The 70,272-nt window shown below is 48.6% G+C and overlaps 3 protein-coding genes across 8 annotated transcripts in view; 2 read left to right on the forward strand and 1 right to left on the reverse strand.

The window, feature by feature from the left end:
* The first annotated feature begins 13,620 nt into the window (after positions 1-13,620).
* Positions 13,621-19,792, forward strand: GNPDA1 (glucosamine-6-phosphate deaminase 1). Its single transcript, XM_004586504.4, has 7 exons — positions 13,621-13,680; positions 14,469-14,598; positions 15,296-15,397; positions 16,745-16,927; positions 17,872-18,056; positions 18,795-18,969; positions 19,662-19,792. Exons 2-7 carry the CDS (start codon positions 14,475-14,477, stop codon positions 19,760-19,762), a joined length of 870 nt encoding a protein of 289 aa, XP_004586561.1. The 5' UTR covers positions 13,621-13,680; positions 14,469-14,474; the 3' UTR covers positions 19,763-19,792.
* Positions 19,793-28,509: 8,717 nt separating this feature from the next.
* Positions 28,510-51,281, reverse strand: RNF14 (ring finger protein 14). Of its 5 annotated transcripts, none has more exons than XM_004586502.3 (9): positions 51,176-51,281; positions 46,415-46,586; positions 43,895-44,144; positions 42,701-42,852; positions 39,726-40,253; positions 37,467-37,695; positions 34,711-34,883; positions 32,971-33,101; positions 28,510-28,864 (listed from the first exon to the last, which is right to left on the reverse strand). In XM_004586502.3, the coding sequence occupies exons 3-9, from the start codon at positions 44,046-44,048 to the stop codon at positions 28,807-28,809; spliced, it is 1,425 nt and encodes a 474-aa protein (XP_004586559.2). In that variant the 5' UTR covers positions 44,049-44,144; positions 46,415-46,586; positions 51,176-51,281; the 3' UTR covers positions 28,510-28,806. The 5 variants fall into 5 exon arrangements, with proteins under 5 accessions (XP_004586559.2, XP_058533826.1, XP_058533824.1 ...); XM_058677843.1 differs by lacking the exon at positions 51,176-51,281 and adding an exon at positions 51,071-51,089; XM_058677841.1 differs by lacking the exon at positions 51,176-51,281 and adding an exon at positions 48,520-48,645.
* An 8,612-nt stretch (positions 51,282-59,893) lies between these two features.
* PCDH12 (protocadherin 12) overlaps positions 59,894-70,272 on the forward strand; it is a 15,282-nt gene continuing 4,903 nt past the window's right edge. Inside the window, exons 1-4 of one of the 2 annotated variants that reach the window (XM_058677840.1) lie at positions 59,894-60,002; positions 60,205-63,471; positions 67,277-67,392; positions 69,773-69,924. In XM_058677840.1, the coding sequence (XP_058533823.1) occupies positions 60,589-63,471; positions 67,277-67,392; positions 69,773-69,924 (3,151 nt within the window). In that variant the 5' untranslated portion in view covers positions 59,894-60,002; positions 60,205-60,588. Of the gene's footprint in view, positions 60,003-60,058; positions 63,472-67,276; positions 67,393-69,772; positions 69,925-70,272 lie in introns of those variants that run through there. The other variant, XM_004586501.2, reaches the window with a different exon arrangement.

The following is a 70,272-nucleotide window of genomic DNA, read 5'->3' on the forward strand; positions in this document are numbered from 1 at the left end:
TCTGTTGCTTACAACCCCAAGATCCCCAAAAATAGATACCTTTCTGTAGGCCCTGGGTTGGGTACTGTGACGATGAGGAATAAGACACAGCTCACAAGACTAGGTTCACTGTTGGTATTTCCTTTGTAAAATTAAATCACCAGATTCTCCCTCTCTCCTGGCTCCTCACAGGGTGAATTCTGTGATTGCTCTCAACAGTTCCTGAATGGCTGAATGAATGGAAGGTGTGATCATATCCACTGCCATACAGCAGCAAAGAAACAGCCTTGGTGAGAGACTCCTAGCCCAGGCAGGCACATGCTGTAGAGAGGTGGCAAAGCAGGGCCCGGCGGCGTGGCCTAGAGGCTAAAGTCCTCGCCTTGAACTTGCCAGGATCCCATGTGGGCGCCGGTTCTAATCCTGGCAGCTCCACTTCTCGTCCAGCTCCCTGCTTGTGGCTTGGGAAAGCAGTCAAGGACAGCTCAAGGCTTTGGGACCCTGCACCCGCATGGGAGACCCGGAGGAGGTTCCAGGTTCCAGGCTTCGGATCGATGCAGCACAGGCCGTTGCGGCTCACTTAGGGAGTGAATCCTTGGATGGAGGATCTTCCTCTCTCTCTCTCCTCTCTGTATATCTGACTTTGCAATAAAAATAAATAAATCTTTAGGAAAAAAAAGTGGCAAAGCAGAAACATGAAACTGAGCCAGGCGCTGGTGCTGAAGCACAGCACACTACATTATCGCTTGGCATGTCAGAATCCATTTCTGGAGTGTAGTTCAACTCCTTTCTGTTCTGCTTCCAAGGCAGCTTCCTGAGAATGTGCCTGGGGTGGCAGTGGAAGACGGCCCAAGGAAATGAACCCCTGCCACACAAGAGGGAAGTAAGAATGGAATGCCTGGGTTCCTGGTTGTTGGGGGTGTTTTGTAAGTGAACTAGCCAATGAAAGATCTCTTTCTCTCTGTTATCTCCCACTCTGACACTCTTTCAAATAAAATAAATTAGAAAGAAAGAAAGACAGACAGACAGATAGCCAGTATGTGTCTTCTCTACACACCACACTGTTTCTCTTACTCATCCTAGAAAGAAGCCCTCTCCTGGTTTCAAATCCTTGGGTCAGCTGGTTTTCTGGCTAGGCGGGCCTGGGTGAAGTGTGTCTATGCAAGTTCCTCATCAATATAAATGGAATTAACTGAGCTGCCTCACAGGGCTGTTTTAGGGACCAAAATGAAACAGCGCTGTGTGCAAAGGACCTGGAATTGTTCCTAGGCCATCCATAGTAAGGGCTCAGGAAACAACAGCTGCTCAGATGAAGCTGTACACCTGCTGCGGTGGGCTCCTCTCCTCCCACCCCCTGCATTTCCCACCAGTGTGACTACCCTCTGTCTCAGGACTACAGCCTGTGCTGCTGCAGATGCCTACTTCTGGCTGGAAAGGAGCCACTGTCCTCAAAGCAAGCTGACTCCCAACTGTGGCGACATCATGAACTCCCAAGGGGGCCTGGGGGACCTCGTTCTGGTTTTCAGCTGCACCGGCAGTGTGGAGCGCTGGGAAGCCCATGTCACACAGCAAACTGAGAGTGGCACCTGCTCCCTTTGGGAGCCTGTGTGGCTTAGCACACTTGCCAGGAGCTCTGTGTCTCACTCATTCCATGTCTGGATGATGAAGCTGCCACCTGGCAACGAGATCCTCCTTCCCCACCCTGGCTGCTCGGGGAGCTGTGTGGTGTGCAGGAGACCTGGAGACATGGGAAACACCACACGTCACTGGGCCATCGGACTCAACTCTGCGCAGTTGACCCAGGAAACATCCTGCCTACACTCTCAGACCTACCTGTGCCTCTTATCCACTCCCAGGTTGCATGCTTGAATTTCTAAAATCATTGCTTTTAAAATAACTAAAATGGGGCCCAGCATAGTTCAAGGGGTTAAGCTGCCACCTGCAACACTGGCATCTCATGTGAACAGTGGCTGCAGTCCCAGCTGATCCACTTCTGAACCAACTCTCTGATAACAAACCTGATAAAGCGACAGAAGATGGCCCAAGTGCTTGGGGCGCCTGACACTCTCATAGGAGACCACGATAGGACTTTAAGGCTCCTGGCCTTGCCCAGGCTTGGCTGTTAGGGTTTTTTCGGACACAGACCAGCAGATGAAGCAAATTCTGCCCATCTTTCTAACTCTGCCAAATAAAATAAGGTACAACACAAAAGTAATTAAAGTGCTTTAGTACAGCTAATGCAACACAAAAGGATAAGACAATCAAGCAGTATCACAGGACTTGCCATGAGAAGCCCACCTGGGTCCTCTGCCTCTCAGCTCCCCTCAACAAGTTCCCCGCAACCTGCTTCTTGAATTTCGGTCTAGAGATAGTCTGTGCTGTCCGGAGCAAGCCTTCATTCTTACCTCCTATTTTATCTCATGGAATAGCGTAATGAACTTTCCGCATCTTACTTGCTTATTTAGCTACCACAGCAGTCCGAGTTCATGGAAGTTTCTCCCTTTCAGTGACCACACTGTGGTCCATTTTACAGGTGTGTATTCAAGCCAGTGCCTGACTGCTGGACATTTAGGTTCTCCCTGTTGTCTTCTGTTCACAAGCAGGGATAAAATGACTGCCCTCACTGCAGAAAACAGGATGCAAATTTCCTCTGCAGGATGCACTTCTCTCCCTCTTTCCCCACAGCTCACACTGGAACCTCCTCACGGCACTGACTTTGTCAGGACGCTCTGAAGGGCCTGAGCTCTGCCTTTCTCAAGAAAAGCACAAAGTTCGTCAGAGCTCTTTTCCCTCCACAATAACCGGCACGTAAATCACACGGCAACATCTGCTCAGAAGCCAAGTGTCAGCAAGAAGTGGGCAGTTTCCCTCAGAGATGAGAATTAAAGAACCTCACCTCAGGGACAGGAAGTCGTGAGCAGCAGCTCCCGTTAGAGAGGATCTTCCAATCAGACGGCACGTCCCGTATACCAGCCAATCAGCAGCGGCCTCGGCCCGGTGACTGCGCTCCGAGAAGGAAGACAGCCGCAGTCTCCCCAAAAGCAGCCAATCAGTGGCATTCTCTCTCTAGGCGACAGCCAATGAGCAAGGGTCTCGCTACGGTTTCGCCGCCTCCACCAGGAAACACAGGTGAGGGCGTTGAGACGCTGAATTCCTCGGTGTTTGAGTATCCTATTCATGGCCCCTGCACACCAGGCTTTCCCGAACTGTAAATAAAATCGCCCCTGGGGAGACAGGTACAGTTCTCTCTTGCAGACAATCCTCCCTTTTTTGCATCAGATGACAAGTTCAGTTTAATGCCACTCTTCCGTGGCCCTGCCTGTCGAAGGTTTGTTAGGAGCCCTGACTTGTTGCTGACTGATGCACCAAATTGACTGGAGTTTAGCAACTTTGGTCTCTTCCTTTTTTATCAGTGGCTGGTTTTTGTTTTGTTTTAAATCTGTGTACACTTAAACCTCGAAATGACAAACTGGGAAAAGATGCATTATGCAATTGTGTATTTAATATTGAAATAGTGGGAAGTCAGCTATTAGTTAGCATTTATTAACAGCTAAGCATAAAGGAAATGTAGGACTTCCTCAGCTGTACTCACCAAAGTGATAAAACTTTTTATTAAGAACAATTCTAGTTAAGATAAAATAATTGCAGCTACAGCTGGATGGGAAGTAGAGGAGCCAGGGCTCAGGTGTGGTACACGATGTCACCACTGCATAGCGTTCAAGCGGCAGGTGCATCCTCATACCACATGCCCATCCTAAACACCAAGACAAAGTTACTGCCATAAAAAAATGGGATGTGCTCCATTTATGATCACAGAGATGGGCAAATCTCTACATAGCTCACCCTTTTAAACACTAGGCATAATACAAATCACCACAACACAAACAGCTTTTACTTGGTGCAGCATTTTTCTCAGGAAAAATGCTTTGCTTCTAAGGCTTTTCCAAGTTGAATCTCCTCTGATGGGCATTCAGAAACAAGAGCAAAAATTTTCCAGACTTTTGAGTTAGGAGTTAATGAGAAAATTTCTGTTGCTTATGTTGGAAATAAGAAGTTACCTCAAAAAAGTATGTGGGCATGGGGGGAGGGTTTGGGGAGGGGTGGGGAGAATCCCAGTACCTATGAAACTGTGTCACATAATACAATGTAATTAATGAATAAATTTTTTAAAAGTATGTGGGGAAAAAAGAATTAGAAAGCAAATGTGGTGCAAAGATTATTTTCATATGTGGAAAATGAATGTTATGAAAGAACTCTGCATGACTTCCAAAAAATTTTTTGCACCAAAAAAATCCTAGTTTTTGCTGTTGTTGTTGATGATGATGCTGCATTTTCCATGAACTTTTTGAAAGCACACCCTACAAATAAAACTTTTGGTGGATGTTTGCATAAAAGCAAAACTGATGTCTATTCAAAAGTGAAGTCAAAAGACCAGCGCTTCCTAGATTCTACAACTGCCATTCAAAAAGCATCCAAAGTTCTCTAATGATGACTGAAGCAATGGTCATGAAACAGATATCCACTTCAGCATCCTAAATGGAGTCAAGTAAGCATGTTTATGATGCTGAAGTCACTCTAAAACCTTCATCTTACGCTCAAAAAAACCCACTGGCTGGCTGGCTCTTTTTAAGATTTATTTGTTTACCTAAAAGGCAGAACGAGATCAAAAGAGATCTTTAATCTGCTGATTCACTCCCCAAATGGCCACAATAGCCAGTAGCTTTCCCCAGGTCTCCCACGTGGATGCAGCAGTCCAAGAATTTGGGCCATCTTCTGCAGCTTTCCTAGCCACATGAGCAGGGGGCTGATCAGAAATGGAGCTGCCAGGACTTGAGCTCGTGCCCACAGGGATGCCAGCAGTACAGGCAGCAGCTTTACCCACTATGCCACAGAACTGCCCCCTCACACCCATTGGCTCACTCTAATAATGCAGTTAAATGCATCCTCCATTTACACGAAGCACTGGAACTATCCTTTAATTTGGAAGAAAAGGCGATCAAAATTTTTGACTTTGAAAGCAATCTGAGAAATCAATCCCATTTATTCCTTATTCATAGTTTTCAATGGTCAATTTAGCAGCAGAATTATGTAAACTGGAAAAAGCACAAAGAGTGTTCTTGAAGGACTCCTTTGCTCAAGGAATAAAAGTTGGCAACAATGCTCCTTTTTGGTCAGTGGTGAGCATTTTTTAAAGCCACTGACTAAGAGATGCAATGGAATCCTGAAGAATGAAAAAGGCAAGCTATGCTATGAAAGACAGCATTCTGTGCTACGGCCAATCCAGCTGGGGCAGTGTGTCTCAGAGCTGCCACCCTTGTGCCAGGATGCAGCCTCTCAACTGCCGAGGGTAGTGCTGGGGGTGCTTTCTTGGCAGTCAGTAACCAGTGTCTAGCAGAGCAAAGTCCATTGGATGTGACCACCGCAGAAGCCCAGTAGCAATGCCAGTGGGATGCAGACTGTTGCTGCAAGGAATTTCACAAGCACATTTACAAAAGGAGGAAGTATTAAGGGAAACAAATTCACTTGGGAAATATTTTGGAAACAGGTGTGTATATTATATATTTATAATTCATTTCAGATAGAGAGTGAAAGTATGTTTGTTATAAAAAGGTCCTGAGCAGAAGTTTTTCTTTTGCCTCAGTGTATGGATGCATACATAGGCAATTAGAAAGAACTTGAATTTCACTGAGTGTCCTGTGCTTTTAATTATTAAGTGTGGAAACTACTGTCCCAGACTCTATGTGCTTGTGTTTTTTTGTTCATGCCTGCTTGCAATGCCCCCACCTCCTCATCAATGATACAACCCTAGTTTTCTCTTTTATAGATAGCTTATTTATTTTATTTATATGATAGGAGGGGGTGGAGTCGGGGCACAGAAACACAGAGAAACAGAGATCTTCCATCTGCTGACTCAATCCCTGGATGCTTGTAGCAGCAGCCTGTGCTGGATAAGTCCACAGGTCTCCCACAGCAGTGGCAGGGATCCAACTACTTGACCCATTCCTCATGCCTCATACAAGGCTTGTGTTAGTGGGAAGGTGAGATCAGAAAAGGGGCCTTAAAATAAATAAATCTTTTTTTTTAAAGTCCAATGGCAGGGTGGTTACTGGCCTAATGGTTAAATGCAAGTTGAGACAACTGCATCCCTGCCACCCACATGAGAGATCCAGGTTGAATTCCTGACCCAGCCCAGCCCAACCTGAACTGCTATAGGTAAGTGAGAGAGTAACTAGTGGATGGGTGGGTCCTCCTTCTTTCTCGTATGTGTGTGTGTGTAAAAAATATATATTTCTTTTTATTGGAAAGGCAGAACTATTTACAGAGAGGAGAGAAAGGTGTTCTGCTCACTGGTTCATTCTCCAAGTGGCTACAATGGCGAGTAGCCTCCTCCAGCTCTCCCATGCAGGTATAGAATCCCAAGGCTTTGGGCCATCCTTTACTGCTTTCCCAGGCCACAAGCAGGGAGCTGGATGGGAAGCAGAGCAGCTGAGACACGAACTGCACCCATATGGCATCCCGGTGTGTGTAAAGTGAGGATTAGCCATTCAGCCATTGCACCAGGCCCAAAATATAACTTAAAAAAAAAAGAAAAGGGCCCGGCAGTGTGGCCTAGCGGCTGGAGTCCTTGCCTTGGATGTCCCAGGATCCCATGTGGGTGCCGGTTCTAATCCTGGCAGCTCCACTTCCCATCCAGCTCCCTGCTTGTGGCCTGGGAAAGCAGTCGAGGACGGCCCAGAGCACTGGGACACTGCACCTGCGTGGGAGACCTGGAAGAGGTTCCTGGTTCCCGGCTTCAGATCGGCGCAGCACCGGCTGTTGCGGCTCACTTGGGGAGTGAATCATCGGATGGAAGATCTTCCTCTCTGTCTCTCCTCTTCTCTGTATATCTGACTTTGTAATAAAATAAATAAATCTTTAAAAAAAAAAAGAACAGTAGTTCTCAAGGGCTGGGGGAAGGCAGCAGTGCACAGTTATCTTCTTGTAGGTACAGAGTTGTGCAAGATGAAGAAATTCTTGAGGCTGGCTTACAACAATGTGAGTGTACTCATCATCATAAAATTTTAGATTCAGAAATGGCTATAATAATAAATTAAGCAAAGAAAATAAAAAAGGAATCCTTTAGTCTTCTTGGTTTCTCTCCTCCCTTTTCCCTTCTAAGAAGTCAATTTGGAGTGATTTCCATGTATTTCTGAGATGACAGAGAAGAATGAGGCAAGTGAGAAATCTAAATAAATTGTTTGTAGAGAAAGGACTACATGAAATTTCATGAGTAAGTGGACAAGGGGGCCCCCTGATAAAGGCCTAGGAAAACCAGCAGAAGGTGGCCCAAGAGCTTAGGCCCCTATCACCCACTTGGGAGACGTGAAGAAGCTCCCAGCTTCAGCCTGGCCCAGCCCTGGTCACTAGGTCACCTGGGGAGTGAACAGCAGATGGAAAATCTCTTGGTCTGGTCTGATGGCCTACCAAACGAATCCTTACCTTGCATGCACCAGGATCCCATATGGATGCAGGTTCATATCCCAGCTGCTCCACTTCCCATCCATTTCCCTGATTGTGGCATCGGAAATCAGTAGAGGATGGCCCAGAGGCTTAGCATCCTGCACCCACATGGGAGACATGGAAGAAGCTTCTGGCTCCTGGCTTTAAATTGGCTCAGCTCTACTTCGGGAGTGAACCAGTGGACAGAATATCTCTCTTTGTCTCTCTTCCTCTCTATAAATTTACCTTTCAAGAAAAATAAATAAATAAATACATCTTTTAAAAAAATTTTAAAAAGAAAATATCTGTCTCTGCCTCTAACTCTGACTTTAAAATAAATACATATTTTTTTAATACATATTTTTAAAAAAATATTAAAAGTATTATGGCAACAGGTGCTGCGATCTCCCTAATCAATATAAAGTGGGGCAGAAGCTATGCTTTGGGACTTGTGGGACTGAGTCACAGAAAAGGATCCAGCCCTAGCCCGCCTTTGTCTCAGTGCTGTCCTCGGATCCCAGGCACTGCAGCTCACAGTGTGCATCAGGCACCAGACATGTGAGTCAGCAAGCTTTTACTGGATCATGGTTCCAGACTGGGCTTTCATCTTACGGCCAGACATCACCATCATCAAGCCCTACCTGAATTTCTAGCCATCAGAAACCTTAAGAAACAGTGATTCTGACTGTACCCAGCCATTGGGGCCTGAGGTAATCTGTTATGCAGCAACAGCTAACTCATTAACTATCCTTTTAGAATTTGCCTTTAATAACTTCTGGGGAAAGTGGCTATTTTTTGACATACCCACTCATTCATTCACCCAGGCCCCAGGGCTGAGCAGGACTGTTCAGGCATGCAAAACATCAGTCCGTGCAGGAGTTACAGGGCGATCTACTGCATGGATGAACTCCCAGTTCCACTCACTGCCAGCTTTAATTCCATGTCAACAGGATGGAAGGGCAGTGTGGGTTACAGGTATGGCTCAGTTGGGTGGGGAGCACTGGCGACAGGAAGGGAAGGTTAGAGGGCACTCAGCAAGATCAGGGTGTGTGTTGTGGGGAGGGGAAAAGGAAACAAGGGCTGTTGGGGGTCTGGCCATGGATGCCACAGTGTGCTACTATTTAACACAGCAGCCACATGAGGTCAGTATTACTACTTACTTTCTGTTCAATTCCCCTATTCCAGGTAAGAAATCAGACCTGAAAAGGTGAGTCATTTTCCCAAACTACTTAAATTCCAGAGCTTGGCCAGCTCTCAGTGTGACCCCAGGAATATCTGCTCAGTGTCCAGGCTGTCGGCAGGCCCTGAGGCTACACAAAGGCACTGCTCCCTCCCAGCACATGGGACCTCACCAGGAGCAGGCCCAGTGAAAGTCACCTGCCATCCCTCCCCTGCTGGTGCAAACCCAGCACAGCAGGCCTGCCTAGCTGGCGTGTTTGGAGGCAGGGCCTTCACTGTGACACATGGGTGATCCTCATTTTGAGACACATCTGACTGAATTTGAAAGCAAGTAAACCAAGATGACAGCAACATAAGGCTGAAGGACAAGTTCCTCAGTGGATCCAAGTGTGGAAGGATCTGCTCCACCATCCAGCCTCCTAGGGAGTATCCCCACAAATGAAGGCAACCCGTGCCAGGTCTATGTGGAGCTGTGGCCAGGCCCACAACAAATCACTGCTGGATGGAGGCTCTGCCACGGGGGCATCCAGTCGGGGTGCCTTTAACCTCTGGCTGCCGGAAGAGATGCCAGCTTATTAAGAGGCATCTCCATCCTCCTGAGAGCCAACAACAGACAGAATGGCCCAGGCTCTGACACTATGCTCTCCAAATCATCATATTCCCTCAACTACACAATGGCACAGCTCACAGTTGTGTCTGGAGAGGGCTCCTGTGAAACTGTTGAAGCTGCATACAAACCAGATAGTCATATGCACAGCAGCACGAGCCAGAGACCAAGATGAACACCACCAAGCCTTCCCTTCTAAAGAGATCTCCTGTCCGGCTCCCTTGAAGGAGCAAGTCAATGGAACTCTTCCGACCATGCTGGCTCCCCTGTGCTTCCACATAAGCACCCAAACAAACCCTGTCTGGGTTAAAGCCTGACTTCTTTCCCATTTCTATTTCAGGCAGGTCAGAGAACCTTGGATTGGTGAATGCTGGGAAAAGGTCTCACACACAACTCAAGGGGGCCAAGACCACGATTCCTTTGGCAACTGCTCTAACATTGCTGAGTAAGAGCTTAAACCAACTTTCCTGAGTTTCCTGGCAATGTCTAGCTAAGTTTACATTTAAGGTTTGTTTTCTCTCTCAATCTTTCCAGACTAACTGGGGTCTCTAGGCAGCATGGAATCTCCAACTTATCTCCAAAGCCTTACAAACAAAAGCAACCAATTCCCACTTTGTACCACTCCTGTCAGTTCAAGTTACGGGGTGATTTCTCTTGGTAGGCTGTTAATGACTTGTTGAATCCTTTAAGTGTAACTGAAACTGACCTGCCAGTCTCCCCTGGGTAGGCGAACAGAGGTAGGAGGTAATAGAGGCAGGAGGTAACAGGTGCATTTGATTTGCTATTTGAACTATACATTTCCTCATCTCTGGTGCATTGATTATCTCAATAGACAAACTTGACCATACTAGACAGGAACAGGGACACAGACAGAAACCTCACAAAGCCCAGTGTAGGATTCAGTGTCCCCACATATTGTTTTTTGGCCTACCATCCTCTCCCCAAAACAGGGATCCTTAGAAAACTTTCTCATTGGGCTTCCTAGAGTCTATCTGAGAGTGCTTAGACTCAAACTGATAAAGAGCTGGGAAGGCATCAGAGAGCACTGGGGGTAGGGGAGGGATCTCCCTGTCAGGGCTGCCCACTGGGTAGCAGCATTGGCTGAGTCCCCTTTTGCGACCTCAGCATCCCCCCTGGTGGCTGGTGTGCTCTGTAGTGCATAACAGCCTGAGAATTCCACACCTCTGTAACCTCCTTGGGAGTGCTACTGAACCCTGGTCCTTTCCAGATGGCCCTCCTGTGAGCACAGAGCACTGGCAAGGCATGTCTGGACTCAGCAGAGATGCCTAAAGTCTCACCCATCCCCAGCCCCAGTGCCCTCTCAGGGCTCTAGTTCTGCCTATTCTACAAGGTGTTCCTCCTCAAGGAGGAGAGTCAAGAATCCTAACTGCCCACCTCCCCCTGCCCCCCAACGGCCCTTTGGTATTTTTTGTTCTACCTGGTCCTGACTTAAATGCATAGGATTGCCTAGCTTAGCTGCAGGTACCTTCCCCAAAGTGGGCTGGAGCATTCAGGAACATGAGAGAGAGAGTGAGGCAGGGTGTTAGGACCCACCCACAGGTCATGGGCTTCAGGAACCTCCCTGCATCTCCCTACCATGACACTGCCCCTCAGAGAGAACCTTTATTAGTAATGGAGGGGGTATATGGATCTCTTGTCCTTGTCCGGCAAGAACTCAAATTTCTTCCCTTGTAACTCAGGGGTAACCTCACTCTGATTGGGGGAGATATGGATTTCACAATGAGGAGCCAATTGTAGGGCCACCCGACCCTGCCAATTTTCTTCCGCCAAGGGACTGAGATTTGTGCTGAGCCCGCCCTCCTTCAAACACTCTCTCCTTCACCCTGCTCCTGCAGCAGCCTCACTGGCTAGGCCTTAACCGAGCTGGTGCCATACTGGGGCTGCAGTGACTCACCCCTGCCAGCTTCCCCTGGCCTCCTGGGTTGGGTGGCCCAGACTGGAGATGGGGCCAATGAGCCAGCTGTCTTCATACGGAGTACTTTCGGCCCCAAAAACCAGTGTCTGCTGTCTTCTCTGGAAGTTCAGGGCAGCCTAAGACATGAAGCAGGTGTTTAGAACTATCTGATTGCCAGAATTCCATCCTAAGAACTGCACAGAGACCTTTCCAACCTTTCTAGTGAGTCCCCCTGTATCTCAACTTCTTGCATCCTCTCAGCAACGTACTGCTATCAAAGTCTGCCTTCTGTGGCTCCATGGCACACGGGGGCCTAGGCTTAGAGTATCATCAGAAACATCATGCTGCTGATGTGCCTCCTTCCATTTGCCCCCCACCCCCCGCTAGCACCACCATAACAAGGGTGATCTTTAGGACATGACTACCTGCCCAGGTGGGCTTTAAATGGGAAACATACTTCCAGGAATCCCTCAGGGTTGGTGCCACTCACACGACTCAGAAGCGGTCAGGCCTCTGAGCTGAACCTGATGGAGGAGGGGAGGAGTTGGTGACCACCCCCCTCCCCACGCTGGCTGGCACTGGGTGTGCTCTCAGAGGAGCGGATGTGGCACTGACCAAGCTGCTTCCTGTGTAGATGGCGGGTTAGCCATCCAGTTGGGGGATGGGAGGGATTAGTTGGGAGTCTCATCAGCTGAGGAGTATCCAGTAGCTGCTGCAGGTGTCCTGCTCTATTTCCCTCTGTTTGTACAGCCTGAAGACAGCCTCTCCTCTGGGGCAAGTGGCTTCCCTCCCACCTGGCTTGAGCAGGGAAGCACTGGCTTGAGCAGTGCCCACCTCCAACCCCCAGAAGCTCTTGGTGGCAGTCATTGTCTTTTTCCCAACAACTCTTCTCCCCCACTTAGTCTTCCTAATAAGGACCCATCACCCGTGGCGAAAGCCAGGCCTAAAGATTTCTTGCTCTGCCCTTTGTGAACTCTGAAGTCTGATCTCTTATGCTCCACAGCAGCATCCGGGCCACCTGTGTATTTCCAGTCCTGGTCCTCTCCTGAGGGCCACCAGGCTTGTGCTTCTGGTAACTGCTACATGGCTCAAGAGAGCACTAATCCCAGAGGGCTCATTCCTTGGCTCCAGGAGGTGCTGGGCCAAACAGGCACTGGGGGCTGCCTCACATCTTGGAGCTCTGAGTCAGCAATCCAGGACCACCAGGCACCAAGGGAAACGTTTCAGGCCAGCAGGACAGGACAGCTATGCCCTGGAGACAGGGAGATGTGTGTGTGTGTGTGTGTGTGTGTATACACACACTGTATTCCCATTTCTGTTAAACAACAGTGTTGTATTCTCACGGGAAAACAATCTATAATGTGTCAGCTCTTAGCAAGTGTGGGCAGTGGGCTAAATCAGCCTTTTCCTCTAGCATCTACTTAGTGCAGCAAAGCTTGATCTTGAAAACGCACAAAATGGGCCCGGCGGCGTGGCCTAGAGGCTAAAGTCCTCGCCTTGAACGCCCCAGGATCCCATATGGGCGCCGGTTCTAATCCCGGCAGCTCCACTTCCCATCCAGCTCCCTGCTTGTGGCCTGGGAAAGCAGTGGAGGGTGGCCCAATGCATTGGGACCCTGCACCCGCGTGGGAGACCCCGAAGAAGTTCCTGGTTCCCGGTTTCGGGTCGGCGCGCACCGGCCGTTGCAGCTCACTTGGGGAGTGAATCATCGGACGGTAGATCTTCCTCTCTGTCTCTCCTCTTCTCTGTATATCTGACTTTGTAGTAAAATAAATAAATCTTAAAAAAAAAAAAAAAAAAACGCACAAAAGCCCGCTTATATTTAAAACACAGAAGTTGTCATATTTAGGGGCCTGTGCTGTGGTGAACCATGTTAAGTCACTGCCTGCATTCCATATGGGCACCGAGAGGTTGGAGTCCCGGCTGCTCTACCTCCCTTCCAGCTCCCTGCCAATAGCCCTGGAAAGCAGCAGACAACGGCCCAAGTACTTGAACCCCTATGCCACGTGAAAGATCCAGAAGACGCTTCTGGCTGGCCTCGCCCTGGCTATTGTGGCCATTTGGGGAGCAAACCAACAAATGGGCAACCTCTCTGTCTTTCCTTCTTTCTCTGCCTGTCAAATAAATAAGGTTTTCTTTTTTTTTAACTTGTAATACCTAGGTAAACAAGCAGCATCCACACAGGAACTGGCGGCAAAGCCAGGCCCAACCCTGGAGAGCAGAGCAGCCGCAAATCCGGCTGGAGACCCTCCTCCGGCCTGGAGACGGCAGCCCCGGGGGGCCAACTGGCGCGGGGGTCCCGCCGGCCAGTGTTCCTCCTCACCCGCCGCTCTGCCGCTGAGGTGAAGGCGGAGGCCCTCAGGCCCGAGGCCGGGCGCACAGGCCACTCCTGCCGGGCTCCGCTGAGTCAGCCGGCCGGCTGGCTCGCTCAGCCGCGTGACTCGGCGCCACGTGACGCGCGCTGGGCGGCGCCTGACCTGCAGAGCGGAGCGCAGTCCCTGCAGCCGCCGCGGGAGGCGACCGCGTAAGTGGGGAGTGGGGCGTAGGGCGGCCGCGGGACCAGGCCGCTGCCCCCCGTGTTGCAGCAGCAGGGTCAGGGTCGGGGAGCCGCCGCTCTCACCCCCAGCCCCGGACGGGGCCGTTCAAGGAGAGGGAGAAACGCGCGGACCACTCCCCGCTTCTGGCCACGCCGAGGAGAGGAGGCCTGACAATGATCAGGGCCAATTTCTTTGAGGAAACTGAGGACTCCGAAGGATTGGCAGAGCCTGGTGGGCACACAGGAGCACCTCTCCTCCCAGTGCAGACTGGGGAGGACACACCTCCCAGACAGGGCCCACACCCCGCCTGCTCTGGTGGCCTGGGAGGTCCCGGTGACCACTCTGCTTTTCTGAGCAAGGCTGCAGGGTGGGGGTCCCAACTGGGAGTGGCAAGGGAGGTGTTGAGCCGGGCTCCCAGATACTAGGCAAAGCCAACATGGTGCATTCCAACCGAATGTCTGACACGGTTCCCTCCTTGAGCCCCTGGTGAAATCGCTGAACTAGGAACTGCTGCCCTCATTTTTACACAGCAGAAAAAGGTTTGGGAACTTTGGTCCTTGAAGGAGGCCCTGCAGTTGTCAGTGGAGCTGGGATTGGACCCCGGGTCTCTCCCGCAGGAGCGCCTCCTGGCGGGTGGTGACTGGTAGACGCCCACCTGCCTATTAGTTCCTCTGTGAACCCAGTCTTTCTGGGTGAGAGGGGTCTATCACCGCTCCGCATCCTGTGCCCGCTGCCCTCACCATCTATTGCCTTGGGCATCCCCTCTCCCACACAGGACAAGATGAAGCTTATCATCCTGGACAACTATTCCCAGGCCAGCGAGTGGGCGGCCAAGTACATCAGGAACCGCATCATCCAGTTTAACCCGGGGCCAGACAAGTACTTCACGCTGGGGCTGCCCACCGGTGCGTCAGGGGATGGAGTGGGTGCTGTAAGTAGGGTGGGTGGAGAGAGCAGGTATCAGGGGCTTTCTGAGGAGCCTGGTATGGGGGCTCACTCAGTGAGCTCAAGTTCCTCCTTTTTAAAAACACATTTATTTACTTTTATTTGAAAGACAGGAAGACAGAAGAGACAGATACACACACAAACAGAATATTTTGGTTTGCTGTTTCACTTCCTGAAAACCCTGTGAAAGCCTGGGCTGGGCCAGGTGGAAGGCAGGTGCCTGGAACTCAGTCTCCTGTCTGTGTGGTAGAGACTCAGCTTCTCAGGGTGCTCATGAGCAGGGAGCTAGAATTGGCCCATCCCTGGCTGTTGTGGCCTTTTGGGGGAGTGAACAGCAGATGGAAGAACTCTCTGTCTCTCTCTCACATTAGAGAATAGCACATTGGTAATGAACTCTGATGTTAACTTAGTGACCAGGCAGGGGGATTTCGGTCATCAGCAGGGTGGCCACTGCCAGGGAGTCAGCTGCCAGCAACACCCGTTATAGCCACATCCTCCTGGATCTGACCACTGAGCGGGGTCATAACCATCCAGCACAGCTCGGTCTGGAGCATGGGGTAGGACTTTGCTTCTGACCAGGTTCTCCTTACAGGCAATCTTCCTGGCTTGCAGCACTGGGGGCTGCACAGGCATTCATGGATGTGGTCTGTCTTGCAGGGAGCACTCCACTCGGATGCTATAAGAAACTGATTGAATACTACAAGAATGGTGACCTGTCCTTTAAGTTCGTGAAGACCTTCAACATGGATGAGTACGTCGGTGAGTCTGCCCCCTCTTGAGGCTCTCAGGTGACTTCCTGCACTGTGCAGCTCTGGGAAGCCAGTGTCGTTGGTGATTGGCTCAGGCATCACTTCCAGTCTTTGTCAGGCCTGGGTTTACTCTTTCTCAGGACTAACTTTGTCGCAAGAACTGGTGTCACAGATGTGGGAAAGTATCGTCCACCTCCAGCAACAGAGCCTTCTCACTTGCCTGCTCCCCAGCTCTGGAATTAATGATTGCAGGTGTCATCCTGGTAGGGGTGTGTTCACCAGGGCCTGTCTGGTCCCTGTTGCCAGCATGCACTGCCAGCTCCCTGTCTTGCCATGAGGGCTTCTGGGAAACCATACCTTGGTCTTACTGTTACCATGCCACCCCCTAGGCATTTGGACTTGGCTTCACTTTAAGCATTCTTTTCTTTAAAAAAATGTGGTGATAAACAAGTTGCATGGAGTTTGCTCCTGGAAGCACTTGTGTGCTGTTGAGCACTCACACTGCTGTGCAGCTAACTCTATGCCCCTCCCCTCCTGGCACACGGGGACTGTGCCAAACCTGCTGACATCTGTCGTCTGGTCACTGGAACCCACTGCTTCCTTATCTGCCTTGGTGATTTTGCACTGAGTTGCCCATCTAAGTGGGATCAACAAGGACTTTTTGTGGCTGGCATTTTGTCCTCAGAGTTCATCCACCTGATAGTTTACTTTAGAATACCTTTTTTTAAAAGTCTTTTTAAAAATTGATTTGAAAGGCAAATTGACAAAGAGAAATCTTTGTTTCTGGTACACTTCCCAAATGTCCACAACAACCAGGGCTGGGCCAGGCAAAAGCCAGGCATGGAACTCTCATCTGGGTTTCCTACACATACCCAGGCTCTCATTTACTTTAAACATGATTTTTCTTCCTGGCTGAAAAACAAACCCATTTTGGAAAGCACTGAGATAATTCTTTCCAACCACTTGGCATTCAGGCTGAGCAAAATATAGCTTGGGGGTGGGAGGCACAGGGTGCGGGCTGTGCTTGTTTCCTTTCCCAGATGGGCCCAGTCCTATTCAGATGCCCAAAATGTCGCCAGCCCCCAGGCTGTAGTCATTACCTAGGAAGATGGAGATCCAAGTGAGGGGACTGCCTGGTGTACAGCTCTGTGGTCCCAGAGGGTATTGGGGGGTTGGACCCTTGCAGTCATCAGCTCATCCTGAGTGTTAGGGTATGGAGGAGGGGACAAGGGCTCCCCAATGGGCAGCCCCAGGGGGTGTGTACAGCTCTGGTGGTGGGTGTGGGGGTGTCCAGCATCCTTCCTGGGGGTGGGCTGAGGCTCAGCTTGGTGTGGCTGAGCATCCCTTGGCTCCACAGCCCTGCCTCGCGACCACCCAGAGAGTTATCACTCCTTCATGTGGAATAACTTCTTCAAGCACATTGACATTCACCCTGAGAACACCCACATTCTGGATGGGAATGCTGCTGACCTGCAGGCCGAGTGTGATGCCTTTGAAGAAAAGATCAAGGCCGCGGGTGGGATCGAGCTCTTTGTTGGAGGTGAGTGTGACATGCGACAGCACATGCCAGGGCCCCAGAGGGCTGAGTATGCACAGGGAGGAGGACATACCTAGCCTGTTGTCTGTACCAGTGACAGTGGCATCCTTTGTCACCTTGTGGAGGCACAATGAATTGGGGGCCCCAGGTGTCCTCCCTGTCCCTGCTGCCCAAGAACTGTATGGTTTGGGGGACTCGCCATCTTTCTGCACTTTCATGCCTCATCTATACATTGAGGTCTGGTTTACTCTCCAGTCTTTGGGTTTTATGGATCTTAATGTTTGAAATCATGGACACATGTAGTTCCAGAAGGTTCCCCACAGCCCCTGCCTATCAATGGCTGGCTGAACCCGAGAATTTTGTGACTGAGTAAAGGTCCTCCAGCAAGCAGCAGCACCTCGGCTGTCTCCCTCTGTCACTGGAGCTCTTGCCTCTGCTCTGGCTGCTTTTTCTGTGGCCTTCCTTTGCCACTGCTGCAGTCACCCATGGCGGTGTCTCCTTGGGGTGGCCAACACTGCTAGAAGCTTAGCTCTTCAGTACCTTAAAGCCAGGGTAAGAGGGCAGGGACTTTTTTATTCTTAGATTTTATAAATCTTACAGCCCTTTTCCTAATCATGTGCATGTTTTATTTGTTGTAAATCTGCCTAGAGGTGCCACCAATAGTAACATGCAGGGGACAGAGAAGAGTTTCTGGTGGTGTGGGCAGTGGAAGTCATCTGAATGCTCCTTACTTAGCCTTTTGAGGGTGATGGCAAGTCAGCAGTGTCTGTCTGTGCCTCACAGGGATGGCAAAGAAAGGGACAGATCACACACTCATGGTGTCCCTGCCGGGGAGACATGAGGACACACACCAGCCTCGGAGATTGTTTTTTCAGACTCAACTTGGGAGAGACTTTCTGTTCTTGCTTTCTGGAGTCCCTGGCACTCATAGGTCTGTCCCCATGCAGGCATCGGCCCCGATGGACACATCGCCTTCAATGAGCCAGGCTCTAGTCTCGTGTCCAGGACCCGCGTGAAGACACTAGCCATGGACACCATCCTGGCCAATGCCAGGTTCTTCGATGGAGATCTGACCAAGGTGCCCACCATGGCCCTGACGGTGGGCGTGGGCACCGTCATGGATGCCAGAGAGGTAAGAGTACAGGGGTGCTGCCAGCCTTCAGCAGGGGCAGGGCCTCTGTTCATTTTAACTCCAGGTACCACTTGAATATACTATTTTTAAAACCAATCTTGTTACTTACTTAAAATGCAGAGAAAGAAAAAACTCCCATCTGCTGGTTCACTTCCCATATGCCCATAACAGCCAGGGCTGAGGCAGGCCAAGAACTCACTTCAGATCTCCCACATGGGTAAGCAGGACCAAACACTTGAGCTAGCTCGTGCTGCCTCCCAGAGTATGCGTTAATAGGCAGCTGGAATGACGAGGGAGCTGGGACTCAAACCTGAGCTCTGCACTGTGGCATGCAGGTGTTCCAAGCAGTAGCCTAACTGCAGCATAACACACCTTCTGAGAACATTCTTACTAAAAATGAAGACATCATACTTAAAGTTTCTGATCTAGCTCCTGCTAACCTGTTTTGTGAGAGGCGGCAGATGAAGGCTCAAGTGCTTGTGTCCCTGCATCTGCACTAGAGACCTGGATGGAATTCCTGGCTCTTGGCTTCTGGCTGGCTTGGCTGTGTCTACTGTGGTCATTTGGAAAGTGGATTAGTGACTGGAAGAGCTCTCTGTTCCTCTTTCTTTCAAATAATTAAACAGGCAGTCCCCTCATCTCACGGACGCTGGCAGTCACTGGCGGGGTGAGAGGATGGCCATCCTGGCATGCAGTTGGCTGGGTTTCTGCATCACAGGAGTGTTCTCTGCCCCCCAGGTGATGATCCTCATCACGGGCGCGCACAAGGCCTTCGCGCTGTACAAGGCCATCGAGGAGGGTGTGAACCACATGTGGACCGTGTCTGCCTTCCAGCAGCACCCACGCACCGTGTTTGTGTGTGATGAGGATGCCACCTTGGAGCTGAAAGTGAAGACTGTCAAGTACTTCAAAGGTGAGGGCAGGGAGGGGCTGGGTGCACAGAGACTGTGCTCAGAACGGCACTGCCTTGCATCCTGTGGCCATTCCTAATGGGTCAGTCTGACAACCGTGACCTGAATAAAAACTGGACCCCGGTCTTTCACAAGTCTGCAGTTACGTCTCTGCCATCCATGATGCCAGGGCCCATTGATGGAGATGTGTCAGCTCTGAGGAGGAGGAAGGAAAACGCAGAATGGTAGCAAGGACCAGGTGGCAATCCTGCAGGCCTCACCCAGGCCTTCCTTTCCGGGCAGGGACCCCAGCTGGTTGCCATAAGAATCTCTGTTGCCTTCACATCCAAAGGCTTGCAGCAGCCAGGGCTGGGCCTGGCAGAAGTCCAGAGCCAGGAATTTGCATATGGGTCTCCTATGTGGCTGGTGGGAACCTCAGCACTTAAGCCACAATACTTTAAGCAAATACACGTTAAAAGCAATTTACTGAGCAGGTAAATCGGGAATCTGTTCTTTGTTGAAAAGTAGCCAGCTCCCGTGGTAACTGAATTTGCATAAGTTCCATGGACTCAGGTACTGATCCCAAGAGGTTTACTGCTTGGGAACCACAGAGGAGGAGTTGGTTTCAGGACAGGATTTGAAAGTTCCTGGATGGTCAGTGTTGGTAATCATGGAATGCTACCTGCAGTCACATTTTGTTCTTTGTTTTCTGTAGGTTTAATGCTTGTTCATAACAAGTTGGTGGACCCCTTGTACAGCATCAAGGAGAAAGAAATCGAGAAGAGCCAGTCTTCTAAGAAGCCGTACAGCGATTAGTGTGTGCTGGGGACCTGCAATGGCGTACCTGCAGGGAGAGGTCTTTTAGAAAATTGTAGAACAGAATCGTCTTTCTTTAATTCAGTTATGCCACTCCAGAAAAGTGAGCAAGTATTCCAGTCTTGGCTCTAGAGCAAGGGACCTGGCCGTGGACTTCAGCCACAGGAAGAACAACCTGTTAGTTAAACAGCAACGGAAGTCTCTGAAAAATGTGTAGCCATCATTGTCTGCCACAGGCAGGATGGGGGTGTCATGGGGCACCAGGCGCTTTCTGTTTGGAGTCCCAGGCATTTTGAAGTCCACTCCTCATCTGAGAACCACTGTCCTAGATTAAGGAGCCAGCTCTTGCAGTATCTGGAGTTGAGTTGCTCTGATCAGACCAGGGTGCTGGAAAGAAAACTGCCTTTTCCCAAGTTTTCTTTCCTTCAGCTCTCACAGCTGGCTCTTCCCAGACCTGGGCCCACACTCCTGAGGAGGGTTCGAACAGGAGGGGCTGAGGCAGTTGCTTTTGATGACAAAGCCAGAGCCTAGACCACGTCAAATTTGTAGGGCCTTGCAGCAGATGGCCTGAACAGCGTCACACTGAGCCAGGGGGATGGGCTGTGAGCAGTTTAGTCTCCATACATTGGTGCCGTGCTCCCCTGAGGTGACTGACTGCCAAGAGCAGCACCGAATTTGTTTCCTAGCTTGTAGTACCCGGCTCTTGAGTGCTGCATTCTGATGCTCTGAGAACCTTAGGAAGCAGCACCTGTGTGTCCCTTCAGGCATCTCCCTGAGCCCATGGCGTCCTGCCTGCCTCTGGCTCAGAGTGGATGCTGCCTCCCGCCCCCTGGTTCTGGGCATGTGCCATGCTATTGCTGTCTTTGTGGGAGAACTTTCAGGGCCCGGCTCAGGCCTCATCCTCCCAGTGCTGTTTGGTACTAGCGTTTTGTCTTTACCCTTTCTTATATGTGGTTGTGCTATTGTTTTAAGCTCATGATCAATGGACTTGTTTACACTGTGATATTTTCTATTAAATTCAGTATTTTCAAATAAATGGATCGTATGGATTTCAAGCCCCAGAGCTCAAAAGGTGGCATCTGTTTGCAGAACCTTGCTTGTGAGCAAAGTGTCACACTTGGTCCTTCTGGGAAGGCCACAAGCATAATAACTATTTACTGGTGCCTTTACTCGTCAAGGTGAAAAGTGAAGCAGCCTTGTGGAGAGGATTTGAGATAAATAGATGGCAATAAATCGTGTTCTCGCTGTACCTGAGGACCAGACTAATGCAACTATTACAAGTTGGAAGAACGGTTTAATTTCCAAATTTTGCTGAAATATTTATGTGTATCAAGTTCCCCTGTGTTAAACACAACTCCGTTGATTTGCCTTAGTTAATGGAGTCACACAGTTCCTCACCATGGTCCCTTTCTTTTGAGAAGTTGCCTACTCCCCAGCCAGGCTGCCATGGCCCTACTTGGTGGCTACAGATTTCCCCTTACACAAAGGGACAGGTCTTCCCAGGTCAACTTCCTAAGGAGGATAATGTCTTTCGGGGTCATCCATCTAACGTGGCATGACACTATTCCTTTTCACTGAGTGGTAACTCCTTGTGGATAGAACAGTTTGTCCAGTGGAGAAAGATTTACGGAGAAAAAAAAAAAAAGACCCATATTAGAGTAAAATGTAAAAAAAAAAAAAAAAATTGCAAAATGCAGTGATGACAGAGATGTCTGTGGGGACCTTGGACCTTGACGGGATCTGATCTCAGGTCTGTTCTGGGTGGCCCCACAGCAATTCCCATGAGTGCTGTGCTGACCAAGTGCTAGTACAAAGACCAGCCCCTGGGCCACAGGGGCCCCTGCTCAGGCTCCTCGGAGAGAGGCACTCACAGTGGACCTGGACTCTCATTGTCAGAAAATAAAGGTGCTTTAAGGAACATCAGAGGCAGTGTTGCCAGCGCAAGGCAGCCAGGATGGGATTCCTACTTGCCAGGTTGTACTACTTTAATCAAAAAGGAAAATATGAAATACAGCTAATTGGGATGAGCTGGGTCTGTGGAGCAATGGATCCAATATTCAAAAGTGGAAAAGGAATAACTGAAGTATACATGGAGTTTTAAGAAACAGTTGGAGTTTGTCACCTTCCTTGGATTATGTCTGTTTATCAAACAGATGAGGGTTTGGCCCACCCTCTTCCTTCCCCAGCTCTCTGCTCCAGTGCTGTGGGTCCGGCCTCCTTGCCCCTTCAGTACAAAGCAGCACTCCTTGATTCCCGCCTTGCCCCACTGCTGGCTCACAGCCGCTCACAGGGTGGCATACATCTTGCTTCCCACTGGATGTCAGCTCCATGAAGGCCCACTGCAAAGCCCTGCTCTCCCCACCCCTGAAACAGGACCTTGCAAGCTGGATAGCACCAGCTGATGGTTCCTCTTGAAAGTAGTGATCATGCGCACTAAGACAGGAGGAGAACGGGTGGGACACCATGCAGACATGGACCAGCCCGCGGGCCACCAAGACACTAAACTTGCAGATCCAATGCCTCTTTCTTGAGAATTGAAACCCTTCTTTGATAAGAGACTGATGAAGCACAAGTACAGTTCCTGTGTGCCATTCTGTGGCAGGACACTGAATTATGTGAGAATGGAGAGTCAAACAATGTAGTAACACAAGCCTTGAGGGAGTCCCACCTACTTCATATTCTCTAGGCAATATACACTGGCTCCATGGCACAATGCCAATGCACGCAGGGTCCAGGTGGACCACCACACTCCCACTGGCAGCCTGTCTCTTCCCACCCAGCTGCTATAGCCCTTACTGGCTGTCCCATTGTTCCTGGAGCTGCTCCATCCCATGGGCCTCTGCCCTGGCTGGCTGTCTGCCTGGAATCCTTCCCCTGCAACATGTCCACAAGGTGCCCACCACGCAGCCAAGGCTTTGCTCAAGGGCTTTCTTAACAGTCTTTCCACTGTAAAATCCAACACTGCCCTCCTCTCCTCCCACCTAGGGCTTCTCTCCAGGGCACCTACCCTTCAAGAAACCCACATCCCTTCAGCTGCTTTCTTCTTTCAGGTTTGCTTCCTTTTATAATGAAGTAAAAAGAGAAAATTCAGGCAAGGAAAAGTAACTGCTCGACTTTGGGCTTAGTGGCGCCAGTGTCAGAATTCAAGTTTTCAAAGCACACAATCTGGGCCGGGAATGATGGCTCAACTGGCTGATCCTCCCTTTGCAAGTGCCAGGACCCCATTTAGGTGCCAGTTCATGTCCTGAATGCTCCACTTCCCATCCAGTTCCCTGCTTATGGCCTAGGAAAGCAGCAAAGGGAGGCTCAAGTCCCTGACACCCTGGTTCTACATAGGAATCCTGGAAGAAGCTCCTAGTGTCTAGCTTTAAATTGGATCAGCTCTAGCCATTGCAGCCATTTGGGAGTAAACCAGCAGAGGAAAGATCTTGATCTCTCTCCTTCCTTCTGTTTGTAAGTCTGCCTTTCCATTTATTATTTTAAATAAAACAAAGCAATCCTCTCCAAAGCTTCTCTGTGGGAGTCCCTGAAGCAGTCAACTGGCAGGCCATGCGAAGGATGCAATCTATGCTATGGGTGCTGAAAGCTGACAATTACCCAAGCGTTTACTGAGAACACCTTCCAAGCTCCCTTGGCCAGCTTCTTGACCACAAACCTTCAGCCTGGTCAGCTTGCTGGCTTTTTATTAAGTCCAAGCACAGGGAGCATGCTAGCTATTCTTACCAGTATTGGAGGGAGTTAGAGTTACAATTGCTAGATCCCATTAAGTGGCTGGAGACAAGTGCTGTTCCCAGGACTGATACTCAGCTAGGACACCGTTGCACTAGACATCAACCACAGCTCAAACACAGTTGTACACGGCCTAAAAGTTATCGGCAACACTGCGGCCCTGTTAGGATGGTATTACTAGGTGCTCTTCTATCAATGTATAAGACAGACCACAGTAAAACAGAGAGGAAAACTCAAGTCCCAGAAATTAAATCTGCTTCTGATAACAGTACCAAACTGTAATGCCTGTCTCAAGTTCTAGAACGTGGAACTGCTGCCACCTGCCGGTAATGCTGGGAAATCAAAATTCCAAATTATTTCTCTTTCAAAGCACCCAGCCATAGGAATACCTTCTTGATTATCTTATCTAATTCATTAATCCTGTTGGAAAAATTAATTCTAAGGATATTAACGGTTTTCTAATATAAGCTAGAATACTCCAATACTAAAAAGTGACCTGAGACATTGTGGCAAGTTGCTGCTTAGGAGGCCTGCATCCTGTATCAGTGCTGGTTCTGACCCAGCTTCCTGCAAATTAATCCCAGAATGCAGCAGATGAAGCTCACTGGCAGCCCACACGGGAGAGCTGGCTGTGGTTCCAGGCTCCTGGCTTTGGTCTGGCACACCCTTGACTCAACAGGGTGTGCCAGCATTTAGGGGGCACTTAGGGGGCGAGCCAGTAGAAAGATTTGCCTTTCAAGTAGATGAAAATAAACACTACTTTAAAAATTAACTTTCTGTGGCTTTTGAGCCTGTCACCCATCTGCCTTTCCCTCCCCGGGCTGCCTGGCGCAGGGCTCAGGGCTCCAGTTGCTGCACTGAGGAGTCTGACCCAGGTATCCAGAGCTGAACAATACTCTTCATGATGCTGAACAAGAAAAAGACCAAGTCAAGAGCCAGAGGAGTACCCTGTGAAAGAACTGATAAAAAGCTACAAAAAGGCCTCAGCTACAACACAATGTCATCAGGTACACCAACATATATAATGGCTGCCCCTGTGATCCTAGTAAAAATGGATGGGACACTGTGATAGCCAAGCAGTGCATGCAGACAGGGTGACTGAAGGTAACCACCTGGGATCCCAGAACAGTAAAAGGACATTAAGGAGGCAGAGTTGAGGGCAGCCGTTAAGATGTCTAGTGGGATCGCTTGCAACTCCTGTGCCTCTACTTTAGCTCCTGGCTATTGCACGCCCTGCAGGTAGCAGTACAGTGCATGGTGGAATTCTCAAATACTCCAGTTCCTGCTGCCCACAAGAGACCCAGACTGAACTACTCCAGCCTCAGTGGAGGCATCTAGGGAGGGAATGAGCAGGTGGGAGACTATGTCCCTATTTATTAATGAAATACATTTAAAAATATATATATTAGAGAAAAAAACTAAGTCTGGAAAAAAGACTGGTTAGTAACAATGTGCCAATGTCAGCTCTTCAATGCGATAAATATACCACACTGACTCAAAAAGAGGGAATTTTGCTCTCTACTACATTTGCAGTTTTTCTGTAAATTGAGAATTAGTTTAAAGTCAAATGTTTCTTTAAAAAAATGCTTCTCAACTGACCAATTCAATCCCAGACTTAAAGTCACAATTCCTCTGCTTTGACTTTTGAGATTTACTTATTTGAAAGGTAGAGCTACAGAGAGAAAAAACAGAAACCTAAATGCTTGCAACAGCAGGGTCTGGGTCAGACCAAATCCAAGAGCTTGGAACTCCATCTAGGTCACCCACATGGGTGGCAGGGGACCAAGCAGTTGGGCCATTCTCTGTTGCCTCCCCAGGATCAGAGGAAGAGCAGCCAGGATTCAAACCAGCACTCTGAGATGGCAGCATTGCAAGTGGAGGCTTAATCCATGGCACCACAATGCTAGCCGGTTCTGACATTTTTTAAAAACACATACTTATTTAAAAGGTGGGGAGAGGAAAGAGGGGGTAGAAGAGAGATGTCATCTGCTGATTCACTCCCCAAATATTACAGGCAGCTGCAGGCGGGCCAGGCCAAAGCCAGGAGCTTGCAATTCTAACTTGGGTCTCCTAAATAGATGACAAGAGACCCAAGAACTTGAGCCACTGTCTGCTGCCTCCCAGGGTGTGCATCAGCAGAAGTGGGGATGGGAAATTGAGAGGACTTCAATATGGATGTGGATGTCTCAATGTGTATGCTGCCAAGTACCTGACCCTAAATTGACAAGTTTGTTTATTTATTTATTTGAAAGGCAGGTTTACAGAGAGGAGAGACAGAGAGAACTTCCATCAACTGGCTCTCTCTCCAAATGCCCACAGCGGCGAGCCTGGTATCCATATAGGATGCCAGCACCACATGTTGGAGCTTAAACTATTACACTATGGCCTGTAAATTGACTCTTTAAAATAAGCCATTTGGTATCTTATTTTTATTTATCAGCTCTAGACTCAAGCCTGCATAAAAATCAAAAGACATACATAAGGTTTATGTCAATATGTGGCCAATCTCAGCTCATTTTTAACCTGCAATTAAGTCAGGTATAAAAGTTTTCTATCATGTACTTTAAAAAAAAAAATTGTTTCTTTTTCTTGGAAAGGTATATTTCCAGAAAGGACATACAGAGAGAAAAATCTTCCATCTATCTGCTGGTTCACTCCCGAAGTGGCTACAACAGCCAGAGCTGAGCTGATCCAAATCCAGAAGAAAGTAGTTCCTTCTGGGTCTTCCATGTGGTACAGGGTCCCATGGCTTTGGGCCGTCCTCTACTGCCTTCCCAGGCCACAAGTAGGGTGTTCGATGGGAAGTGGAACAGCTGGGACATAAACTGGTGCTCAAATAGGATCCCGACTGGTTCAAGGTGAGGATTTAGTCACTGGGTCACCGTTCTGGGCACTATCATGTAGTTTCTTGACAAAGCTGACTTATACAAACCAACCTGTTTCCCAGGGCATTCAGGAAGCTACAGATCCCAATAACATCTTAAAATTAGCTCTTAAGTTATATCTCAAAAACAAAACTTTGTAAGTCCTATAGTCTTTGCTAAAATTGAGATGAAGATTCTGTACCTAAAGAAGAAACATTCATGTAAACAAACAAATCTTTCGGACTAAACACCTGTGCATTGGTTTAAAATCTTAAATGGGGAGAGAAAAAAAGCTTTTCTGTTACTTCTACAACATTATTAACATAATGTGCAAAAAGTTAAAATGATCTCAAGCAGAGGTCAACTAGCTCAGGAACCACAGTACTTAAGCAGCTACAACTGCCAAAACCCACCCTGGGCCAGCACTGTGGCACAGCAGGTGGAGGCGAAGCCTGTGAGGAACACATCCCACACTGGCACCGGTTCATATGCAGGCTGCTCCACTTCTGATGCAAATCCCTGTTAATGGCCTGGGAAAACCATGAGAGGATGGCCCAAGTCCTAGAGTTCCTGCTGCCAATATGGGAGTCCCAAGGGAAATTCTAGCCTCTGGCTTTGGCCTGGCCCAGCCAGTCATTACAGACATTTAAGGAGTAAACTCTCTGTAACTTTCACTTTCAAATAAATAAATAAATCTTAAAAAAAAAAAAAAAAGGGAACCCTCACTGAATTTCTATTACTGTTCAATAACAGGAGTCACTCTTCTGCGGTCTCTACAGTAACTGTTTTAATTTCTACTTCTCACTTTCTACCTACCAGTTTATGGGAAATGGAGTTTTGAGATAAAATGCACTGTGTGGGAGGCCACGAAGCTTCCTGGTTTAAACCAAACATCAGTCTCAAGCCCAGGTGAGAGAGGAGGTGCAGTACTGTGACTTTTTCTTTCCACAGTTTTAAGATGTGATCATCGTCTGGGAAACAGAATAAATAGCAGCAAATCTGTTCCAATATGATTTTTAAAATTATTTTTTATTTTCAAGATGAAGCATCCTCATTGTGGACAATCCAGAAACACAGTCCTTGCTGACTTTTTGGACACACACGCACATCTAGAACAGTTAAAAGTGATTCTTCAGTTTCAATGACAAGGCAGGAAAAAAACATGTTCAAAGGTTCTAGCTGAATTCTTCTGTACTTTCTATAAAAATCTGGTTTTGCTTTCAAGCCACTCCCCTGACCCTAAGACAGTTTTTCAAAGAGCCAGCCAAACTTACAAAAGTGCAATCCTACATATCAAGCAAAAATTACCACCCAGCACACTGCTGCTGCAGGTAGGGCAGGCAGTCCACTTCCTGCAGCTCATGAGAGAAACTCAGGACCTTAGATAGAACTCATGAGAGAACTCAGGACCTTAGATAGAACTACATGCTGTGGACAAGCTCAAAAACCAGAGACTAAAGGAACATCCAGCTTGTTCCATTTGGGAATATGTTAGGCCTTCTCCCTTTCCCACAGAGGAAAAAAAAAAAAAACATGTGCTGCTGGAATTAGTATAGCAATTGTCTTAAGGTACAAGCAGAAAATGTGGAGCAGAAGGGTAGCAAGGATAAGTTTTGAACTCAGGCTCAACTGCCCAGGAAAGTGGAAGAGGGCTCAAGTTTTCCTGAGCCTGTGTCATTAAATTGTATTTCAACTTGGCTTCAAACCCCTAGACTATATAAATTCATCTATTTATCTGTATATATATTACTCATAATAAATATCAAGTGACTTACAGAGCCTGTGGTATTGAAAATGTTTTCTTAAATTATTTTTCTTATTATTCTTAAATAGCTTAAGAAAATATTTCTTAACTATAAACTTGTTTTAGAAGGCAGATCAAAATGACACTGGGCAGCCACACAGTTATTGAGTAAAGGGCTCCTTCCCAAGAGGCTAACTCTGCAGGGGCTGAGGCTGGAGAAGGGGATGACGTGGAATCAATGCCGTGGGCTCTCAGGACCATTCTCCCGAGGCTCCTACCCAGCCCCACCATGCGGAGTGCGGCTGCAGAGGCGCCAAAAGAAACGGGGATGCTCCTCACACACGAAGTGCCTGCAGATTTAACTCTGGATCGTTCTCCTCACCTCAAGCTTGGACAATAAAATAAATATATGTTTTATGACTATTTATTTAGAGTTTTGGGCACATTATAATATGTAATATATCCCTTAGTTTCCATTTCCTGAACCTTTGGCTTAGAATTGTGTCCACTTGTGTTATGATGCAAAACATATGGATGTGCCTGAATCAGTAGTACCACATGAAAAAATAAAACCTCATTCTTCCTTCCTTATATTCTACACAGGAAGAATCAATGGTAGCATAAATATCCTGCAAGGTTATTTTGTATACTCAACAAAAGATCACAGCAAATCATTCCATTTCTGTATCTCGAGAGGAAGTAGTTAACTAGTCTTCAATCACATCTTCCCAAACATCTCCATTAATATCCACAGCATGGAACAACCTGGAAGCACAGAGTAAGGCGCATATTTATTCACTTATTTAATTTTTAGTACTGTTTACATAATTGGGAAGGATGCATGCCAGTGTAAGTCTCTGATTAGGGTGGGTAGGGTTGAAGTATGGAGGAAAGTGGGTGGGACAAATGTTTCAGTATTTTTGCCCTCCTGTGTCTGTGAGAGTAAAGGGGAGGGTGGCACACATTTGTGAACTTGGACAAAACAATTTCTTCCTTTCTCTCAAGAACCCTTTCTGTACTCCTCCTGATAGTATCTTTGGTATGTTTTCTTCCTTATCAACTCCACTGAAAGGGCTGAAATTGGAGCTCCCCTGAACAAGCTGCCTTCCAGTTCCTAAGAAGAGCCCTTTCACGGTGCACACACTCTCTTGGGCCAAGGCTAGCACCAACAGGGTATAGATACCACCACCCGATTGGTGGAGTAACCGAAGACTGAGGAAGTCAAGCAATCTAGAGGTTGGACTCCTGCAAGGTACTGTCATCCAGCCCTCACACCCACATCCACGCATGCTTTGTACTTGCCAGTTTCTTCTCCTTCCCTTTTGTGACTTCAAATTTATGTAATTCTCAATACTAGATTCCCAACCATTTACTGGTAAGGTTGGCTCCTTCCACATTCTGTAGTACTGTATAACCCCACTGGTTACAGTTAGCCTACAGAAATCCAGTAACAGAGATGGCCAACTGCTGCTGACTGGGGAGCCCTTGAAACATAGATGTTCACACCGAGTTTAGCATTCACAGTCAGCTCCTCCTCACCACTAACAAAAAGGAGACCTTTACCACAAAACAAATGACAGAGGTGGACACCACACTGCTTAACAGAGTCTCGGCAGCCCAACATTATGTGCCTCCTGACGTAATATCAGCCTCATGAACCACCCACACCAACAACAGTGCTCTTCATTTGAATGTGGGAGCAGGCCTTCGGTTTTCCCACTAGGATGTCTGGGTTTGATTCCTGACTTCAGCTCCTGACTCTGGCTTCCTGCCGACGCAGGCTCTGGGAGGCAGCAAATGGTGGCTCAAGTAAGTAACCAGATGCCTGCCACCCACGTAGGAGACCTGCATGAGTTCCCAGCTCCCAGCTTTAACCCCGGCCCAGCCTTGTGCTGTGGCATTTGGGGAGTGAACTAGCTCTTTGCCCATCTGTCTGTCTGTGTCTCTTGGTCTCTTGACAGTTTAAACAAATAAATAAATTAAAGCAAATTTCTCATTATCAGAAAACAAAGACAGAAATACACTAAAAGACACTATGGAGAAACATAAGTTGTTACAAAGGATAATTGGCCTGGACTGTTTCCCTCAACATAAAGTGGACAAATTTTTCTATATGAAGAAACAAACGACAAAGAACCAAAACATTCGATCAAATTTTCAAAAAAAGGAATTTTAGAGGCCTGGCGTGGCAGCTCAGCAGCTAAAGTCCTCGCCTTGCATGCGCCAGGATCCCATATCGGCGCCCGTTCTAATTCTGGCAGCCCCGCTTCCCATCCAGCTCCCTGCTTGTCGCCTGGGAAAGCAGTAGAGCATGGCCCAAAGCCTTGGAACCCTGCACCCGCCTGTGGGAGAACTGGAAGAGGCTCCAGGCTCCAGCTTCAGATCGGCACAGCTCTGGCCACTGCGCTTATTCGGGGAATGAACCATCGGATGGAAAATCTTTCTCTTTGTCCCTTTTCCTCTCTGTATATCTGCCTTTCCAATGAAAATCAATAAATCTTTAAAAATAAATAAATAAAAGAAATTCTAAAACACTGTTGGGAAGTCCTACATGTATTTATTTGGCATATAACTGTACTTGTGCTTGTTATTTTAAAAAAAATTATGTATCTTCATTTTATTTGAAATGCTGAAAGAGGGAGATGGATCCACTGATTCATTCTCTAAATGCTTCCAGCAGTTGGTGCCTGGCCAGGCTGGAAACAGGAGTCTGGAATTTAACACAGGTTTCCCACAATGGCAGGGACCCAAGCACTTCTTAGGCAGCTGGAATTAGAAATGGAGCCAGGACTCAAATTCACATACGCTGACATGGGATGTGAGCAACCGAGCAGTGTCTTACTGCTGTGCTCAACATCGGCCCTGTTAAACTTTTTTTTTGAAGTACTGTCCTCATGTAGAAACATGAGATGCATGTGGCAATAAAGAGAAAAAAAAATGTAACAAAATATTATCACGTGTTAATGCATAGTTATGGTCCTATCCTTTTTTTTTTTAAGATTTATTTTTATTACAAAGTCAGATATACAGAGAGGAGGAGAGGCAGAGAGGAAGATCTTCCGTCCGATGATTCACTCCCCAAGTGACCACAACGGCCGGTGCTGCGCCGATCTGAAGCCAAGAGCCAGGAACCTCCTCCAGATCTCCCACACGGTGCAGGGTCCCAAGGCTTTGGGCCGTCCTCAACTGCTTTCCCAGGCCACAAGCAGGGAGCAGGATGGGAAGTGCAGCTGCTAGGATTAGAACTGGCACCCATATGGGATCCCGGCACATGCAAGGCGAGAACTTTAGCCTCTAGGCCACTGCGCCGGGTCCTATGGTCCTATCCTTTCAACTTTCATGTTTTAGAAATACCTCATGTTTAAAACTGAGACTTAAAAAATAAAAATTGGGCCTGGTACCACAGCATAGTAGGTTAAGCCTCTGCCTGTGGCACCACCATCCCAATATGGGTACTGGTTTGAGTCTCAGCTGCTTCACTGCCAATACAGCTCCCTGATAATGGCTTGAGGAAGCAGTGGAGGATGGCTCAAGCCCATGGACTCTTGCACCCACGTGGAAGACCTGGAAGACGCTCCTGGCTCCTGATTAGCCCAGCTCCAGCCTTTGAGGCTTGCGAAGTTAACCAGTGGATGGAAGATCTTTCTCTCTATCTCCTTCTCTTTCTGTAAATCTACCTTTCCAATAAAAATAATTAAAAATAGAAAAAAAAACCCCACAAAAATAAATATACCTCTGAGAGCCAGTGGTTCAACAGCCTAATCCTCCATCCAATGGCACCAGCATCCAATACGGGTGCCAGTTTATGTCCCCGCTGCTCCACTTGTAATCCAGTTCTCTAGTTATGACCTGGGAGAGCAGCAGAGGACGGCCCAGTCATTGGGACCCTGCACCCACACGGGAGACCTGGAGGAGGCTTCTGGATTCAGATTAACTCAGTTCTCGCTACGGCAACCATTTGGGGAGTAAACCAGAGGATGGAAGACCTTTTCTATTTGCCTCTCTCTCAATAACTAAGTCATTGCTAGAAAAAATTCTGAGAGTGTATGCTCTCATTCTCATAAAATTCACTTTAGGGCCTGGTGCAGTAGCCTAGCAGCTAAAGTACTCGCCATGCACACACCAAGATCCCATATGGGCACCGGTTCATGTCCTGGCAGCCCCACTTCGCATCCAGCTCTCTGCTACTGGAAAAGCAGTTGAGGATGACCCAAAACCTTAGGACCCTGCACCCAAGTGGGAGAGCTGAAGAGGCTCCAGGCTCCTGGAGACCTGGAAGAGGCACAGCTCTGGCCGTTGTGGTCACTTAGGGAGTGAATCGATGGATGGAAGATCTTCCTGTCTCTCCTCCTCTCTGTATATCTGACTTTACTTACCAATAAAAACAAATAATTTTTTAAAATCCACTTAAAACATTCTTTTTACTTTCACTTGAAAGGCAGAGTTATAGACAAAAGGAAAGAGGCTTTTCTTCCCACTATTCATTCCCTAAACAGCTGCCAATGACTGCAGTTGTGCCAGAAAGAAGCCAGGAGCTTCATCCGGGTCTCCTACATTGAGTGCAGGGGCCCAGGGACTTGGACCATCTCCCATCGCTTGGCCTAGCTGCATCAGCAGTAAGCTAGAGCAGCCGGGGCTAGAACCAGCACCCGTATGGAATGCCAGTGTTGCAGGTTGCAGTTTAACTCACTACACCACAGCATCAGCCCCTAAAGCCCATTTTCAGGAAACAGACATTCATCTACATGGGAAAACACATTGATAATACTCCAAGCAAGTCTAAATACTTTAGTAAGCACTAGCTTCATGGCCTGCAACTTAAACACCTATTATGATTGCTGCAGAGCCCCAGGAAATCCATACGCACATACCGGTTGAAACACAGGGACTCAGGATCAGTGAAGTGTTTGTAAGGGTTTGCTCGAGAGAGAAAACCCATGCAAATCCAGCAGAAGTACTGCATACAGCCCGTGCACGTCATCTTGTTACATCCGTCTAATTTCTGGTGGGAAGAACAGAAAGGGAACATCATCAAGGCCGTAAAGGCAAGAAATGAACACAGTGACGAGACCCCACACTCCAGGTCCTGTCCCTTTCCTTTTGTAGGGCAAAGACATACAAATAACACGTTGGTAACTATTGAATGCTTGCTATTTTGCTTTTCAAGTAAAATACGGAAAATACTTAGTAGTTAGTAGAGCTCTTCTGATAAACACTAGATTCAAATCAAATACATGTATATAGAACATGTAATTAGATTGTTATCTAAATGTTTGGATTAAATACGGGTGGGAAGTAAATTTTCACATAAACCTAAGTAAATATTTAGGATCAAGCTCCCTCAGTTCCGTCACAGCCCCGTCCTGTCCTGAGGCTCACCCCAAGTGGCTAAAGGCAAGTCGATGACAGAGTCATGGGAATTACCACTAGGCTCATCAGGTAGGGTGGACTGAACTGTGGAATCCAACGTAAACATTCAGCTCAACTGAAAACATACTATGATGTTTGTCAAGAAGCAAGATAATGGTCTCATTATTTTCACTAGGAGGACTATTTCCTTTTCCCAAATGTATGTCTTTTTTTTTTTTTTTTTTAAATAAGAGTACCATGTTTTAGGTAAAACACTTCCGAGAAGTCAAACTTTTTCTTTGTTTTTTTTTCAGATTTATTTATTTTTATTGCAAAGTCAGATATACGGAGAGGAGAGACAGAGATGATGACCCTCCGTCCGTCGATTGACTTCCCAAGTGGCTGCAACTGCTGGAGCTGAGCCAATCTGAAGCCAGGAGTCCAAGACTCTTCTGGCTGCCCACGCAGGTGCAGGGTCCCAATGCTTTGGGCATCCTCGACTGCCCTCCCAGGCCACAAGCAGGAACCTGGATGGGAAATAGGGCTGCTGGGATTAGATCCAGCACCCATATGGGATTCTGGCACATTTAAGGCGAGGACCTCAGCTGCAAGGCTACCACGCCATACCCACTACTTTTTTTTAAATCACTCAGATATACCTGTGGCACACCCCTTCTCCGGATCACTGATGGTCTGAACAGGATCTGTCTGTTCCTCTCCGACTCAGCTGGAGTATAAATCCCACTGAGTTAGGAGGGTGGCAACTTCATCCAGCTAAGGGGACAAATGGTAGGGGCTTCGGTCAAGTGATCAGGGTGGATCCCGCATGAGTACTGATAGCCTTTTAAGAACGAAAAGGAGACTGAGTAAGGGAGACACACACACATACTCTGTCTCTTGCCACCTGCTGCACTGGGCTGCCCTGAGATTTCTCCAACAAGAAGCCATCGTTATGGTTTGGTTCTTTGTAACTTACCCAGTGTAGTATTTCTTACCAGCAACAGAAAATGGGCTAACCTGCAATACATTCATTCAACTCTGAGGTAGAGCTAACTCTGTCGGAAAGGACTTTGAAAAGCAAAGCCTACACTTACGTTCAAAATCATTGACAACACTGAACAGAGAAATCTGCATTTTAGGAAATGAAAAGGATTTAGAAAATCTTAGGAAAGATGAACATCAGTTGCTAAGGAAGTCATAAAATGATTAATAGCTCTGAAAGCAATCCCAACATGCCTGCTGATCTGCCGGCCCTCATTTACCTGTATAGGGGTCCCGCAACAGGGGCAGTTCTTGGAGTTCTTTTCCAGCCACTCCTTACTTTCCATCTCTTCCAGTGCCTTCTGAATCACCCTCTTACCATACCTCTGTTCCAAGAATCTCTTCGTGGCCTCATCTGCTTGCAGGTACTCATCCCGTAAGTCTACCAATTTCTCTAGAAAGTGAAATAGAAGATTAACTTTTATACAACCCTGGAATGCTGACAAAATGTCACTTGAGGAGTGAATCAGCAGATAGAAAATCTTCCTCTCTGTCTCTCCTCCTTTCTGTATATCTGACGTTCTAATAAAAATAAATAAATCTTGAAAAAAAAAAAGTAAAGAAAAATTCCTGAGCAAAGTAAACCTGTTACAAGGTAGAAATTACACAGGCACAAATGACAAAAAGCAGAAGGAAATATTCTAAGAAAAGCTAGACTTTGAAAAAACTGTAAAAATCTGTTTTTTTTCCCCTTAGACTTTAGTATCTTAAGGATAATGTGTCTTTGTAGACAGAAGTATACAGCCAAAGACTGACTTACCTCAAAACATAAAGGTTGAAATTGGCATGTTCAACTTTACACTAATATCTCTCACTGTCTGGCACTGAACAAGGTCTGGAACAGGCCTTTGTGGCTGAAGGGCACAGGCTGCATTTCAAACAGTGAGCGACATTTACCGCCCTCTGCCTGAGGTTTGCCAGGTCACAGGTGCAGTTGATGCTCCTGTCAACTGCGGCTCCTGAAATGTTCAACCTGGCTGCTACTGCTCTGCCACTTAACTCAAAGGAACAGGCAACCTCTACCTGCAGACAGAAGGCTTCTGCTCGCAATTCTATCACCTCCATCTTTCAACATAATAGGAGACTTCTCCCAATAATATTCCAGTTATTTTACATTTCCTTTCCTTATGTCATTTAGAGGTCTGTCCTTTACTAAAATAATGGGCAGTTTTTCTTTTTTTTTTTTTAGATTTATTTGAGACAGTTACAGAGACAGAGAGACAGAAACTCTTCCAGATTGGTTTTCTCCCCAAATGGAGGCAACAGCCAGAGCTGGAAAGATCTGAAGCTGGGAGCAGGGAGCTTCTTCCAAGTTTCCGACATGGATACAGGGACCTGAGGCCTTGGGCAATCCTCTACTGCTTTCCAAGTGCATAAGGAGGGAGCTAGCTAGAAGTGGAACAGCCAGGCCCAATGCAGTGGTCTAGCAGCTGCGGCTAAAGTCCTCGCCTTGAATGCCCGGGGATCCCATATGGGTGCCGGTTCTAATCCCAGCGGCTCCACTTCTCATCCAGCTCCCTGCTTGTGGCCTGGGAAAGCAGTCGAGGACAGTCCAGTGCTTTGGGATCCTGCACCCGTTTGGGACACCTGGAGGAAGTTCCTGGCTCCTGGCTCCAGATTGGCATAGCACTGGCCGTTGCGGCTCACTTGGGATGTGAATCATCGGATGGAAGATCTTCCTCTCTATCTCTCCTCCTCTCTGTATATCTGACTTTTTAATAAAAATAAATAAATCTTTAAAAAAAAAAAAAGTCCTCACCTTGCATATGCTGGGATTCAATATGGGCACCAGTTTTTTGTTTTTGTTTTTGTTTTTTTTCACCGGTTCTAATCCCTGCTTCCCATCCAGCTCCCTGCTTGTGGCCTGGGAAAGCAGTTAAGGACGGCCCAAAGCCTTGGGACCCTATACCCACATAGGAGACCTGGAAGAGGCTCCAGGATCCTGGCTTGGGATCAGCTTAGCTCTGGCTGATGTGTCCACTTGGAGAGTGAACCATCGGATGGAAGATCTCTGTCTGTCCTCCTCTCTGTATATCTGACTTTGCAATAAAAATAATTAAAAGAAAAAGTTTACACTTTGTAAAATACTATCAAATGAATTAGTAAAAAATGAAAAGGTACAAGCGTAAGTTTTTAATCAAGTATGACTGACACAAAGCGAAATACGAAATCACTATTGAAGTTTTTTAATCTCTCACTTTCTATACACAGCTTATCGAAACTAGTAATGAACACAGTACCCTTGAGGAGCACTGCATTGAGGACCCTTAGCATAACCCATGAAGTCACTAGCATCATCCTTATTACTCTGAGAAAGACTAATCCATCAAAATCCAGTTAAATCCAACCAAGGGCCTGACTTTCCAGTCCTTATTTAGATCAGAATTAACAAAAAGGTTTCACCTCCCATGCCAACTGCAACAGAGGGTGGCTATGCTAAGAAGTTTCTGGACCTCTCTGGGCTCAGTGAGGAAGTGATTGACGACTGACCCGTCAGATAGTCCATGGAAACAGAAGTGGTGGCTTGGATGCCTGCATTTGCCACCCAGGGCCTCCATCAGTCCATGTTCATGTTCATAGGAGGGGAGTACTTCAGTGTCCTTCCTCTGCAGTGTCCCTCCTCAGGACTGGAGGATTGTCCTCTCTTGGACCACTAAGCCAGTGTGGTAGCCTTGGTGTTTAAACCAAAACCTTCAGATCCCGCCTGCAGAACATCTCATGTCCTCGTCTGCTTTGTTTCCTTGCTTAGCATTTGTGACCACCTAACAATATCCTTATTTACCAAGTCTGCCTGTCCTCCTGACTAGAATCTTTAAGTACTACAGACACGGGAGATTTTGCCTTTTCTGGTTACAACTACACACCCCGAGCCAAGGACAGTAATGAAAAGAAATGATGGTTGAACAAATGCCTCTGCACTGCAGAACTGGCGCCATAGGCTGTGATGGGAAGTAAGGGGCAGGGAGTGAAGACGTACCTGCAGTCACTTTACATGGAGAGACCCCATGGTAGGTCAATCTGCACAAGGTACAGAAGGCAAAGTTGCAGCTGGAGCAGATGCCCATGGTGCAGCTCGGCTCCTGCATCACCGGCAGCTGGCAGGACGGGCGGGGGCAGTACACCACATCTGCCATCCGGTCCAAGGTGGACTGGAGAAGAAGGCGGTCGTAGCGAGCAAACAATTCTGCCTCGACAAGCTCTTTAACCTGGAGGGAGATCCAAAACACCACAGGCCTCACTCAGCCCAGCCAGCTGCGACCCTGAGGAGATGCTGCATATGCAGTGTCAATCAGATGAGCACATAGTGAACATTTCTCCTCCACTTCACACCTGAACCGAGTATGGCACTGTTATCAACAACTGGATTAAAAAAAAATGTCAGAGATAGCACCAGTTCTAGATAGAGAAAGCACTCCTACCTGCTGGTTCACTTCCCAAAGTGCCACAATGACCAGGGAGGTAGGGGTGCGAGCAGACAGGTAGGAAGGGGAGTCTAACCCAGGACCTGGAGGCTAAACACCCAGTTCTCCAACTCTAGTGGCAAAAATCCGACTACCTGAGCCAACACCCCAATTCCCAGTTTGTACTGCCAGGAAGCTGGAATTGGGAGGAAGAACTGAGGCTTGAACCCAACAACACCAATGAAGGACACAGGTGTCTGAACTGAAAGCTTAACTGAGTGAAATGCCCATCCCAAACTGTATAATTTAAACAGTTTTGAAAATAAAATTGCATCTTTTTTTTAAAGATTTATTTATTTTTATTACAAAGTCAGATATACAGAGAGGAGGAGAGACAGAGAAGAAGATCTTCCGTCCGATGATTCACTCCCCAAGTGAGCGCAATGGCCGGTACTGTGCTGATCCGATGCCGGGAACCAGGAACCTCTTCCGGGTCTCCCACGCGGGTGCAGGGTCCCAAAGCTTTGGGCCGTCCTCCACTGCTTTCCCAGGCCACAAGCAGGGAGCTGGATGGGAAGTGGAGCCGCTGGGATTACAACCGGTGCCCATATGGGATCCCCGGGCATTCAAGACGAGGACTTTAGCCGCTAGGCCACTGCGCCAGACCCAAAATTGCATCTCAATAAAGAGAAAAACAATAGAAAATCCAAGAAGTCTATAAGTGATTCAGTTTGTCATTCCAAGGAAATGCTTCAGATACCAACCTTACATGAAGAAAGGCTAGGGTCCAACGTGGTAGCCTAAAGGCTAAAGTCCAAGCCTTGCACGTTCCAGGAAGGATCTCATATGGGTAGTGGTTCATCTCCTGGCAGCTACACTTCCCCTCCAGCTCCCTGTTGTGACCTGGGAAAGCAGTTAAGGACGGCCCAAAGCCTTGGGACCCTGTACCCAGGCAGGAGACCCAGAAGAAGCTCTTGGCTCCTAGCTTCAGATCAGCTCAGCTCTCCAGCTGTTGTAGCCACTTGGGAGTGAATTAGCTCCTCCTCTCTGTATATCTGACTTTCAAAAAAAAAAAAGGCTAATCATTGGGGTGAGTGTGGTGGCTCATAGGATAATCCTCCACCTGTAAGTACTGGAAGTGCATATTAGTGCTGGTTTGGTCCCAACTGCTCCACTTCCCACCCAGCTCCTTGCCTGTGGCTGAGGAAAGCGGGAGAAGGCTCAAGTGCCTGGGTCTCTATACCTATGTGGGAGAGCTGGAAAAGGCTCCCAGTTTCAGAATTGCTCTGCTCTGGCCACTGCGACCATCTGGGGAGTGAACCAATTAGATGGAAGATCTTTCTCTCTCTGTAAATCAGTCTTTCCCACAAAAATAAACAAATCTTAAAAAAAAAAAAAAAAGATGAAAAAAAGGCAAAGGGAGAGAAAGAGAAAGCAAGATGTCATCTGCTGCTTCCCTCCCCAAATGCCCTCACAGCCAGCAGCCGGGAACTCACGCTGGGTCTCTCACAGGGGGAGCAGAGACCGCAGCACTTGGGCTTCCCAGGGTGCACATTAGCAAGAAGCAGAAACAGCAGCAGAGCAGACACTCTGATTTGGGATGCAGGCACCCAAAGTCCCTTTACTGCTGTGTCAAACGGAGTTCCCGTAACTACTTTTTTAACATTTACCCATGTCTTTCCCAGTGCTGCTACGGAAGCACTTATATCTATTCAAGTGTCAGGAAGACCATAGCATACAGTGAAACTACTAAGGAACTGGCTCCCAGATCTCTGCCCTATCAAGGAAGCTCCTTAAACAGAACTGGAAGGCAGCCCTCCGCAGAGTCAAGTTACCTGACCAGGAGTGGCCACTGAAGAGCACTTTGGTTCTGGGCAGTTGAGACACTGAACTTGGCCATCTTTGATCTGGATTTCAAAGTAGTCCTTCAGACAAGCTTTGCAGTACACATGCCTGCACTCCAAGAAGTACATGCACTCACTTCCCAGTTTCTCACAGAAACAGATATTGCATAGGAACAATTTACTATTGAAGCATTTTATCTGCTGAGCTTGATCGAAGTCCAAGATTTCCTGGATCAGACTCGACAATGATTCCACGTCCTGCACAGCTCGCTCGTCCACGGCTTCCTCTTGATCTACGGTGCACCCAGCGGCTCCTCCAGACTCCAGCTCTTTGTTGGGACAGGCTGGCGCTGCTCTTCTCTGCACCTGCTTGTGGGATCCCATCTTGAGCTCAAAAGGAGAGACAATATTCAGGTAGGCGAGGGTCTCTTCCTTAAGAAACTGCATCCAGGCAAACAGGACCACACTGCCTCGGTGCTCTTCCCACAGGTTGTCCAAGTGCTTGCACAGAGCGGACAGCTACGAGAGAGCAGAGGACAACACTGGTGAGTGCGCAGACGCCACTGGTTCACCTGGAGGATCTTCAACTTCCTCAGTGAGGCCCTCAGGCTTCCTACACTGGTTGCTGCTTTTTTAATGCTGGGATGAACTGTGCTACATAACAATACCAATCTTAGACCACTCAAAGTAAACTATAAAACTCAGAAACTAGAAAAGATAATGTAAAAACAAGAAAAAAAACCCTAAAGAGATCTAGTTCTGCAATGAATTTTTTCCTTCCTTTGGGAGCGCTGGTCCTGTGGTCACCCTGAAACAACAGTTAGAAAAGAATGGCTTCAAAAGACCACCCAGGTTTAAAGATACATTTTAACTTTTAATTCCATCAAAGAGCCAAGTCATTTAAAAAATCCCTACACAGAACTCAACCTGTGAATTCTTTTTTTCAGATTTACAAGCTGCTCTTCCATGTGCAATCTGGGTTTACTCCAGATCCTGGGTAATGGAGGGAAGCGAACTGACCTGACCCTGGACGTCATTACAAGCCCTCAGCAAGTTCTGGCTACCAAAGAGAAAACACCAATTTCCTAAGCTAAGTAACCAAGGTTGAAAGTATTTTGTCTTTTTTTAAAAGTGTTCTGTTCACTCTGAAAGGAAATATATGAGGATTTCCCATTAGGAATGTAAAATATTTGTTAGAGCTCAGGAATTATAAGCAGATTTTCCTTTTCAGATAAACACCCAAAAATAAGCCTTCCAAATGGCAAACACCCTATTTTCTGTTCCTGGCTCTGTGTAATGCTGCCGAATAGACCTTGCACAAGCATTAACTTGTATACTTATCAACAAATTAAGACTGGAAAGCTACTGCTTTTTCATGTGTGCTTGAAGATGCTCCCAAGGTCAATCACGATTTTAAGAAGTCTGTTCAAATCTGTAAAACCTAGAGAGCAGCGAGGTGAGCCCCAGGCCCAACGACCAAGCAGCTCCCCTCCATCCTCTGTGCTTCTCTACTCCTTTCTCAAAAGACCAGCATGTAAACCAGGAAGGGGAGCAGAAAACAGCAAGAGGGACTCTGCTCTTGGCGTGCATACTGAGAACAATGGAAAATACCAGAAAACTAAATCTACTTCCCTCCTTCCTGCCCATCCTAACGCGAGAATGATTGGTACGTACACCAATTTCACCATTAACAGACAAGATTTATAACACCATGAAACCAGAGTGCAACAATCAACAAGAATTGGACCAGCAAGGAATATTAAAGATCAATTAAAATCCCAACTATATACATAAAATTTTATAGACAGTAATATTTTTTTACTGTAAAACGTGTGTATGGTGTATACATACACGCAGGCATGACTATAAAATATCAAGATCTCTGAAGAAGTGAGACTATAAATACCCAAACATTATTAGTCATCCAGCCATAATGACTAATCTAAACGTCTAATGGTCTAAAAGTCTTCCTGGGCAAGTAATTATTTGTCTTGCACCTATTATCTCTGACACAGGTATCACAACATAAAGGAATACTCCCTTCTTCATTATTCTACATACATTCCTTTCTCAAGGTTTGATTTTTCTTAAAGCATAAACTCAATTTTGCAGAGTCACTGTCATACAAAAGAGCGGGCTGGTGGCTGGGAAATGAAAACTATGTGACCAAAAGGATAAGCTCCCTGTGGTCAGTGACCTTGATAGCCCTGGTTCTATATACACATTAGCCTATCAATCTTCATCATGCCTTTTAGGAAAGCAGCTGCTATCGATCTGTTACATCCCAGAATATTTTCAATTAGGTTCAAGTCATATTTATGCCTCAATCAAGAGTTGAGGCTGATACTAGATAAGGATGTATGTAACCCAGAGGAAATGAAGCTGCTTTAATGAGGTCTCAAGCCTTATGACAAAGCTACAGGAACCATACACATTTATATTTCTAAGTATTCATAACTATTTGACACCAATCAATGACTATTTGTTGTCAGTAAACAAATTTGAAAAATGCTTAACATTTACTCGGGAGATATGCTTATTATAGCTAGATTAGCTCAATTTTCACTCCTATATACAATCATTTTGTATTTTAGAAATGATTAAGAAACTAAGGGGAAAAAAAGGAAAGGAATACTAACATCTAAGGAAAAAATCAGAACTACACAGCCTCCATTACAGTACAGATTAAGTGGGAAAATAGCAAGACAAAAGAAACAGTATATTTGGTTAAAAATCACTCTAACTGCAATTCATAATGATCAGTTGTTTTAACCATTGCCATTCCTTTTAGAAACATCAAACACTTCAATTCATTAACATAAGGATTCATGAAGGCAAAGGGAAAAAAATTACAAAATCTAAGCCATTTGTTCTTCATGCATCGAATTCAAGACCATCAAAATAGTCTTCAATTAAAGATGATTTGTTTTTAGTTTCTAAAAACGGATAGAAGTTTCGGGTCTAACCTGAGTTGGTGACAGCCATTTGCCACTAAGTGTGAATGAAGGTGGGGAGGAGGATGGATAATCTGGTGGCAGTTCAAAGTTCAGCACAAGTGGAGGCAGAAAGCAAATGGTGTATTCAAAGCCACTATTCTGGAGACACTCATTTGAATTGCCTGAACCAAAAACAAAGATTAGAAAGGATCAGTTGGTCAACACTTGAGTGTCCACTGGTACTGAGCGGAGCTCAAGGAAGACTTACAGCTTTACTGAGGGAATGAAAGCCCTCCTTGAAAGCACTTTCTACTCCCTAATTTTAACTCCATAGCCACCACCTTAAAAAACATATACAACCTTGTAAGCCCTTGAAAAACTTACTAAGCACCATGAAATGCATAATGACGATATACAATTTATTCTTATATGCACTTCTGAGTACCCCAAACACCACTAACCAAGTAACATACAGTGTCTGTTTCACTGTTGCTGGTTTGCCATGAAGATTAAAAACACTGTCTGAAGAGGATCTTTATTTTTATCAAATGACACAACCTACTGATTTCATTTTTCTGCTAAACTAAAAATGACAGCCATAACTAGTATTCCAATAGCTTTGGAATAGTAACAGTCTTTTTCATAGCGAACTGTACTTCTAATTACTGACTTTATCAGTTAGTTATTGCCAACACAGTGATTTTGGGCTTGAGGGCAGCACACAACACTCCCACAATCCAAGCTCCATTTTCCTTACCACGTTCACATTCTTTACTAAATGCCTTAATAGTAGACACATTTTGAGAAGCAGACATAAAGGTCTTCTGTGAAAGTTTGTATCAAAGCAGCATGTGTCACATGTCGTGGGAAGTTGAAAAAATTCTGGAACCCAAACAGTATTGCCACCACCATGTTATTTTAAAGCTCTCTGAGGGTTTTTGCATTTTCTCTTTGACTACTCCCTATTTAACAGTCACTGTCGCATGACGATGTCCCAGCGGTAAAACACTAGCATGCATGAAATATGCAGAATAATATTCCAGTTCAGGCAGTCCAAAAGATGGAATCAGATGGCAAAGGGTTCCAATTTGTTATTAAAGTGAATCATGCCTTAAACCGTTTATCCTTAATGTCTATAAACCAAAAATCACAGTTTTGGGAACACTAAGAAACAGTGTAATTTCTACATAGAAAAGTCCGTGTAAGAGAATATTATTCACTAACCGCTCACAAATATCTTGAAATTCTGTGGCAAATCCAAATAGATCCTGGTTTCTCCGCCTTGGACGGACTCAGCTTTTCTAAATTCATCGCCATCATAAATGCTCGCCAAGGCCAGCAGTTCATCCTCCTGCGCCTCTCGGTCTTCTGACGACATCTAGTGGTCTAGGATCTGAAGGCGCACACACCAACCACTTGAGATGCACAGGAGCTGCGAGAAGCTCAGTATCACTTCAAAGAAGGGTTCCTCCAACTGCAAGGGATGAATCAATATCGTCATGTTTCTGCTAAACTAAAAATCGCAGCGTTATCAAGTAATTCATTAGTTTTACAACAGTAAGTCTTTTCCAAAAAGAGCGGTGGTGGTATTTCTAATTGCTCAGTTTATCAGCTGGCTATCTCATTTTCATGGATGATTTAGGAGAAAACCACAATTAAATTTTTTAAGACAGATTTTTTTTTAAAGATTTATTTATTTTTATTGGAAAGGAGATATACAGAGAAGCAGAAAGGGAGAGAAAGATCTTCCATATTCTGAGTCACTCCCCAAGTGGCGGCAATGGCCAAAGCTGAGCCAATCTGAAGCCAGGAGCCAGTAATCGCCTTCAGATCTCCCACGCAGATACAGGGTCCCCAAGGCTTTGGGCCATCCTTGACTACTTTCCCAGGCCACAAGCAGGGAGCCGGATGGGAAGTGCAACAGCTGGGACATCCCACATGGGATCCTGAGCATGCAAGGCAAGGATTCAGCCACTAGGCTACTGTGCCAGGCCCACTGTTTTTTTTTTTTTTTTGCCTTTATTTTTTTGCTTCCATGGTGGTTTAATGGATTCAACTGCTGTTTGTAACACTTCCATTCCTATTGGAATGTGTTCTGTTCCTGGCTATTCTACTTCTGACCCAGTTCCCTGCTAATGTGCCTGGAAAAGCAGCAGAGGATGACCCAGGTACTGGGATCCCTGCTGTCCAAGAGGGAGACTCGGCTTGAGTTCTCATCTCCTGACTTTTGATGCCCAGCCCCAGCAACATGCAGGCATCTGTAGAGTGAGCCAGAGGATGGAAGATTTCTGTTTCTGTTCCTTCTCTCTTTGCTTTTCAAATATAATTTTTTTTTTTGGGAAAGCACCTTTTTCAAAAAAGAAATCAAAATATATTTGGTAGTGTTTTAAGAAATGAATGAGGGCGGGGCCCGGTACGATAGCGTAATGGTTAAGGTCCTTGCCGTGAACGCCCCGGGACCCCATATGGGCGCCGGTTCTAATTCCGGCAGCTCCACTTCCCATCCTGCTTCCTGCTTGTGGCCTGGAAAAGCAGTTGAGGATGACCCAAGGCCTTCATTCCTTGCACCCCTGTGGGAGACCTGGAGAAAGAGGCCCCTGGCTCCTGGCTTCGGATTGGCGCAGCACCGGCCGTTGCGGCCACGTGGGGAGTGAATGATCACACGGAAGATCTTCTTCTCTTTCTCTCCTCCTCTCAGTACATCTTAAAAAGAAAAAAAAAAGAATGAGGGCCCAGTACAATAGCTTAGCAGCTAAAGTCCTTGCTTTGAATGTGCCAGGATCCCACATGGGCACCGGTTCTACTCTTGGCAGCCCTTCTTCCCATCCAGCTCCCTGCTTGTGGCCCGGGAAAGCAGTCGATGACATCCCAAAGCCTTCAGACCCTGCACTCCTGTGGGAGACCTGGAAGAGGCTCCGGGCTTTGGACTAATTCAGTTCCAGCTGTTGCGGCTCACTTGGGGAGTGAATCATCGGACGGAAGATCTTCCTCTCTGTCTCTCCTCTTCTCTGTATATCTGACTTTCCAATATAAATAAATAAATAAATAAGAAATGAATGAAATTTAAAAATCTACAGATGTCTGGTTCTCAACCCAGCACTACTGACAATTTGAAGCAAATTTGGGGAGGTCGGGGAGCCCTGTGCTACACACTACAGGGTACTTAACTGCATGCTTTTGCTTCTATCTGCTATGCGCCAACTGTGCCCTTCCCCTGCAAAACTGTGACAACCAGAAATTTCTCAATTTCCAGCCAAATGTATCCTAAGGAACAAAGTTACTCCCCACTGAGAAAACTCTCCAGGTGCAGGTAACAAAGAGCCAGGTACCTGAGCAGGTAGCAAAATACTGTTTTAAAAGTAACAGATTTCGCAGCTCTGAGAAGCCCTAAGACCATGACTGTAGGCAACACAATGAAAATACGCTACCATTCAAGTGTGAATCTATGCTTTTTTAATTCTTAAAAGACAGTACAATTCAGACATTCAAATGTGGGAAGAAATATGTAATGGGAATCTATGAAAATCAGTAACAAAAAGATTATCATCTTGTTGATCAGCATACTGGACACCTGCTCCTTCTCAACTAAAATCTTTATGAAATTGAAATGTATAAACTCCAACAGGTAGGACAGCACACAGCTCTTCCTACCACAAAACACTACAGAATTTAAACACATTCATTTAAAATGATCCCGTTCTCAACCTGGTGAGACCCAGCACCGCCACCTGAGATCAGGAGTACCTGTTCACACCACCAGAAGAAACGATACTAGCACCGCAGTCTGGATTTTAGTTCAGTTTGCAAGTCGTATTAATCCCATTTATCCCGCAGCCGGTGGAGCTGAGAAGGCTGAGGCTGGCTGAGAGGCAGAGCTGTGGGACTCATGCTAGGCAGACTGCGCAAACTCGGCCATCTACAGGGAAGAGACCAAGGATGCACTTAGGACCCTTCACCATCACGCATGTCAAACACACCCCGACGGAGGGCCAGCCCTCATCTGCCGGGGCAGCCGGGCATGGTTGTGCGCCCAGCCTTCTTATCTGAGCGCCCCAGCATGAGAAGAGCAAGGTGGTGGGAGGACAGACACCACACCCTGTCACAGGCACCTCCCAGGTTTTCCTCCTTTCCTATTCTGCGTCTGCCATTCCTTCACCTCCCAACTCTCTCCCATTTTCCTTCTGTCCCTGCTCAGGACTTATCCAATATAGTATTTTTAAAAACTGACAAGTTTGGTAATGGGATAGTACTTTAAAACAAAACACACACACACACACACATGAACCTTTTAAATGTTTCTAAATGTTTAGAGCCAAGCCAAGCCTCCGAAGTGGGTGAAGAAGGGGAGCATGGTTCACGGACGGGTTAGAGTCCAATGAACACTCTGAAAGCCCAGGCAAAAACAGTACGTGCAGCCACACTTCCTGAAACAGATCCTCCGAAGTGTGACATCAAAATAAGCAAGGAACAAGTTTCAGAATCTACTAGGCACTAAATTAGATGCTTTCACTTTACCCTATTTAACTCATGTAACTTTACCAAGCCATAGCACACGCTGATAACAGAACTGAAGTCCTTCTGCCTCTTAAAATATTTACAAATAACTCCCCCCTAACTGTGGCTCATCCCATATGAGCACTGGTTTGTGTCCCAAATGTTCCACTTTCCATCCAGTTTCCTGCTTGTGGCCTCGAAAGCAGTAAAGGATGGCTCAAAGCCTTGGAGCCCTGCACCTGTGTGGGAGACAGCAAGAAGCTCCTGGCTCCTGACTGGTTCAGCTCTGGCTGTTGCAGCCCATTTGGGGAATGGACCAGTAGATCGAAGATCTTTTTGCTCTTTAAATCTGCCTTTCAAAATTACAAATGGGATAAAAGGTGGAATTTACAGTTTCTGACTTTAGGTGGGAGTCCTCCATATTGTCTACCCGCTAGCTGCCACTCCCAGGCTCTAGCTTAGGGCAATCAGAGCAGGTCTCTACAGGGTTCCCAGCTCCCCAGGGCTTTCAGGGTGCACCTTTGCTACTGGTAGGTCTTGCCCTCTCCACTTCCTCCTGACCTGTCCCACCCGACTCCGGCACCCCAGCTGCCCTCACTCCCGGGGCGAATCCTCTCCTTCATTCGGGTTGCTGACCTCCACCCAAAGCCCCTGTTCTACAGAGCTCGGTCCACACTGCGATGACACCCACGTCCACGAGCACCTGGTTCTGGCTTGCATGGGCCACTAGCACAACATTACGACTGAGGGGGAGTGAAATGCAGTATACTGGAACCGGGAAGTAGCAGTACCGGACGCAGCTACTCAGAGCAGGAAGCCGGTGCCGTCGTCACAGCAACAAGAGCACTGTTAACAAACGGGGCTTTCGGGGCAGAGTCTGGGCCGGGATCGCACACACGAGGCAAGTCCTCGGACCATCTCCACGACACCGCCACCAACAGCAATGGCAGCCCACGGGGCCCTTCCGGTCCAAAGTCAGTATCAAATCTGGACTCGGCTCAGCGGGGCAACTCCTCTTGATCAGGGGTGCCACCCAACAAGAGACGCAGTCGCGATATTAATTCTGGTAAACCGGAGGCCACTACCCCACAAGAGGAAAACCCTCCCTCCTCTGTCCGCCGAACCTTTTTGGGCTGATTAAAACCCTACTCGTTCTTACAGGCCACCACCTCCCGTGCGGACTCCGGCCCAGCCCCGGCTCGGGGAACGCAGAGGGCGCAGAGCCGCGGGGAGCGGAGCCGGCCGGCGCTCGGAGCGCCCCTCAGCTGCCCACGCACCCCGCGCCAGGAGGCCGCGGCCCACCAACCAGCGGCCCCGGCCCGGCCACCCTCCTCCGCCTCGTGCGACCGCCATACCTCCTGGCCGCCCCGCCGCGCCCCTGGGCTCCGCTCTCCGGGCCTGCTCCTCGCCGGCCAGGCCTATATCGACGCCCGGCTCCACCCGCGCACCGCCTCTTCCGTCTCGGAGCCGTCAGCTGAGCCCCACAGATCCGGCCCCTCGGCCGCCGGCGTCGGCGAGCGCTCTGCGCAGCCGCCAGGGCCTCCCCGTTCTCTCGGGCGCCCTCGTGTGGCTGCAGGCGGCGAGGCAGGCGTGGGGTCTGACCACCAGCGCCACACCTGCTGGAGACAAATGCAGATTCTGGGCCGCTGCGCTCAGACCACTCGTTTCAGTATTTCCAAATGGGCCCCCCGGATTAGGATGCTTCCCAACTCTTAAAGATGATAACGAGACTCCCAGACCAACCCCAGACTTTGCTTTTCTTCCTCGAATCCCAAATACTTTCTCCAAATGATTGCCCATCTTGGCCTCTCCACTATGAAAATAATTCATCATCGTTTGTCTTCTGTAATAATCAGTCAATTGTTTTATAAGTGCTTAATGTACTTTTTCCCTTCACTACAACCTTGTGACTTAGGTACTGTTTATTATTTGCACTTTACAATTGAGGAACTTACACTTAGGCTTGAGAATTTACCAAGGTACCATTGTTTGTAATGAAAATTAAAACTCTATGCCCCCCCCCAACCCCACCTCCAGCACACCTTGTACAAAAAGTTTAAGAACGGGCCCGGCGCAGTGGCCTAGCGGCTGAAGTCTTCGCCTTGAACGCGCCCCGGGATCCCATACGGGCACCGTTTCTAATCTCAGCAGTTCCACTTCCCATCCAGCAGGGGCTGGTGGCCTGGGAAAGCAGTCGAGGACGGCCCAAAGCTTTGGGACCCTGCACCTGCTTGGGAGACCTGGAAGAAACTCCTGGTTCCCAGCTTCGGATCAGCGCAGCACCGGCCGTTGCACTCACTTGGGGAGTGAATCATCAGACAAAAGATCTTCCTCTGTTTCTCCTCCTCTCTGTATATCTGACTTTGTAATAAAATAAATAAATCTTTTTTAAAAAAAGTTTAAGAGAATCAAGGATAGGTTAGGGTCCAGCATGATAGCCTAGTGGCCTTACAACTGCAGGAATTCCATATGGGCACCAGTTTGTGCCCAAGCTGTTCCACTTCCCATCAGCTCCCTACTTGTGGCCTGAGAAAGCAGGAGAGGATGGCCCAACACACTGGGATCCTGCAGCCAGGGGGGAAGACCCAGAAGAGGCTCAGATCAGCTCAGCTCCAGCCATTGCGACTACTTGGGGAGTGAACCAGAAGATGGAAGATCTTTCTTTCCTTCTCTCTATAAATCTTTCTTTCTGATAAATAAATGAATCTTTTAAAAAGAAAGGATATAGGGCTCAGTGGCGTGGCCTAGTGGCTAAGGTCCTCGCCTTGGTCCCATATGGCCGCTGGTTCTAATCCCGGCAGCTCCACTTCCTCTCTGTCTCTCCTCTTCTCAGTATATCTGACTTTGTAATAAAAATAAAATAAATCTTTAAAAAAAAAAAAAAGGATATAAAGGTTAGAGCTAAAACCAGAAAACCTTTAGGAAAAAACGTAAATTTTTGTGACCTGGGAACTGGGCAATAATTTCTCAACTCTGACACCAAAACCACAAGCAACAAAAGAGAAAAACAATTAATCAATTGTATACATAAAAAGGAAATTTTTTTGTACTTCAGAGAACATTACCAAGAACATGGAGAAGACAACCTATAGAATAAGAGAAACTATGTCTGATAAAGGTCTATTATACAACTCAACAAGGCAAATAGCCCTGCTTATTTATTTTTGTAAAGATTTATTTATTTGGGCCCGGTGGCGTGGCCTAGCGGCTAAAGTCCTCGCCTTGAAAGCCCCGGGATCCCATATGAGTGCCGATTCTAATCCTGGCAGCTCCACTTCCCATCCAGCTCCCTGCTTGTGGCCTGGGAAAGCAGTCGAGGACGGCCCAAAGCTTTGGGACCCTGCACCTGCTTGGGAGACCTGGAAGAGGTTCCTGGTTCCTGGCATCGGATTGGCGCGTACCGGCCCGTTGCGGCTCACTTGGGGAGTGAAACATCGGATGGAAGATCTTCCTCTCTGTCTCTCCTCCTCTCTGTATATCTGGCTTTCCAATAGTAATAATAAAATCTTTAAAAAAAAAAAAAGATTTATTTATTTTTATTGCAAAGTCAGATAGAGAGAGAGAAGGATAGAGAGGAAGATCTTCCGTCCAATGGTTCACTCCCCAAGCGGCCACAACAGCTAGAGCTGCGCCAATCTGAAGCCAGGAGCTTCTTCCAGGTCTCCCACAGGGGTGCAGGGTCTGAAGGCCTTGGGCCATCCTGCTTTCTCAGGCTACAAACAGGGAGCTGGATGGAAAGCAGGGCTGCTGAGATTAGAACCAGCGACCATATGGGATCCCGGTGCGTGCAAGGCAATGACTTGAACCACTACGCTATCGTACCAGGCCCTATGCCACAAGTCTTGATCATCACAGAACAGAAACCTACTGGCTCTATAATAAAAGACACTAAAATCAGAAACACACCTCTTAGAATTGCAAAGGAAGGAGGAGTCTCCAAAACCATTCACAATTATTATCCACGCTGCACTAAAGACGTGGAATTGTAAGCAGAACATGTGGCCAGCCTACCTGAGTGTTCATAGGTGAGTCCAGGCCTTCCCGAAGCCTTCTTAGATGCTAAACCAGGGGAAGCCAAGAACCAGCTCAGGAGATTCTCACAATTGGAGCAGGAGATGGATTGTGACATGCCATGACTTCATGTCAGAGGTTACAGGACACAGATTAAAAGAGAATTTCAAAGCAGCATTAATAATTTGTTAACTGCTAACAATGGACTAAATAAAGAGGGAGAATGCAATTTGAAGTCTAGGATTGAATAAATGAGGTATTGTTTGCTTCTTTGATTTCAGATTCCTGGCTAGTCTTTTAAACTGGGACTGGTGTTGTAGCAGACTATGTCTCTGTTTATGACAGTGACATTTCTTATCCTGGTGGTTCAAATACCAGTTGCTCTGCTTCCAATTCCATTTCCGCTCCCTGGAAAAGTAGCAGAAGACAGACCAAATACAGGGCCTGGTGTGATGACTCAGTGGCTAAATCCTCGCCTTGCCAATGCTGGAATCCCATGTGGGTGTTGGTTCATGTCCTGGCCGCTCCACTTCTCATCCAGCTCCCTGCTTGTGGCCTGGGAAAGAAGTCAAGGATGGCCCAAAGTCTTTGGACCCTGTATCCAAGTGGGAGACCCAGAAGCTCATGGCTTTGTGTCGCTGTCCTGCAGCGATGGACTTGGTGCACAGAACTGATTACTGACTGATGAACAATAGCCGAATTTATTAGGGGCATCAGACTTTATACACTGAGGGTCATATAGGATAAGGGTGGAGGTATTGAGCTTATCAACAAAACCCATCAACTGTTTCTATACTTTTGTTTGGAACTCCTTTTGTCTTGTTTATTCCACCAAGTGTTCTCATACACATGCTGTCCACTCAACTATTCTTATACAAATAATATCCAATCAGGTATACAAAAGGTATCCTTTCGGTTGTTCTCATGCAAATATTATCCAATCAGTCACACAAAAGGCACCCATTCAGTTGTTTTCATACAGATATTATCCAATCAATTGTAATCCTGGGCTCCCTGACCTTCTAGGATCACAATGTCCTCCTACAGCTTTGGATTGGTTCATCTCTGGCCGTTGCAGCCACTTGGGAAGTGAACTAGTGGATGGAAGATCTTTCTCTCTGTCTCTCCTCTCTCTGTAAAATCTGCCTTTCCAATAAAAATAAATAAATCTTAAAAAAAAAAGGATAATCCAGGTACTTGGACCCTTCCTGTCACGTGGCATACCAGAATGGAGCTGCTTGGACCTGGCTGCTGTGACCATTTGGAGAAAGTGCCAGCAGATAGATCTTCTCTGTCTCCCTGTCTCTCTGTAGCTCTTTCAAATAAAGAAAGAAATCTTAAAAACTAAATAAGTAGGGATCAGTGTGGTACAGGCTAATTCTCTACCCTATAGCATCGGCATCCAATATGAGTGCCAACTGACATCCCAGCTGTTCCACTTCTAATCCAGCTCTCTGCTTATGATCTGGGAAAGCAACAAATGACTCAAGGCCTTGGGATCCTGCATTCACATGGGAGACCAGGAGGAAGTTCCTGGTTTCCTATTGGCTCATCTCTGGTTTTTACGGCTGTTTGAGGAGTAGTAAGTCAGTGAATAAAGACTTTCTCTCTCTCATTCTCTCTCTATAAAATATGCCATAAGTAAATCTTTTTAAAAACTAACTAAATAAACTGAGCAACCACTGTGTGAAATACCTTACATGCATTGTCACATTTAAATGCCATGAGCTTATGACTTAGATAATTCTGTCTTCCCATTTGACAGACGGAGAAATTGAGGCATTAAGGAGTCCTGTGATTTGACCAGGCTCAAACAGTGATAGAACTAGGATTAAAACCAAATCTTCATTGCCCTGACCCCATTTCAGTAGCCTATAGGAGAATTCAGGTTTGTTGTAACACATGTAGACAGAGCAAAAAAAGGAACTGAAAGGGAAGGCCCGCTGGCCCGGCGCAGCCCAGCGGCTAAAGTCCTTGCTTTGCATGCCCATATGGGTGACTCAGCTCTGGCCATTGCAGGCATTTGGGGAGTGAATCAGTGGATAGAAGATCTTCCTCTCTGTCTCTCCTCCTCTCTATATCTGAATTTCCAATAAAAATAAATAAATCTTAAAAAAAGCAGCGGGGGGTGGGGGGAAGCCCTCAGGAGGGTGGTATTGTAGTTTGCAACATGGTGAGAGAAGAGAGTGAGATCCAATGCCAGTTCTGTCTCCAGGAATCTTGGATGATAGTAACCAGTACTGGTGTGGGGTGGAGCAGGTGACTTACATTAGGCGGTCAGGACCCAGGCCACTGTGTGCAGAGCAAGTCACAGAATACCACTTGTTGCCATAGGCTCACTCCATGCCTGCACCTGTGCCCAGCTGCCAAAGTCTCCTTTCCGATGCCCATCATCCACCCACACCCCGACCCAAGCCCATGACCCACAGAGGCATAGCAGCGCGAATTACACAGCCTCCCTACCTGCCTCGGAAGGCTGGGATGCAGTGAGCCCCACCTCGGAACAGAGAACTGGATTCTCATGCATCTCCTGTCGCTGTGTGTGTACTTGGAAGGTTAGCATGAGGTAGTCAGGAAAAAAAATATTTAAAAGTTATTTTCATTTTATTTGAAAGACAGGGAAATCTTCCATCTGTTGGCTCCCTTCCCAGACGCCCAGAGCAGCCAAGAGAGGCAGGGTCTCCTGTTTGGCAAGAACTTGTGTGCCTGGGTCATTACCTGCCGCCTTCCATGGTGCACATGAGCGGGAAACTGGGTCAGGAGGCGTTTCTAGAGCAGCCAGAGCTTGAATCAGGTGCTTCAATATAGAATATAGGTATCCCAAGCAGGGTCTTTTTTTTTTTTTAAGATTTTATTATTATTGGAAAGCTGGATATACAGAGAGGAGGAGAGACAGAGAGGAAGATCTTCCATCCGATGTTTCACTCCCCAAGTGAGCCGCAACGGGCCGGTGTGCGCCAATCCGATGCCAGGAACCAGGAACCTCTTCCAGGTCTCCCAAGCAGGTGCAGGGTCCCAAAGCTTTGGGCCGTCCTCGACTGCTTTCCCAGGCCACAAGCAGGGAGCTGGATGGGAAGTGGAGCTGCCGGGATTAGAACCGGCGCACATATGGGATCCCGGGGCATCCAAGGCGAGGACTTTAGCCGCTAGGCCACGCCACCGGGCCCTCAAGCACGGTCTTAACCACAACATCAAATGCCCATCTGATTTCTTTAAATAGAGGATGCATCATAAAACAAAAACAAACCTGGGAGCTACTGTACTAGAAGCGCAATTATCAACGCTTATTGGGCTACCCTCTCCCCAGTTCTGCTCTAAACGCTGTGTTAGCTAAGTTAAGCTAAGCCTTCTAGCAACCCCATCACATACACACCATCACTACCATCCTCTCTATTTTAGAGCCAAAGAAAAGAAGCTAAGGACTGACTGCTGTAACACAGTTAGCAAATCACACAGCCAAATTTTGAACCCAGGCAACTGGGGTGCTGAGCCCACATCAGTAACCTCAATCAATGCTATGCATGGTGAAAGAATGTGATCAGTTGGGTCAGCTGGGTCTGGATGTAGAAGTGACCAGATCACCTGTGTGGTCACCAGAAGCCCGATGATAGCTCAGGTCAACCAGGGTTACATCAAAGGCAGGCTCCCACCAAGGCCCACGGCGCCTGACAGCGTGAAATGTGGTGGGTGCCCCGATATAAGGTAAGATTTGATTTACAGTAATAGACACCGAATGATCATGTTTATACTTATACTCTGGCATTTTATTATTATTTCCCTGAATAACAGCAAAAGGAGTTTTGTAACCCCAAGGTAACATGGCTCTGTGTGAAGGGAAGAGGGGTGAGATTTAGCAGCAGCTGCCATCGTAAATCAGCGTGCCGCTGTTCGTCTCACAGCTCCAGGCTCAACTCCTGGCTGTCACACACTTACAAAGGGAAGCCCCATGAGAATTTATGTAATGCTGGGAAGACTCATTTTCCTTCCTGCCAGAGCCTTTCAGAAGCAAGGAGAGAATTAGGCTGATTGGATTCTATACCGAGAAAAAAAACCAAACCAATGGTTGAGAGGAAGGGAAAAAGTGGGTCAAGTTGCGCTACTTCCCTTGCCAAAGAACATTGACCCTGTGCAGAAAGACACACTGCATTCTACCAACTAAAGGTGCACCTGCACAACTGTAGGACTGACTGAATGGGTGTGGTCCAGGCTTCCTCCAAAGGGATTCTCTCTGTGTAAGAACAGCCCGATCCTGGAGTCATCCGGAAATACTGAGTACAAAGAGGGACCAATCAACGCGGAACCTTCTGAATATTCATGCACAGATGATCCTCTCTGTCAATAAGCTTGATTTTTATGTTTACTGATACATTTTCAATACACCTTGTAAACCAGCATTCTGAAAGAAAAAGAAAGAAGAAACTTGCATTGAGAGTATACATGATTTCTGGACAGGGTTGTCAGATAAAAATACTTGAGCTAAAAAAGTATTTGTTGTTTATCCAAAATTCAAATTTAACTGGGTTTGTGGTTTGGTTTGCCAAATCTGGCAACCTATTTTGGAGCCAATAATCCTAAGCAATGGAAAGGGCTGAAAGCAGTTTCTGAGAGGGGCCCATCTCTGGGAGCCGGAAGGATGGAAACCAGAGGAGGAGTCCCAGAAGCAGACAGAGTCTGCAGGAACACGAAGAAGACTTGGTATGATGGCGCAGCAGCTTAAACCTCCACCTGCAGTGCCGGAGTTCCTTTTCGGAATTCCAATTGTAATCTTGGCTGCTCCACTTCTGATCCGGCTCCATGTCAATGCATCCGGGGAGACAGTGGAGGATGGCTCAGGTCCTTGGCTTCAGGCCACTTCAGCCTCCACTGTTGCTGCCATTTGGCAAGTGAACCAGCAGATGGAAGATCTCTTTCTGTCTCTCTTCTCTCCATAAAACCATCTTTCAAAGAAAATTATATATATATATAGTGGGACCCCAGCTGTAAGTAACTATCCAGGTTGCCCTGTACCTAGACAAGTGTCATATGGCTGGGAGAAAAGCAGCCAGTAGCTAGTGGGCATTCTGTGTGTGTGTGTGTGTGTGTGTGTGTGTGTGTGTGTGAGGATAGTTGGGGAAGGCAAGGAACACCAGCCAGGACAGGCAACCCTAGCCCATAGGCAGGGATGGGGGTGGTGGTGCAGATTCCCCGGCGAAGAGGGTTTAGGAACATACTAGAGTAGGGGTGGCTAAGGCCATATTTGACAGGGGAGGAATGGCTGGGGTTTCCATGCACTGGCTCACTGTACTCCCAGGTGGCGAGGGAGCTGAGATAGAGTGGTTTAGAGGGGAAACCTAGATCAGGCCAAGGCACCTGCCCAAATGGAAGAACTGGGCTGGCCTAAATAGGCGCATGCCAAAGCTGGGGCTGGGGGGCTTGCCTGGGTGGGCTGGGCTGCAATACCTACCTATGAATGTCAGAGAGGGGTTGGGCCATGTCAGGCTGGACCACAGCACCCACCAGAATGCGAGAGAACCTGATGTGGGGGTAGATTTTGTAGGGGATTTGTAGGCTCGCCTCTGTGGGACTGAAGAACTCACTGGTTTGTGTGGAGAGCTAGGGGTGGTGACAGGTCAAGCTAGGCTGGGCCACAGAACTCACCTAACAGGAACCCACCTACACACTTGGAGCTGGGGACTGAGAGGAGCCAGGCTATCCGCCAGCATACGCAAAGACTAGGACTGAAGATAGACCATTTTTTGCACCTGTGGTCCCAGGTAAGGCAACACTGTGCACACACATGCATATCAGGGACAGACTGATAACCAACAGAGGGATACCAACGTCCTCTCAAGAACATAAATGTCAGGGATGGTCTCGTGGCACAGTGCATTAAGCTGCTACCTACAACCCTGTATCAGGATGCACATTCAAGTCCTGGCTGTTCTACCTCTGATCTCGCACCCTGCTAATGTGCCTGGGAAAGCAATGAAACATTGCCCGAGTACTTGGGCCCTTGTGGCCTAATATGGGAGATATGGATGGCACTCCTGGCTTTGGCCCAGACTTGGCCCAGCCTTGGGTATTGAGGTCATTTAGGGGGTGAACCAGCAGAGGAAAGATCTCTCTCTCTCTGTCTGTCTTTGTAACTGCCTTTCAAATGCATACATTTTTAAAACAGAGCTAGAGCAGTGGTTTAGTAAGCTTGTCCTCTGTGTGCAGAATGGGAACGCCATATGGACTCTGGTTTGAGTTCCATCTGCTTCATCTTAGATCCAGTTTCTTGCAGAACCATCACCTGTAAGATGGCTGTTGTGGCCTGGGAAGACATCAGAGGATGGCTCAAGTCCTAGGGACCCTGCATCCACGTGGGAGACCTGGAGGAAACTCCAGGCTTCTGGCTTTAAAACAGTCCAGCTCTGTCTGTTGAGGCCATTTGGGGAGTGAACCAGCAGATGGGGATCTCTCTCTCTGTCTCTCCCTCTCTAACTCCTTCAAGTAAAGCAAATAAATCTTTTAAAAAATAAAAAAAGTTTAAATGTTCACCCTAGTGAAGTCATAAACCCATTAATTGCTTCTGCAACCCTGGATGGGGAAGTTATCAGTATGAACACGCATCCCCAGCATCAGTAACCTGCGGGGGGTCTCCTGCTCAGGCCGTTCAGGAACCCAGGCACCTGCTGTGGCGCTGCCGCTGCCTTTGGCCACCAGATGGCGATCTGGAGATATCCTCACAACGTGAGTTCCTGCGTCAGCCCTGCCGGCCTTCCTCTCCCCAGCCTCCCTCCCTCCCATCCTCTCAGTTTCTTCCACTTTATTCTCCTTAGGGCATCGCGAGGGACTTCCTCGAGAGGAATCTGCAGGATCCTAACCGTCTGGGCACTGCTTGGTCAGTCTGATGACGCACTGTGAGGCTGGCATAGGAGGACGTGGGAAGCTTTCAAAAGCCGGTAGCTTCATTTCCCAGCCCCACCTCCTCCCCACTCCCACAAGGCGCCCTTGCAGTACCCCAGGAACAAGCGCCTGCCTCGGGAGTTTAGACCTTTTTGCTCCTGCCACCTGTTTGGCCTCCCTCTACCTGCCTGGCCTTCCCCCTCGCCCAGCCAGAGAGGGTCTGCCTGCCTCTCCTGAATCTCTGTGCCTCCAGGAGTCAGCATGAATGAACTCCCGGACCTCCAGGCCACTCCCCCAGGGCCCCCTCCCTTTCTCTGCCCCCACCCTAGACCCCCAGCCCCTTGGAAGAGGGGGTTCACTTGTCTTGATCGCTCCCTGGCACACAGTAGGATGGATGAGGCCCAGACAGTGAAGGCGGCAGAATAAGTAAGTGCACCTGCTGTGTGTCTGAACCCGGAGGAATCAGGCATGCAGCACCTACACCACCGAGCTAGAGGAGACCAATACAAGGAGACTCCTGGCTGGCCAAGGAAGCAAAGAAAATGATGTAAAGAAAGGCAGGTTCAGGTTAAGGCATAAAACCTGCCAAACAATAAAAGACACGCACAGATCCGCGCAGCCCCGGAGGAGCCCTGGCTGTGTAATGGGTCACAGGCTGCCCCAGCCCTGCGGGAGGGAGTTGCGGCTCAGACAGGTCTGGGTATCTGCAGGATGGCTGTTCTTCCTTAGCCCACTATAATCCCTGCAAACGTTCCCCATGACCTTCACCGCAAACATTCTTTGTCTTTCCCCAGAGCCAGGCTGGACCTAGCAGCGCCCCCTGACTCAGCCTCCCTCCCCGTCTCTGGCTGTGGCTTAATGGGTTTCAGTGAGATGGCTGGGAATCCCCGAGGAGTGGGGTCAGGAAAGCAGAGACAGAGGAAAGGGAGGCCATGTCCCTGTCCGTCCCTCAGCCGTGTGAGTCCTCTTGGCTGTGCGCCTCCCCTTCACACAAGTCCTAGCTGGTCACTTGAGTCCAAATGCAACTCCCAGGACTTGGCTGCCAACAACCAGCCAGGGGAAACTGACCCACCACCTCAAATGCTTTACAGCCGCTGTCTTCAGCCTCAAGGTGGGCGTGGGGCTGGGGCAGCCACCTGGGAAATCAAGGGCAGCCCCAAGGCCCCTGTGGAGGCCATGCAAGCCCACTGCCCGCTGCCCTCCATCCTGAGGCACACTTCTGTGACAAGGTGAGGGGGAAGCAGGTCTCCTAGAAAGGCCTTGCAGGAATGCTGGGGGAGGGAGGAGGCTGTTCCCCTGGGACTCCTGCATAAACAGAAGCAAGGAGAAGAATTGGAGGAAGAGAGGGAGAGACACAGATGAAAGGGAGAGGAAGGTGTGGGAGAGGGAAACACGCTCAAGTCCCCGAGAGTGCAGGAACGGAGGTCGGGGCTTCCCCAGTCAGATGGTGAGGACAATGGACGGCCAGGCTGGAAGGGAAGGGGAGGTCTTGCAGCTGTGGGAGCCCACCAGCACCCTTGGGCCCCACATGACCAGGGACTGCCCCAGGGCCTGTGCAAGAGGCAGTGGCAGCCCCAAATTGGGACACGTCGTGCAGACGACAACACCCACACCCACAAGAAGGTCACTGCCTGTGGCTCAGGGCCAGGCCAAGACTTTCAGTGCTTGAGTTCATGTAATCTTCCCAACTTCCTGTGGACCGGGCTACAGTTCTCATTCCCATCCTCACTAAGTGCAAGGTCATGGGGGCCAAGGAGGCTAAGTGACCCAGGCCCCGATGACGCAGCTGGATCCGAGCTGGGAGGTTCTGTTGTGAGGGTTATGCTGGGTGGTCAGAGCCGCCTGCCAGGAACAAAAATGGGTGATGATTGGGTAGAGTGAAAACGAGAGGCGACCAGCCTAGGGGAAATCCAGAGTGGGGGATAAGATCAGCGGGGAATGACAGGAACAAGCAGAGGTGAGGAAGAGCGGAGACCCTCACATAGCAGGCTCCCTCTCCCTCCGCTGCCACTTCACAGCAGTGTGGACAGCACCTTCCCTTCCGGCCTGTCCCTGGAGCCTGGCCGCATCCTGCTCCTCGGCGGCTGGCCACTTGGCTTTGCAGGAAATACTCTTTCTCTCATTGGCATTGAAACTCACAGCCCTCCCTTTTCCTGTAGGTGGGGTTTCCATAGGAAAAAGCTGCTTCTCTGTTGCCCCAGCCTAGCGACTGTTTGGAAGTCAGATCTGCACATCCTGCGCTACTGGGTCAAGTCCCTCTTGGACCAGCTCTTGTCCACTGTTGGCCGGGGTGGACACGATCAGTGCCTGACAATTTTATGTCATCAATGCTTGGACCTCTCAGATCGCTTCTGATGAAGATGGCCTTGCCTGGGGATCCTGTTTATCCCATTAGCATCTAAGTATGGGCCGACGATGGGCCGCGAGGTCTGGGGGCACGAGAACGCGGGCCGTCAAGACATCTGGGAAACCCTGCAGGACTTGTTCAGACTTTAAAGAAATCTAGGGGGCTGTGAGCCAAGCCCACTCAGGCGGTAAGCACCATGCGACTTCTCTGGCTTCTGCTAGGGCTCTGGGGGCCGGAGAGCTACTTGTTTCTACCAGGGGATTGTCAGGAGATAACCACTCTCACGGTGAAATACCAGGTAACGGAGGAAGTGCCATCAGGCACAGTGATAGGGACGCTGTCCCAGGATTTGGGATGGGAGGATGGGCAGCAGCGAAGGACTGGACCTGCCTTCCAGGTCTTGCAGCTGCCTCAGGCGCTTCCCATCCAGGTGGACTCAGGGGACGGTTCACTCAGCACCGGAAGGCAACTGGATCGGGAGCAGCTCTGCCGGCAGCGGGACCCCTGCCTGGTTTCCTTTGATGTGCTTGCCACTGGGGACTTAGCTCTGATCCACGTGGAGATCCAAGTGCTGGACATCAATGACCACCAGCCCCAGTTTCCCAAAGGCCAGCAGGAGCTGGAGATCTCCGAGAGTGCCGCCCTACATACCCGGATCCCCCTGGACAGAGCCCTTGACCCTGACACAGGCCCGAACACCCTGCACTCTTACACCCTGTCTCCCAGTGAGCACTTTGCCCTGGATGTCATTGTGGGGCCGGACAATACCAAGCACGCAGAGCTCGTGGTGGTGAAGGAGCTGGACAGGGAGGTGCACTCATCTTTTGATCTGACACTGACTGCCTATGACAGCGGGGACCCACCCAAGTCAGGCACTAGCCTGGTAAAAGTCAACGTCCTAGACTCCAATGACAACAGCCCGGTGTTTGCAGAGAGCTCCCTGGCGCTTGAGATCCGAGAAGATGCTGCCCCTGGCACTCTCCTGGTAAACCTGACTGCCACAGACCCTGACCAAGGGCCCAATGGGGAGGTGGAATTCTTCTTCAGCAAGCACGTACCTGCAGAGGTGCTAGACACCTTCAGTGTCGACGCCAAGACAGGTCAGGTGATTCTGCGCCAACCCCTAGACTATGAGAGGAACCCTGCATATGAGGTTGATGTCCAGGCCAGGGACCTGGGTCCCAATCCCATTCCAGCCCATTGCAAGGTTCTCATCAAGGTTCTGGATGTCAACGACAATGTCCCAAGCATCCACATCACGTGGGCCTCCCAGTCACCCCTGGTGGCAGAAGATCTTCCCAAGGATAGCTTCATTGCACTTGTCGTGGCAGAGGACTTAGACTCAGGAAACAATGGTCTGGTCCACTGTTGGCTGAAACAAGAGCTGGGGCACTTCCGGCTGAAAAGGACTAATGGCAACACTTACATGCTGCTGACCAATGCTACGCTAGACCGAGAGCAGTGGCCCCAATACAACCTCACAGTGTTAGCCCAAGACCAAGGTCCCCAGCCCTTGTCAGCCAGGAGACAGTTCAGCATCGAGATTGGTGACGCCAATGACAACCCTCCTGTATTTGAGAAGAGCAGGTACGAAGTCTCCACTAGGGAAAACAACCTTCCCTCTCTTCACCTCATCACCGTCAAGGCTTACGACCAGGACTTGGGCATGAATGGGAAAATCACATACTGCATCCAAGACTCTCCAGTTTCTCACTTGGTGGCTATCGATCCGGACACGGGAGTGGTCACTGCACAGAAGTCGTTGGACTATGAGGAGATGGCTGACTTTGAGGTCCAGGTGATTGCGAAGGACAGGGGGCAACCGCAGCTTGCAGCCAGCGTCTCCATATGGGTCAGCCTGCTGGATGCCAATGATAACACCCCACAGGTGATCTGGCCAGTGCTCAGTGCTGGGCGAGCCAGCCTCTCCGTGCTGGTGAATGCCTCCACTGGTCACCTGCTGGTGCCCGTTGAGACTTCTGGAGGCTTGGGTACTTCCACAGGCACCCAAATGCCATACCTGGCCACCCGTGGCTCCAAGCCATTCCTTTTGATAACCATTGTGGCAAAAGATGCAGACTCAGGGGCTAATGGAGAGCTCCTCTATGGCATTCGGAGGGGCAACGAAGCTGGGCTCTTCATGCTCAGCCCCCACCTGGGCCAGCTGTTCATCAATGTCACCAATGCCAGCAGCCTCATCGGCAGCGAGTGGGAGCTGGAGATTGTGGTGGAGGACCGGGGCAGCCCTGCCTTGCACACGAGAGCCCTGCTACAGGTCCTCTTCTTGAGCAGCGTGGACCACCTGAGGGACTCAGCCCACGAGCTGGGGACCCTGAGTGTCTCAGTGCTCACGGTCATCTGTTTGGCTGTCCTGCTCGCTGCTTTCGGGTCAGGCTTGGCTCTGTTCATGTCTATCTGCCGGACAGAAAAGAAAGACAGCAGGGCTTACAATTGCCGCGAGGCTGAATCCACCTACCGCCAGCAGCCCAAGAGGCCCCAGAAACACATACAGAAAACGGACATCCATCTAGTACCTGTGCTCAAGGGCCACGCCGAGGAACCTGATGAAGTTGGGCCATCCCACAGGGACGTAGGCAAGGAAGCTATGGTGGAAGCAGGCTGGGACTCCTGCCTGCAGGCACCCTGTCACCTCACCCCGACCCTATACCGGACCCTGCGGAACCAAGGCAACCAGGGAGTGCTGGCTGAGAGCCCAGAGGTGCTACAGGATACTGTTAACCTCCTGTTCAATCATCCCCGGCAGAGGAATGCCTCCCGGGAAAACCTGTGCCTTCCTGAGCCCCAGCCTACCCCAGGCCAGTCACGTTCCAGGGCCTTCAAGGTCACAGGTAGCCCCACAGCAAGGCTGGCTGGAGACCAGGGCAGCCAGGAGGCCCCTGTGAGCCCGCCAGCTTCCTCTGCAACCTTGAGGCGGCAGCGGAACCTCAATGGCAAAGTGACACCTGAGAAAGAGTCAGGACCACATCAGATCCTGCGGAGCCTGGTCAGGCTGTCGGTGGCTGCCTTTGCAGAGCGCAACCCAGTGGAGGAGCTCACTGTGGACTCTCCTCCTGTGCAGGTACCTTGGTCTTAACAGCTCCTTCTCTGGTCACTCCTGCTTCCCACCGGCAACCTCAGACCACCACCTCATCCCCCGTGGCTGTCACATTCTGCACATTCATTCTTTGGGCTCACCTGACCCTTTATGATGCTCTGGGTAGCAATGGTTGAGGACATAACCCCAAGGCCAACAGAAATTAGCTGTGTGATTCTGGAAAACTTACCATCTCTGAGCCTTAGTTTTCTGTACAATGGGAAGTATAGTTAAGAGAGCGTGCTTCCCAGACTGGTCCTGAAGATTTGAGGAGTTAATACCTGTGAAGCACTTAACTCACCATCCCAGGTACAGAGCTGGAGGTTAGGAGTCTGAGCTTTGGAGCAGGGTTGCCTGAGTTCGAATCCTGACTCTACCTCTTGCTAGCTCTGAACTGCAGGGAAGTTTCTCAACTTCCCCATTGGAGATATCGGTGTGAGCCGCACCCATCTCCCAAGTATGCTTGAAGAGTGAGTTACTAATGTCATGCCTGTATGGCAGTGCCTGGCATGTCATCAGTGTTTGTGCCTGGACAGCAGTGCCTGGAGTGTCATCAGTGTTCAGTAGGGAAATATCAGAACTTCTGTAAGGTGCTTGGTCTCTCCATTCTACACCTGCCCTCCTCTCATCCAGGCAACATCTCTGTAAAGCAAGCCAGCCTGAGCATCCCTGCTTCTGAGCTCAAAGGCTGCATTCATCTTGCTGGAGACCCTGGGGATTACTGCTGGGCTGCAGGAGCAGGCAGTAAAAGCAACCTAAGAACTATGAGGTTCAGCTGATCCAGGTTCAAATTCAACACAGGCACTTAAGGGATGGGCATGCCTGGACAAGTCCTTTACCACTGAGTGTCATTTACTTGTCTATTACATAGAGATTATGAGATCAAATTTAGCCCAGGTCTCCCTCCCCAGGGGTGTGAGGATTAAGTGGGTTGAACCAGGGTAAGGTGCATAGAACACCCAGGATCCACAGGACATGGAGGCAAGCCTGATCTCACACCCATCTGTGGTTCTGTGAACTCCAGATGACTCTCCTGGTGCCAGGCTGTTCATGGAGGGCACACTCCTGCTTGGCCAGGCCATCAGCTGGGGTTTCCTGTGCAACAGGGACACAGCTTCCTTTCCCAACCCCCTTCTCAGGAAGCCACCTGGAGGTGGCTGGAGCTGTTTTCTTAGGAGGGCTGTCCTGGGCTCCATGAGATCCAGAAACATTCAAAGACATTTGTTCAGCTGACGCTGTTTTGGATGATCCCTTTGTGCCCAGCACTGAGCTGGTTGCTGTGGGTAGCCCTGCAGGGGGCATGGGAAAAATGGCCATTTGGGGTGCACAAAAGGTAAGATGCCTGGCGCTCATGAATCCCCATCAATACAGCACCACAGTGCAGTCAGATCTGAGTTCAGATTCTGAGTTCAGATTCTGAGTTCAGATTCTGAAACAAACTACTGGGTAATGTCTGTGAGCTCCAGTTTGTAATTCTGCACAATGGGTATAATGAAATCTCTTCCTTGAATATGGGAGGGAGTGCATGAAACTGTTTACAACCAGACAGTTATAAAGTCTTATCTTGGGATCTGCTAGCAAAGTAATTTGTATGTTTTGGCTCATTTGAACTAGCACATGACTGTAATCTTCTTATTATTCACTTAAAATATTTATTTATTTATTCATTCATTCATCCATTCATTCATTCATTAATTCTACCCATTAGTTACAGTTCAAATGCCTGCATCAGCAAGAGGTAGGCCAGGCCAAAACCAGCAGCTAGGAACACCATCCGGGTCTCCCACTTAAGCCATCATCTGCTTCTCCCAGGGCTATTCGTAGGCAGCTGAATTGGGAGTGCTGGACTCAAACCAGGAATTCTGCTGTGAGGTTCAGGCACCGCAAGCAGTGGCTTATCCCATTGTGCCACAATGCCTACCTATTATTTTTTAATTGAGATGCAGCATGCTTGAGCAGTTGCTCAAAGCCACACAGATGGGACTTGGGGCAGGGACAGATTCAGGGTTTGGACTTGGGTGTGACTGGACTCCTTAGCCTGTATTTTAACTGTGAAGTAACCCCAGTTAACAAGACACAGCCTGGGGGATGACACACAGGGAAGGTCCCTGAAGCCTCAGCTGTTCTTTGGGCAAAGCCCTTAGAAGGACTCTAGACCTGAGCTGGGAGATAGGGTCTGCCCCAAGGCAGGCAGTGAGATCCTGGCCCTCCCCAGGCCTGGTGATGGCCCCTGCCTGGTCACTTGCTTTTCCAGCTCTCCCCTGAGGCTGGCACATCTGGGGCTCCCCAGGGAAGAGTGAGTGGGCCCAGGATGGGGAAGCAGTGCTTACAAACGTAACAAGCCTAACTCCAAGTGTTCCTAGGCACTTCGATTTTTTTCAAACCATCCCACAGTGCAGAGGCTAACAGCTCACTCTAGTGCCAAGAACACTGATAGGTGAGGAGGTCTGCAAACCTGCTTGACATTCACAAGCCAGAAATGACCTTGAGCTAGGTCTCAGTCTCCCAAGACATGGTCTGTTCCTTCTTCCTCCCAGACGCTGGGGTCTGGCCCTGACATCTCGCACACCCTCTGGTGCATCCTCCAGCTTTTCTGAAACTGCCTACCCTCTGAGCTTTCAGTTCACAGCGCCCAAAGCCCCTTTCACCCTTGTCCAGACCCTCATTCTCTTTCACCTGACAAAGTCTTGTGCAGCCTGTGGGTCTCAGGAGAGATGTCTGGCATACAGTAGGAGCTCAATAACTTCCATAACTGCATAAACTTCCCTCCTACCAACCATGCCACTTCCTTCCTGCTCCAAGTTGGCCTGGGAGCCCTCCTCCTCACCCATGGACCCTTACCCTTTCCCAGCACCCAGAGCCAGATGCTGTAGTGACCACTCCCCTCTCTTCCAGGCAAATTGAGCTTGCTGGGGCCAGCAATAGGGCTCTTTCTTACTACCATAGCAAGCACTGGGCCTGCTGCAAACAAGCACTTATTGAATATTTATTGACTGAAAGTAAGCATGAATAAGTAAATGATTCCATAACATCATTTTGTCTTTTCTAAGACATAGTCTGCTATCTGGTCCACAAAAATAGGCTGAGTGTCTGAATTCTGTTTAAGGAGACAGTAACGATGAAAGAGGAATTTGTGTCAGTGGCTAAGTCCCTGGTACGGATGTCTGTATTGCACCAGCTCCACTCCCAATCCAGTTTCCTGATAATGAACATCTTAGGAGGCATCAGGTAGTGGCCCCGGAACTTGAGTCCCGGCCACCCGTAAGGGAGACTGGTATTAACCACCAGACTCCCGGCTTCAGCCTGACCCGCTAAGCTACTGCAGGAATTTGGTGAATGAAACAGCAGATGGAAGCTATCTCTTTGTATGCCTCCACCCCCTGGTTTCAATGTAATGAAAATAAACAAGAAAACATTCTTTAAAGTCAGAATGAATTTCCAGCCAGGAAATGCCTTTTCCACTCCAGCACCCCTCCCACCTTCCCGTGTCCAGGCCACTAGGAGTGGGTCACTTGGGTGGGGGTGGTTGATAGACATGAGGGGGAAGGCCCAGTAGGATCCCTACACTCTCCCTCAGACTCACTGGTTCTGGGCCGACATGATGAATTAGGGAACCCCCCCTGGCCAGATCCCCATCTCCGTCATGCAGCACCCCGCATCTGATCCCACAAACATCTGAAGCCAGAGGAAAGACTATAAAAAGAAAGCACCGGCATTGAGGGAAACATCCGGCGAGGAAGTGTGCTGGGTCGGAATTGTGTGGAGTCAACAGATTTTTCCTGTCTTGTAGCAAATCTCCCAGCTGCTGTCCTTGCTGCATCAGGGCCAATTCCAGCCCAAACCAAACCATCGGGGAAATAAGTACTTGGCCAAGCCCGGCGGTGGCGGCAGCAACGGCTTCGGCAGGTAAGCGGCACACAGCTCAGTGCCCCCAAACCCCTCAGCTCAGACTGTTCTCTGTGCCCAGCTCAAGGAGACTGCAGGAGGATGAGCACGTCCTAGACACTGGTCCCCTGGGAGAGGACAGCAGCCACCCCCACTCTTGGTCTGGGAGCCACTGTATTTATAGTGCTGTACTGCCAAGGGCCCAGAGTCACAAGGGAAATGACTTCATCCCTGAGGCTCTGTGTCTCTGGCCCCCCGATTCCAGAGGCGCTATAAATCAGCTCTGATGTTTACCTTTCCCTCGCCACACCCACATACCTGAGACCATGTCGCCCCAGCCAGGAGCTGCGGGACATGCAGTTGGGTCCCTTTGGGAAATCCCAGGATGGATGCCACCTTAAGAGGGCATCTGGGGCTCCTCCCCTCTTCTGCGTGTGGTGGAATGGGTCAATCTACTGAACCACGAGGGCTGGTGAATAAAGACTCCTAAGCTTTTTCCCTCCTCCCCGCCAAAAAAAAAAAAAAAAGGAAAAAAATGGGTGGGGGGCATCTAAGCAGTCCAACTCCCGGGTGGAGAAACTATGGCTGGAGCCATGCAAAGAGGCTGTGTAAACAGGAGCCGACCAGACCAGCTCCTAGGACTAACTTTACCATCTGCAAAATGGAGGCCATCATTCATGTAGTGTCGGGTAAGGATTTAATGATCCATTGTGTTCCAAACCCAATGTCCAGTGCCTAGCACCTGGTGAGTACACAAGCAAGGCTAAGTCCTTCTCCCTTCAAGTGACTCTGCCCAAGGTTGTGGAGCAAGAGAGTGGCAGAGCCAGGGCGGCCAGGTCTTGAGGCTCTTCACTCCTGGACCAGAGCTCTTGCCCTCACAATTAGTAACTTCAGTTGTAAGGCTCATGACAGGTAGTACAGAGTGGCATTGAGTCCTGTAGGGAGGGTCCGATTTTCCCTCTGAAGGTTCAGTATTTTGAATCTGCTGAGGAAAGCAGCAACAAATACATTTGATTGCAGCTTTATATGACACCAGAGCCTTTAGATGGAAGATGTAAAGACCCCAGGTGTACCATCTGTCTTTCTGAGTAGACAAAGCTTTGATGGAACACGGACACTGTGTAGAACTATGATTGGACAGTAGAGTCTGAGCTATTGGTAACAGATCAAGTGGGGAAGCCCAGCCAGGCTGTCCAGGTTCTTCCCAGCTTGCCTGGGCAAAGCTCTTTTCTTTCAGGTGTAGAGAAGGATCTTTCTGGAATAAGCCTCACAGGATCTTATCTTCTGAACTAGAGTGTTTCTTTCTGACCAACTGTTACAAAGAAAAGCAGGAAGGACATTAGGGTCCCACTTGTGAGTCTTAGGGCTGGCTCTGGGGAAAAGCGGTTCTAATTTGTACAAGGCCTTGGGGAAGAAGAATGCTTGTTTTTATGACTTGTCCCAGGAGAGAAGGAGGAATGAAAGATAGGAGGTCAGGAAAAGGTCAGAGACTTTGCTCCTGAGGCTCATTCCTTTGGGTTTTGTGCTCTGAGCCCCAACAGCCCCCAGAGTCCCATTGGCCTTGAACTCCTGCTTTCCCACTCAGGCTTTCTTACTAACAGGATGTGGTTGATGAGAGACCCCACCGCAGGTCAGGAAAGCTTGAATGTACCTTGCTCTTGGTCATGATTACAGACAGCTGCCACTTTTCCACTAATCAGAAATGACCACAGTGGGAAAACAAACAAACATACCAGCTAGCAAGAACTTCTGGGCCTAAAAAACTCTCAGGGAGTCTTGAGTTACCATGAGAGGCAGGGGCCAAAATGGAACCAGCAGAAGCCAGAGGGGCCGGTAGTGTGTACCGAGCAGCTTCCTCGGTGCCCAACCTCATGGCACCCTCCTTGACCCACTCCTCTGCTCTGGGACCAGGCTTTGAGCACTTGGCCATCCATCCACAAAGGACTTATTAAGCACCTACTGCAGACCCGGCCCCGTTCAGAGCACTGGTGAGGGAAGAGGGGGTATAAGACAACAATCCCTGCCTGGCTGGAGCTCATATGCTCAGGGAGGGCGGATGAATGCGTTGACTTCCATGAGTTCAGGGCCACTTGTATTTACTGAGCGTTTACAATGCGCCAGGATGTCCGTCAAGCCCTGTCCCTGGAGTGTCTCATTTTACCCTGAAAACCCTCCCTGAGCCAATGTCGTGTATGACTCCCATTCTACAAATGAGAAAATAGAGTCAACAAGAGAGTTGGGATCACATGACTAAGCTGGTTGGAGACTGAAGGCCAGACTATGTAGCCAACTCCTTATGAGGATGAATCGGGGCTGGCAGGAAGAGATGTGTATTCACTGGCATGAAGGCACAGGGTGGTGTGGGAAACACCTCACATATGTCCTATCTTTTCCCTTGCAGAAGTGCAACCCCAGACTCGGATGGCCTCAGTACCAGGGGTGACAGCCCAGCAGAACCAGACCTGGAGGAAGGGCACATAGACCCTGAAGAGGACCTGTCTGTGAAGCGGCTGCTGGAAGAAGAACTGTCGAACCTGCTGGATCCACACACTGGTAGGCACTCCTGGGGCTCCCCAGCCCCTGCCCCTGCTCTCCCCCGCCTCGGCCCCAATCCTTGTTGTCTCACATGGCCAGAATGCAGAGAACTCCAAGCTCCAGTTAACTGCAGGCAAACAGGCATCCTGCTTCCTGGGGAGCAACAGCAGCCCTGTTGCATTGTACCTGCAGTTCCAGAAAGTGCTTATTTGCTTAAAGATCAGGTTCTACTTTGATCATCAGTTTAAATTAGTTTTCAGGGCTCGGCAGCGTGGCCTAGTGGCTAAGGTCCTCGCCTTGATCCCATATGGCCGCTGGTTCTAATCCTGGCAGCTCCACTTCCTCTCTGTCACTCCTCCTCTCAGT

This window comes from Ochotona princeps, chromosome 19 (genome assembly GCF_030435755.1).
Source record: "Ochotona princeps isolate mOchPri1 chromosome 19, mOchPri1.hap1, whole genome shotgun sequence".
NCBI classification, from domain to species: Eukaryota; Metazoa; Chordata; class Mammalia; order Lagomorpha; family Ochotonidae; genus Ochotona; species Ochotona princeps.

Coding starts and splice junctions, on each gene's coding strand:
- GNPDA1 (XM_004586504.4), top strand. CDS start 14,475: ATGAAGCTTATCATCCTGGACAACTATTCCCAGGCCAGCGAGTGGGCG. Junction 14,599..15,295: donor CACGCTGGGGCTGCCCACCG/GTGCGTCAGGGG, acceptor TCTGTCTTGCAG/GGAGCACTCCACTCGGATGC. Junction 16,928..17,871: donor GATCGAGCTCTTTGTTGGAG/GTGAGTGTGACA, acceptor GTCCCCATGCAG/GCATCGGCCCCGATGGACAC.
- RNF14 (XM_004586502.3), bottom strand. CDS start 44,048: ATGTCGTCAGAAGACCGAGAGGCGCAGGAGGATGAACTGCTGGCCTTG. Junction 42,853..43,894: donor TTTCAAGATATTTGTGAGCG/GTTAGTGAATAA, acceptor TTTTTGGTTCAG/GCAATTCAAATGAGTGTCTC. Junction 40,254..42,700: donor AATGGCTGTCACCAACTCAG/GTTAGACCCGAA, acceptor GCTCTCTCGTAG/CTGTCCGCTCTGTGCAAGCA.